Source organism: Micropterus salmoides, unplaced genomic scaffold, assembly GCF_014851395.1.
Source record: "Micropterus salmoides isolate LMB-PRFRI ecotype aquatic unplaced genomic scaffold, ASM1485139v1 Ms_hic_scaffold_2, whole genome shotgun sequence".
NCBI lineage: Eukaryota > Metazoa > Chordata > Actinopteri > Centrarchiformes > Centrarchidae > Micropterus > Micropterus salmoides.
The window spans coordinates 4,794,585-4,855,532 of record NW_024041150.1 but is presented as its reverse complement, the minus strand read 5'-3'; the positions used below and the strand labels follow the sequence as shown (position 1 = coordinate 4,855,532).

At 39.9% G+C, this 60,948-nt stretch overlaps 2 protein-coding genes across 5 annotated transcripts in view; one reads left to right on the top strand and one right to left on the bottom strand.

The window, feature by feature from the left end:
• Positions 1-1,940: 1,940 nt before the first annotated feature.
• Positions 1,941-27,964, bottom strand: LOC119913400 (polycomb group RING finger protein 5-A-like). 4 transcript variants are annotated; one of them, XM_038732820.1, is made up of 9 exons: positions 27,744-27,964; positions 21,446-22,215; positions 20,421-20,517; positions 19,778-19,833; positions 17,587-17,646; positions 16,713-16,888; positions 16,330-16,428; positions 14,467-14,556; positions 1,941-2,391 (listed from the first exon to the last, which is right to left on the bottom strand). In XM_038732820.1, the coding sequence occupies exons 2-9, from the start codon at positions 21,558-21,560 to the stop codon at positions 2,344-2,346; spliced, it is 741 nt and encodes a 246-aa protein (XP_038588748.1). In that variant the 5' UTR covers positions 21,561-22,215; positions 27,744-27,964; the 3' UTR covers positions 1,941-2,343. The 4 variants fall into 4 exon arrangements, with proteins under 4 accessions (XP_038588748.1, XP_038588744.1, XP_038588745.1 ...); XM_038732816.1 differs by having other exon boundaries at positions 16,713-16,891; positions 27,744-27,959; XM_038732817.1 differs by lacking the exon at positions 27,744-27,964 and adding an exon at positions 27,503-27,523 and having other exon boundaries at positions 16,713-16,891.
• Positions 27,965-53,441: 25,477 nt separating this feature from the next.
• Positions 53,442-60,948, top strand: part of LOC119913395 (ankyrin repeat domain-containing protein 1-like) — a 9,417-nt gene continuing 1,910 nt past the window's right edge. Inside the window, exons 1-9 of the mRNA XM_038732812.1 lie at positions 53,442-53,628; positions 54,636-54,818; positions 57,024-57,152; positions 57,633-57,740; positions 58,038-58,136; positions 58,288-58,386; positions 58,711-58,809; positions 59,286-59,384; positions 60,638-60,948. The exon at positions 60,638-60,948 is cut by the window's right edge and continues 1,910 nt beyond it. Of these exons, the coding sequence (XP_038588740.1) occupies positions 53,602-53,628; positions 54,636-54,818; positions 57,024-57,152; positions 57,633-57,740; positions 58,038-58,136; positions 58,288-58,386; positions 58,711-58,809; positions 59,286-59,384; positions 60,638-60,730 (936 nt within the window). The 5' untranslated portion in view covers positions 53,442-53,601 and the 3' untranslated portion in view covers positions 60,731-60,948. The remainder of the gene's footprint in view (positions 53,629-54,635; positions 54,819-57,023; positions 57,153-57,632; positions 57,741-58,037; positions 58,137-58,287; positions 58,387-58,710; positions 58,810-59,285; positions 59,385-60,637) is intronic.

The window sequence follows — 60,948 nt, the reverse complement described above, 5'->3', positions numbered from 1 at the left end:
TGGTGGCGTTTAAGTGCTTAAGAAAAATCAGTTTACTGTTGCCTCCCATTCATCTTTACATACAGTAAAAAGAGGTATTACAGTGTTGAGGGTTCAGCAGCATCACTGTGGGTCACATGAAGAACCTCAGGGACCTAAGGCCTACATAACTGACCTGAAAAAACAAGAACAGCTGGAAGGACGACTGTGTGTGAGGAAATGTTTCGGCGGAGTGTCTGTGTGCAAAACTGTCAGAGAAGGTGTGTTTTTCCTGTCACTGTGTGTGTGTGCAGCACTCACACTGCTATAGGCTTCAGCGTGGAGCGGATGCTAGCATGCCATCTGATGCACCTGCTCTACTACAGTTTATATATAGGTTGTCATAAGGTGTGCGTATGTCATCACTTAGACTCCTGCCTGTTCTCTCCTTTCATAAATTCAGACACCAACATATTTCACCTGCTTCAGTGAGCAGACATAATGTCTGACCCTGACCACAACAACATAAAACATATTATACATGTGTTGGTGTATTTTTGGATAAGGTTTGACCAGGGATTCACTTTAACATACAGACAGGAATACTGTATTGTAACAAAATGACAATAATTCTTCCAGGAAAAACACTAAAATAATACCCAAAATGAATCAGTAATAACTCCTCAACCATTAGGCCTGGTCTCCTTTGAAAGATCAGAAGCTAAGGAATATGAATCAACTGTAAATTAACCTATTTATATTTTTATTAAAGAGTAAATCAAGATGCAATAGAGGACAATATGATATTTTGATCCTTGCCTGGTATAAAATCTATATTTTAATAACAATATCACCATCAAAACCAGCATCCAACTCATTATAATTCAACTGAATATCTACTAATACACCTTGAATACAACTGTAACTGTAAATATAATGAAAAGAAGCTAATATACAACAGTTATTACACAATTTTTCAAAAATATACCAGGCGAATGTCCATGCTTTGGCTATATTTACTGTTTATATATTCACTGGTATTGGGAGTTTTCTTCAAAACACTATTTCTGTCCATACAACCACGTTCCAAATAATATAAAACTTCCAAAACATTGAAATATTGATAAAACTAAATGTTCCTGTGACCAAATGCACTCCCGTGCTTTATAGGCCCACAACTTGAGAACAGAACATCCTACAGGGCTGTAAGTGGACTCCATCTCTCCGTCTTGAGCAGACGAATGCTCCAACGAGTCAGCCAGTAGACGACGATAAAGACCATCTGTTCCAAAGCAACACTTCTTCTGTCCTTCATTTTGACGAGAGAAACGAAACCCAACAGCTCAGGTCAATACCAAGATGATGGCCCGGGCGATCTTTTCAAAAAAAGAAAATTTGGTTTTTGTTTGGTGATTTGAGTGATATGAGTTACATAGCAATCAGAGCTGGAGCTGAGCTTTCTTTAGAGCGGTCGGACTGCAGTGTAGGATGAGATGAGAGATATCTGGATGGCAATAACTGCAGCCATGTACAGTGATCACAGAGAGATTTATGTTTTGATATAAGCTCATTTAGATGCTTGGTGTTTGATGTGTGTTTGGTGTGGATAAAAATGGTTGGTCGTTTCTAGCTGAGCCTCCTAGCTTCACAGAGGTGTGCAGCATGGGTAGGGCGATGCAATACTACTTTCAGACAAGAATTTCTCAATCTGCATTTTGCACAAAAATTGCGTGCTGCCCCCCCGTACAGGGGGCGTCGATGCTCAACTTTAAAGTATTGCTGCTCTATGTAAATCACTTTTCTGTTGTTAATGCTTGTATGTACCAAGTGAACATCGAGGCTGTTCTCACCAAAAAAATCACTAAATCCAAATAAAGCATACATGTTTTAGGCTGATCGTTACTTGTGTTAGCCACACCTTCAGATAGTGACCGTGAATGTGATGAGATCAAACTGCAATCAGGCAAATAAAAACAGTCATCAACAGTAGAAAATCAACATTTAATCTACAGAGTTAGACAGGCAAAGTGAAGATATGATCATACTTCATTTCTGATCTCAACAGGTTTTTAGGCACAGGGACATACATTTAAAAATATCATATATTATAGCATATATTATTCTATGTAGCATAAAACCTCTTTACCATAACAACGTATGCACTTCATCATCATGTCGCTGTACAAAAATACATTAAAATCTTTCTCTTTCTCTGCACATTGTGGGCGTGTGTATGTTGATTGTGTTGTGTTTGTCCACGTGCAAATATAGGCGTTTATAATGTGTGTGTGTGTGTGTGTGTGTGTGTGTGTGTGTGTGTGTGTGTGTGCATTTATATATACATGTGTAAGTGTGTGTATGTGGTCCTCTTCTTGCAGCCGTAGTTCAGCCAAAGTCGATACGTGGCCGGTACTCAAGAACCATGGGATACGTCTGAGGGAGAGACAGAAAAAAGAGAAACTGTTTCAGAGAGAGAAAATCGATCTTTTGGTCCTCACACTGTAAAATAACCATACTTCAGAAGATAAACGCACCGCTGCTGCTGCTGCTGGAACACAGAGGGGTAATTTGATAAACACTAAATCACTAAAGCTGGAAAATCCTGCGTGCAGGTTATCATTTATCGACTTTTAGGAGGGCTTAAAAAGGTGCAAGAGCAGTCACACAAATCATCAGCATGTATTTTCAACCAGTGTTTCAGCAATACAATATGACATGTGTTGAAACACACACACACTAGACCAAACTCTAACCCTCAACTGTTTCTCCAGAAGCAACTAATAGGAACTTAAAGAGATTAATAATTGTCCTGAAGTGTGTGTCATGCTGTGAAACTTCAATTTAAAGCATCCCAGTTTGATGCCCGTACCTTTTACTGGCCTTACACATTTTGACAAATACATGCAGGTCTCAGTTAGAGGTCTGGTCTGGTTTCTGGATGTATAAAACCTATTGAAGCCCACCGGGTGACCTGCTTGAGTTATAGCAGAGACATTTTAGTGGAGACACGCCACTCAATCACATTCTCAATACAACTCTATGGGGAAAGCCCGTAACGGTAAAGTCCCATTAGAAAGCCAATCGTCGGCTTTTAACAGCGTATTTCTGCCAATCGTGTGGTTCCACTGACGTAAGGGTCTGTTTTACTTCTACTGCGCATGAGTGGAAGTGGTGACAAATGCATAGTAGAAGTAGAACCTGTCGGGTAACACGCTTTTTAAATATCTTTAAAACTCCTTTACTAATTCAATCACCCTGTAAGCAGAACAGTCGTTGGGAGTAACTGAGAGAGTTAAAGCCTTAAAAGAAGAGATGCATACTGAGTTCTCTCCCCTCTTGCTTGTTTCCTCAGTCGTTCAGGCTGAAAGGTTCTCAAATGTATTTCTAAAAAGTGAGGAAACATGGGGGCTTCATTTATCAACTGTCATATTCACTTTTGAGGCTGTGAAAGTGTCTGTGCAGGATAAATCTCCAGTAGTTACAACACACATTGTTTGACTTGTTTGTTGAAGCAGAGAAAAAGACAAACCGGGCGACTCTCATTTCATCTGAGTTCAAACAGCATGTTTCCTGAAGTCAGAGAGTTGTAAACCTGTTTCCATTAAACTGTCCAGGATCCACCTGGCTCTGCTCTACATGGACAGAGGCGCCAGGCGTCTGATGCAGAAGAAATATAAAAATAAATAAGAAGTAATAGAGGCCTGGCTGCTGCTCGCTCTGCTGAATCTCAATTGAAAAGTTAATTTCCAAAAGGCTATAAATCCACTGTTTGGGCTGAAAAACAGAGAGAATCCAGTGGGTCTAAGTGCTACATGTATAACGAACAACTCTTTTTATTAGGCTTAGGGTTGCATCTCATTAAATATGAATCCAGAAGCAAGCTTGCTTATCAAAATGTATTTAGGTTTAGCTTTTAATTTCCAAAAACTTGGTAAAGCTTTTAATAACAAAAAAATGTGTACATCAAAAATGTCTGATGGCATACGTTTATTTAAAAACAGATTTAATGCATCCTTCAATTCAAAAAGCATTGCCTGGGAGCATAATTCACGTATCAATTACGTTTCTCGTCAAAAGTTAACGTTAAGTTAAAACACATTAGCATTATGGGAAGAGAAAAAAGACCAAAAGTGATGAAAAAGTAGGCTGGAATACAGACTGGCTTTCCCAGAAAGCTTTTCACTCGTTGGCTGATGAATGAGGTTTGTCAGATGATCCCCACGGCGGCTTACTAAATCTGAACCATAAGTATCGTAAAACTGATTAATAGCCCGGGCTTTTGTTTGCTAATATCCCTGAATTTATCCTGCCTATATTTGGGACAGGCGTCCATATGGAACAGGGCTTTAATTCCTTTTGCACAAAACTGAAATAGACTACTATGAAACAGTTTATTTATTTCAAACTATTTTACTTATTATCCAATAATATCAAATACACGTCATTCATTTGATGTAGCTCCAACAGACGGCTAATACCGTTATATTTTGTAGGCAGCAACGTAACTAAAACAACAACACGGTGCAGGATGAGAGAAGTGTGGCAGAGGTTAGCAGACAGAGAGCGATGGACTTCACATGACAGGATTCACAACTTGGATAAATTTTTATGAAAAGCTGTTTTGATTCTTTTGATCGACCTGTCGTTGTTTCCGTTAAATGAACTGAACTATTGAATTGTGGAGAATCTAACCATGTAGCATGTCCATACTGATCATATGTTCAAACGATCTAAGCAGCTTAGAAGCAGCTAAACCGGGCAACCCGGCGGGGTTTAACAGGTTTTCTACATCCATAGAACTTCTATAAAAACCAGACCAGGCGTTTAATGGAGACCTGCGTTTATTTGTCAAAATATGTTCCCACACCAGGTCAGTAAACAGGGTAGGCGGCTATTTGGGACTCGGCTATTAATTGAAGTTTTACGGTAATAGTTTACCTTAAAATAATGAGTAATACACAAACCGCGTCGCTACCTGCCCTGCCAGAATGCTACAAGCTGTATTTCATTGTATTTCAACCATTGAAATACAATGAAATCAAATATCTTTCCAGAGCAGTACAGAGGAAGGAGAAGGGACACATCAATAAATAGCAATCTCTGCAACTTTAATCCTCACTTCTTTGATGTTGATCTATCATGCAACATCCTTATGGTGAATGTTTAGGTTGTATCTTTCTTTTTTTTTTAGAAGTTAATGGTCCCTTCATATAGATGACTTAGCCCAGGGGACCCTGGACCTCTCAGTCCCCTGTGTGGCCTGTGGTCTGTAGGCCCGTTCTGTAATCCATCCACCACTGTGGTTAAATAATAGAAATGTCAATGCTGACTACTAAAACATTTCTGGCTCCTTTGGCTGTAAAGCGCATCTCAAAGAGTCAAAAGATATGAGCTGCCCTTTTCATGAAAAATTCAGAAAGAAAAAAAGGCGAGTGTTTGTGTCACAGCAGCTGCAGAGTGAAGAGCGCGTCTCCTGTTTTTGTCTCCTATTTCTGGCAGCTTGAGGCTGCTGGTGCTGCAGAGTACAGCTGCTGTCATCTCCTCCGGCTTCCTGCATTTTGCTGCATCATGTCTCAGAAAAAAAGAACACTGGATCCAACCTAACCAGACTATCACTGCGCCTCTGTGTCTGTCTGCATCACTGACATCTCTTTCACTCAGCGTTTCTGTCTCCAAACACTTTAATTATCCGGCAATATCACATATTCTGTTCAGCTGTCAAGACAGTTTTAAGGGAGTCTGCTCTGGTGTCAGATGACTGAACCGTAGACTCAACGTGCGGCACCAGCAAAACTCCACAAAGGGAAATAAACTGAAAACTAAATAGTCTGTCAAATAATGATTGGTATAGCTAAAAAATTTTTTTTTACATAGTACGTATCCCGCATGAATATGTGGCAGTTAAGCTCATGAAATAAGATTTAAAAGCTTCCTCCTCTTGGGACCCTGAATATTTCATGGAACTCTTTCTTTTTCTGTCTGACATTTACTGATTGTAAAGGTGTCTTTAGAAAGATTTTTTTAAGAGGCAAAGAGAAGGCGCGGTGAGGATATAAACAGACACATATTCAATCATGAGCCAATGATGAGTAGTTTGTGCAGCCACAGCAGCTCAAAGGGAGAAGGTCAGGGTGGGTTGAAAAAGTTTGTGACTTTAAAAGGAGGCACTAAAGTTCTTTTCCCCTGGCTGGTTTTTGTGGCTAAATGTAAACCTTTAGTGGCATACCAGAAAATGGGAATATGAATCTTCTTTAACTGCGATGTGTGATGGTTTTACCCAGGGGTTCCACAGGGCACGGCTGCCACACGGTTTTGTTTCGTCCTCTGCACAGCTACAAATCCCATCGCAAGCATTTCAGGAGCAGAGTGTTTTGACTGCCCAACGTGTAATTTGTCCTTTTTATGCTTCCGGTTTTGTTCCATCCTGTCTACGGCTTCATACCTGATTGTGATGACTGGTTCAGATTTTGTTGATTTGGTCATTTCTTGTAATTGTTTTCTGTGCTTCTACCATGGTTAAACACGCTACATAGATAAATGATCTCTTTTTTTTGGTTTTGATTGTGTTTTTTGTTGATATACGTTTAGGAGTCCGCACAGGGTGTTTTATTGTGAAAATTTACCAATTTCTCTATGCTGTTTCTGTCTGACTTCCTGCCTGGTTCATCTGCTCTGTGCAGCGTGGTCACGTTCGAAGGCAAGAACAATCTGTTTTACTGTTTTATTTGGAAGAACATTTGTAGAATACATTAGAATCTGGAGGACAATTAAATTTGCAACAATTATGATTTTCCAGTATTTCTGAACTAACCTAATTTCTCTGAAACTACAAGCACTGTTTGGACAACCAACACACAAACCTTTTGCATTAATTGTTTCTCTAACCCAACACTAATTTGGAAAGTTTATTGAAACTATACAAGTAATATATCAGGCCAGTGTAGGAACATTATATGCTTTTAAATACACCTGGGGTTTTCCTCTGCCCTGGTGGGCTGCTCTCTTTCAAATTTTTGAATCTGTGGATCCCCTTTTCTTCAATTAACATCTTCCTGATGAAACACTGTGTCAAAGCACACCTTCCCCTTGAGATTTGTTGTTGTTTTTGTTGCTTATTTAAGAAAAATAATTGCTTTATATTAAACTCCACTTCTGGAGAGTGTGGTGTGTTTGAGGCGGTAAAGAGGTTCAGTATTCTCTGGATGGAGCACTTGCAAGCACTTGCTTGACGTTGTATAGGAAAAAGTTTTGGGTTTCAGTCTTGAGTTTTGTTCCATCTTTCAGGCCAAAACTTTCCTGCTTCAGAACAAACGGAGCCAACACCTGAAACTGATTTGCTTCTCAATTACAGGAAGGACGGAACAACTCTGTCACAGCTCAAACTTCGGGGCTGATCTCAGAAATAAATGTTGTGCTTAAAAACAACGTGATTATTCTTTTTTAATCTAATCTGAGAGGCAGAGCTGACCTTTGTCTGAACAGAATAAACACAGAGGGACTATGTGGATCGGCTCTGTCTATCCAACACGACTGTCAGCGACCATCTGGCATTTAGACAGTGAGTCTGTTATCTAGACACTTTATGTGCACAGCCAGGTTCAGGTCAGTCTTCTTTATCACCACCTGCCCCTCCCCATCTACTGCTACTGTTAAGACTTTGATGACGAAACACATTGATTTTATGTAATTTTCCCCCACAGATGAACACCGTGGTCATTTATTGTGCAGTCCAAAATATATATTTGTTATCTGCAACCTAAGGATTAAACAGATGCATGGATTTTAAAATCCTTCTTATACGTACTACATTCCCTCTACTGTGTACTTATCCTTGATGACCCCACTGGTCACGTTATCACAGTTACTCTATTAGGTACGCCTGTACAATCTAAAGCAATCCAAAACCACTGTTCTGCATTAAAGTCTAAAAGCTTTTGTGACACCTATTATGTTCATCATAGAGGTGTTAATTAAATTATATATTTTAGCATTTAAAGCGGTCATATTCTGCTTTTTGGCTTTCTTCTTTTCCTTCTCTTCTTTATTGAGTTTATATCTTTTTTGTGCCTGTAACAGGTTTGCAAAGTGAAAAAGCCCAAAGTCCAGTCCAAAGGGAGTTCCCATCCCCCACAGAAAACTCTGCTCTGAACTGCCTGAAAACAGTTCGTTTGCTAGTAGTCCTTAACTAGGAACTGAGCATGTGAAACTCCCAACAAAGATCATTTAGAGACAAAATGTATCACCCCATAGCTAAAACAAAGAGGAGCTGCAGCAACGTGCAGTATGACAGAAAATATGGTGTGTTTTGAAAATGAAACCATGTAAACCTGCTCTGGTACAAGTGCTGGTGGTCATTTATGTAAATAGTAGGAATTAGGAAAATCACCTCTCAATATAATGTTGTCCAGTCAAAAACAGCCCTCTGAGTTCATTAATAAATATATAATTGAATTTACAAATTTCCAATGTCAACAAAACTGAACATTGTAAACTTTGTAAAGGTAGAACTGATGACAAAGCTGTTGCATTGAATGTGTAGGCTACATAATAGGCTACAGAGTGTGTATGCCGTCAGTGATGTGTCTGGATGAATGAATCTGGAGGAGGATGTAAAACATGCTGTTCGCTCCAAAAACTACTATTTTAATATGTTTGTAAGTTGTGTATGGTGAGATTTGAATGTCTTCACAACAACTTTACATTAGCAAATACATTTAGTAAGAAACGTAATGACCTGGATTTTGTTTTTGGAATCAACAAAACAAGAAATGTTTATCATTGTATGTATCTGCCAAACATTTACTTTAAACACATTTTATTGTTATCCAACAATATCTGCTCCTGGCTACTGAAGCCTGATTAACATTTCCATGTTTCTTATGGGCAAGCTGAAGCACTTGGTTATGGTTATCTTGCCTGGGTTGTATTTCTTTCCCCTAAACATATTTACTTTTGAAGGAGACCGGGCTGATTGGTCTTTGTGATGCTATTTAAATTAGTCAAAGATTGACAATATATTGTTTTAATCTAATCTTAGCTTTCTGGAATCTTATTGGGACAAAATGTTGACAGCTAATTTAAACAGAAATCAACCAAACCGTGCAAACATCTTCACTGCTGAACCATATTAATGAACTGCCAGTCAGCAATAACACACCTCAGAGTGTGTTCATTACCCAGTCACAACAAGGAACGCTATTTCCCAGATCCGATTTGAGTCTCATGTTTCTCTAAATCACTCTGATGGCAATCAGCAGGCAGTTTCCTGTTCTGACTAAATGACATGCAGACAGCCAAGTGGTAACAAATTTATTTTTCCTTTTCCTGACCAGCCTCTGGGTGTCTCGGCGGCAGAGGGGGAAAATGAAGCCATGCTGTGGCGTTGTCAGAAGGATGAGACTGATGAATGGCTCCTATCGTCTTTCTCTGCCTCTTCTGTCTCCATTCCCGACCCTCATGCTTTGTATCTGTCTCTGACACCCTCTCCGTCACTCCTCTCCTTACCTTGTCCTTAACCAGACAGGCTTCAAAAATAATTTCTTGGTGCTTATCCTTCTGACTCACCAGGCAGGACATAAATAATTCTGACGGAATGACTTCTGCCTGTTGTTTTGGAAGATGAGAGTGGTAGGCAGAGCAGAGGAGGAGGAGACACTGAAACACTGATCAGAAGATTTTGCTCATAGTGGAGCTGGGGTAAAAAAAACTACATTTAATACTTGAGCAAGCCGTCTCCAAATGCAATCAAAATCAGAGCATTCACCTGTAGTGAATGTGAATTTCTCGCCCTAATGGAGTCTGTTCAGCCGAGTCACCATGTTTCCAAATCTAAACACACTCACAAAGAGAAGAAGAAGTCATCATGATCCTAGTAATCACTGATTTGGTGATTTGCAGGTAAATAGACTTCTGGGTTTAAAGTGGGCATAAAAAGGCTGAGAAGTGATTTGTTACAGGTCTTGGTTACACTCTAATTATGTTTTCAACAGCATTGTGGCGGTTTTCAACCAGTTCTCATCCCAGTCACATTTGGACGCTTGGTAAAGACCCCTTGGCGTCACATTTTAGCGCTTTAGTGTTGTTTTTGTTTGTGTAGGGCTAAACAGTAATTTTAGCAAGAATAAATATGCAACAATTTCAAAATAAAACTAGTCTTTAACATTGTGAAACGTCACAATTTGGTTAAGGTTAGGAAAAGATCATGGTTTGGGTTAAAAGAACTACGTTACTTACGTAACTTAAATTATGTAAGTTAAGTGACGCTGCTTACGTAACATCAACACGTTCTCACTCCCTACTCGTACTGACGCTTGGTCACGCTTTTTAACACCAAGGGAACCCCTTTAGCGTCCGTTTTAAACGTTTATGGCTCCGCGGTTAAGTTAGCAACGCTTAGCAACAACAAATATGCAATGTCTGGTTAGACTTTCAAAATAAAACGCAAGCGTTTCTAAACATTGCCATTTTGAAACGGCACGTTATTAAAGTTGTAAAATAATTTTAATTAGTAAAGTACTTTTGTTTGGTTTAGGCTCAAAAAGTACTTCTTTAGGTTTAGGCAACAAAACTACTTGGTTAAGGTTAGGAAAAGATCATGGTTTGGATTAAAATAACTACGTACGTCAGGTCACACGGAAGTTAACTAACATCACTTGCATGACCTATTTACTAAATTTACTCACGTAACTTAAATACAAATACTTAATGTTGACTTTCTGTTTCACACGCAACACCAACCCCGGTCTCCTGGTTCACAGCTGGGGTTCTGGCCCTCCATCCAACCCATCTACCTCCTTACTCAGTCTTTTCTGTTAAAAATCATACACCTGCTTTTACAATCAAAAACTGACGCTACAGGCCCCCCCCCCCACTGCGTTGAACTATGATGCTATAGGGATCCCAAGTGCGTTACAGACTGACGCAGATGGGTCTTGACCATGCGTCCATATGTGACGGGTCAGGGAATGAGAACGGGTTAGTAACATCACTAAAAATAACCAATGTTGACTTTTTGTTTCACAAGGGAACACCGGTGGAAGCCTGGTTTCTGACCCACCCATCGACTCCAACCACCTCTTTACTCTGACTTTTCTGTTATTCATTTATAGAACTTTTAGCGTTAAGCGATGATGCTAAATGTGTTTGTACCAGACACCAAAGGACGTGACAATACGTAGCCATTTGACCCCCTGGGAATGAGCAGGGCCTGCTATATTACAATGTGAAGCAAGTCCTAACTACACATTAAAATGTAGTAATTGAATGCTGCTGTTGTTATAAGGAACCTAGACGTCTTAAAGTAACCTGATGACTAGATATTTTTTGACAGTGCTTACAGGGAGGACGTTAGCGTGTTCACCAAAGGACGGACTGGGATAATAATTCAGGAATCTAACTTCAGTCCAGGCTAATCTCCACATTCACTTCATTCACAAGAGAACATGTACATTGTGAGTGTTTGGTGGAAATATGTTTATGCTGGTAACATATATTTTACTTTTAGTTTAAAAAAAACACAAATAATTAAAACAGCTAAGCTTCTGCAGTTTCAAGAGTTAGTCAAGTGCACTTAATTGAGGCAACAGGAATAAATATTTATATACAGTATATCATTTTTGGACACTTTTGGAGTGTTTGTTCTGCACCTGCATTTCTTGTGACTAACTGAAGATACTTCCACCTGACAGAAACGAATAAACAGGTCTTTATTTTCCAGATTATTTCCATGCATAAGCATCTCCTGCTTTTCTACAGAGCATGATTACTTATATACTTATATAATAATAAATTCTAATCCTATAATGAATTTAATCCTATATTGAACAGTTAATAGGCACGTGGATTCCATAATCATGCCCATCTTACACTGTACCATGACATGTTAATTGCACTATTTTGCACATCTGCACATTTCTCCATGCACAATTTCCACATGTATATAATTCATCAGTTGCACAACTGTTAATTCGTCTGCCTGCACAACGACGAAGTGTACATATTGGTTCATATTTTTTCTAGGTCTGATGTTTACACTTTTTATATTTGAAGCTTATTTTATATCTCTAAGATATTTTTATCATTGTATTTTTATTTATTTATTCATTTTTATTTTTACTTTTATTGTAGGCATTTGAGGTGGACAGCAAAGTAAGAATTTCAGTGTACAGGGAAACTTGAACATCTGACAATAAACACTTTGAATCCCTTTGAATTTAATTAAATATTTTCGTCATACCGTTCAGGCCTACCTCATGCACGTTGGGTAAGGTCTTACCAAATAACCATCACCAAATAATTGTATCGATAGTGGTATCGATAAAGAATCGGATCATTAAGCAGTCTCCATAAGGGTATCGATATCAATAAAAATGATCGATCCCTACTTCCTACTCACTAGTGTAAAACTTGCAGGGATTACGTGCCAGAGTGATGCATGAAGGAAATAATGTTTAAATAATGTATGTCCACAACCTTTGATGGAAATGACATGACCTAAAATTCTGACAATCTGTATTTATTAAATAAGGATGTCAGTGCATAAGCCTGATTTCTATTAGTAATTAGTAATAAAACTAACAATTGAAAGTTATGTTGATTGAATGTTGGTGATTATACCGTATGATTGTATGATTATAAAATAAGAATTAATATAATATAAATAAATATTCCTGTTTGCAGGAAATTATGTCGAATTTTTTTTAATCCATTTAAGTGGACAACGACGATTTCATACTGACTTCCTTTGCCTGTCTCACCTCCCCTCCCCTCAGCATCCTCCTCCTCTCATCCTCCTGACCTGGTATCTGATGCCTCCTGCAGTGCTGTCGCGCCCCCCAGTCACCGTCCACAAGTGGACGAGACCTCTCATTACACACACGCAGATAAACAAGTCATTACTGCGCTCACACACAAGCAAGCACATATGGTGCACTACGTATAGACCAGGGTTATGGAACACACACAGGCCCACTGAAGCAGAGGTCAGAGTGCCGTCACATTTCATACAAAAGCAGGACAACTCCTCCTGCTGCTGTGTGTGTGTGTGCTGCTGTATGTCTATCCTTCTGAGGACCAATTAAAATTTTACACCTTGAAAGTGAGGACATTTCATCTAGTCCTGATTTCTTCAAAGCTGCAGTCGCAAACAATTAAACATACAATGCAAAATGTCCTCCCACCAAATCCACAAGTTCCCTGTCAAACCACCATCTTCTCAAAGAGCAGCTGCAACAACGTCTAACAGCGGGATGAGAGGTTAGTACACCACTGCCTCCCCCTCAAAAGTTTGCCCATTTATCATCATCATGGCATCGAACATATTGAGTCTGAATCTCCACGTGGAGTCAGGACATGATCACTCACGTTTTGTACTATAGCTGTTGTTGTCGGCGAAGGAGGGATGGGCAGCTCTTTCATTGCTGCTGGTTGTTTCTCAGACAGTGTGTTTGCAAAGCTTCTTAAGCTGGGCTGAAGATATTGAGCTCAACTGTGTGAGAGCATGTCCCAGGAGGCGTGTGCATGAGCAGTAACTGACACTGCATTAGAGACTCTGATTGGTTGTTTTGACCAGGGAGCGGTGGATTCTAGCAAATGGCATCAGGAGCAAGTTTAATTTTTTTCACAGATTATCTGTCTTGTGTACTTTCAGGATATTGTGACAGCAAACACGACAAAAGGTTATTTTTCTAAAAGTCCCCTACTGAACCTTAAATGAGAGTTTGAGGTTTCTGTCTTTGTTTTAGGATTAAGGGTGTGTCCATGTTTTGTTGTTAGACAAAAGGACAAAAGCATTTCCTTTGTTGATTCTTACTACTTTGCATCTGTTCAGTTTGCAATGCGACCTTCTCATTTTACACAGTACACAGTGGTGTGGATATATACAGTATGTAATTAGTTGTAGTGTAGCTAAAAGAAGATTTTAAAGATTGAAATAAATCAAACAAATGCAGTGTATGTGTGGTGTTAGAGGTACAATTAAATTAATAAAAGAAGTAAAACTTTCTGTCAAGCATCTTGAAAGCAACACAGCCATCTTTAAAATGTGACTTGTTCTAAAAAGTTCAGCATTTTCTACTAACAACAACCCAAACAAAAATGTAACCTTTCACACAGCTTGAAGTCAGAATCCTCCCTTTCCTCAGAATCTGAGTCAAAAGATTCTTGGAATAAAATCTTTTTTCCTGCAAAAACTATTTACCACTGAATAGACAAGTCATTCAACCAGAACTAGTTTTCACACATGCATTCACATGTGCATAAAATAAACCCCAATCTTTACTTGAGCCAAATTCTGAACCTTTTCTCAAAGTCTTAACTATAAAATAAAAGTTCAACCTTGTCACACACACACACACACACACACACACACACACACACACACACACACACACACACACACACACACACACACACACACACACACACACACACCCTTTCCGGCACCAATGCATCTACACATGAGCATGCAAACATGCACACATAAACAGGAAGTGAGGGTGACAGGCTTACATTCTCTCCATGCAGCCTCCATCGGGTCATGTAGATGAACTCCAGGGTGTGATCTCTGCCCATGATCTCTCCGTTACACAGCACATCCAGCTGAACGCGGCAGAGAAATGACATTAAGTTACATTTAAATATTTGCACAATGCGAAATTAAAGAGTTCAATATAATAAACGGTTCAGAAGGAGAATGTGGTGCAAAAACCTGTTATTGTGCGATTAGATGCAGGAAATGACAGGGGAAATGAAAATAAAAAGGATATCAGTCCTGATGCACAAAATGAAAGGGAAGGGGAAGTTCACTGTGGTAATGAGTGGGAGGCTGCACTGAATGTGTGAGTGTGTGAAAGACTGAGCTAAAACTGGTGTAACGCACTCACGCAGCCTTTAGCAAACATGAAAAAAGCCAACACTTTTAAATCGTCTGATGAAGCTGACTGCTGATATTGGTAATTGGGATGGGATATTAATGAGCATCTGGCTTCATAAACACTGAATGGTTTGAGAGTCACAGTTCAGAAGTCAGAGTTTGACTTGACTTTCGCTCACACTGCCTCTTTTTGTATTTTTCATGCATTATATTGCATGGTCTATTTTCTTAAAGCTGCAATCTGTTTTTTTTCCCTCCTTTTTTTAATGTCATCCTTTAATTGACACATTTACCGTGATTGGATTTGCTATCTCGTCACTCTGTGCGGCAGCTTGATTACTTTGGCTGTAGCTTTTCAAACCAATGCACTGGCTAATAACCAAACATTTGACAGCAGTCACACAAATGTTCCTTATCTTGCATTAAACTCATTTTGTGTTAGCCATGTGGCTACATTAGCAGCATGAGTTCCACTAAACTATATTCGGAAAAACAACAAAAATAAATTAAAGTCTTTATCATGAACTTTACAAATATGTTTAGGTGGATCAAGTATCCCTTTTCTTACTTTAAAAGTATTATTTCCAAGCTTTTGAGGAAAGCTGCTATTTGATCCAGCAATTGACCCCCCGCTAAGCCAAGCCCCCCTTAGTTACTGTTGCTAGGTCCGACCTGTCGAACCTTTATCAGCGCTGCCGCTGTCTATAACTGCGCTCCCTGGAGATATAAGCCATCTCAGAAAGGTTTGCATTATACATTTGAACGTTGTATTCAGGCTGTCAAACTGACGTGAAAAAATAAAGACAGAAGCTAAAGTCTACTGATCACAGAGAAAGAAAGAAAAGAAAAACAAAACACTGATGTTGACGATTCAGACAAAGGGACAACGATATTAAGGATTAACACTGTTCCTGTAAAGCTGGGTAGGTCTCTATTCACAATTACAAACATTAAAAAGCAAAATCTATATAACGTTACATTCAGTAGTTTAGTTAAATTAGTTAACATAACTAACATTACATTATCCACAGCCTATATTTTTCTGGATTTATTTTAGGTTTTGGAAAGGGAATAAATCGTACTTCTCCTTTCAACCTCTCTGGGCAGCAAATGTAGCTATTACAGGTGCCCCAAGAACAGCGTTTGACCATGTCTTGGAAAATTCAGCAAAGAAAGCCAGAGAACGACTCCTTTTCCATTAGAGCCAATGGAGCGCAGCCATGAAAGTGCCGGACCTCAGTTAGAGCGAGTCCTATACTGCGCTGTGATTGGCCAGCTGCGTATTCGGGCTTAGCGAAGGGTCAATTGCTGATCAATATACCATCAATAAACATGTACATCTGTAAAGGTGTGTATGAATTCATCTGAGACTAAGCAAGTAAGAAAATGGAAATATTGTGCTATCCCTTTAACCTTTTGAGGAAAACTCACTTCTTGAGAGTCTAAGAAAAATTTACATTTACCTTTGAAAACACCGGAGGGTTTAATCTGTTCCTTACCTCATACGAGCTAGGCAGCTTTAGTTTAAGACTGAGAAACTTCTTAATTGTTCCCACGGTGACTCTACTGGAGCAGCGGATGAACCTCTTCATCAAATCCTAATTGGATGAAAGACAAATTCTATTACGCCACGATTTAATGAGAGAGGCAGCTAAAAGATTATGTAAATTTTTCCAGGAAAAGACCCCAAAACACATTGAAACCATTATAAAAGATTAGACCACCGAGAAGCCTGGAAACATCTACAAACCCAGCAGTGGTCCAAAAATATAGTTTGTCTTTTAAAACTATAGGACGTCCCTGTTTCTAAGGTTTATAGATGAAGAAAGTACTTGAAACTCCTCTTGATGAAAAAGTTAAATTATTATTAAAACACACACACCGTGACAGTGCTCTCCCCTGACTGTCCCGTGTTGCGTAGGCAGTCCAGGCAGATGGCTATCTGAGGGTCACTCCTGTGGTAGTCGTCATTGCCGCCATCATCACCATCATCACCACCGGCATCACCATCGTCGCCTCCAACATCAGGCAGCCCGAACCTCTGACACCTCAAGTTTTCTGCTGTGGTTTCAAACAAACATTCACACACACACACACACACACACACACACACACACACCGAGTGACCTGGGGCTTTACAATTAGTATAGACAGGAAGGTGTCAACTATTTCGATAATCAAATAATTGGATTAAGTAAAAAAAAAAAATTAAAGTCCAAATTCTCTGATTACAGCTTATTAAATGTGAATATTTAATGGTTTCTTCCCTCCTCTATGACAGTAAACTAAGTAACTTTTGGGTTGTGGACAAGACAAGACATTTGAGGATGTCATCTTGTGCTTTGGGAAACACGAATGATAAATGAATGAAATGAAAGAAGGAAATTCCCCTGAAACCAGCTTAAAATATGATGATTATTCACAAGCTGGTGACTCAAACCTTTATCAAAAACTCCCCTTATCTACTGATTTTACTTTTGCCACCTCTGATAACGACAGGAAGAAGACAGGAACACAAGACATCACAACCCAAAAACCAATTATTAAAGGTTCAATTTTCCCAATCCTCCACAAAACTGTAAATCTTTTATTAGTACGTTTCTAACATGGTTGATTTACACACACAATCTCTGTCACTTCAAATTGCAGGGTTTCTCATGGTAGTGACAACCAGAACTGTACATATTTCAAATGCAGATAAAATAATCGCATGAATCGCTCCGTCATATTCATGCTCTCAATGACAAACAGCTTACCTTGGCCGTTTTCTTTGGGCTGGTTCTTCTTCCAGAATTCAAGTTCCTGCTGTTCCTCTTCTGGTTCACATGAACAACAGATAAATAAAAGAAAGTGTTAACAAGCAGCACAGAAACGCAGAGAAGCATTCAGACAGATTTTTATTAAGAACAAAGTCTGATATGAAATCCTGTGCTGACAGAGACCTCAGGTTTTAAAACGGTATTTGTTACATTACATCTGTGTTTGAAGAACTCAGTTTCTCTTTTTCATGGAAGAATCTCGGTTGGTTTATGCAGAATTGATGCAAAAAAGCTCCTTTGAACTTCTGAAGAAAGACACACATGATCAAGACTAGACCGAAACTTATCAGTGGGCTACAGTAAGATTTCTATCCAGGTAGAAGGCTTGCCATAACTGACGTACAGGCTGGGAATGCTTTGTCTAATACGAGCCACCTGGACTGACGATAAATAAAACGCTGTCTAGGAGCATAACAATAAGCATATGGCTAATATCTGGTTACCAAGTCTGGAACATAGTGTAATCTAGAAAAGCATTTTTTTTTATTCTATCTCTTGAAAAAACTCTGCATTTGAGGCTTTCTACGTTGTTTCTACGAGACTTACGATAAGTGAACAGACATATACTGCTGCTGCTGCTGAAGTATGTTTTATGTGTCTAAGTCAAAAAGAAAAATTTTAGTAATGCCAAATGAGGTAGCCACAAATTAGCTTGATTTAATTTAGAGTGCAAAGGAATTCTCTGCATGGACGAGACACGTGTCTGGTCAAGAAAAATGAAATACTCTCTACTTTTCAAAAACCACAAACAGAATTCATATGAGGCTGATTTTTATACTTCTTGGCCGAGCGACACGAGCCCCACTAAAATATATGATGTTTGCTCCATCTCTCAGCTGCCAGAGCGCTCTGTCAGCGGAGGTGAAGTTATAGAGTCATAAAATGAAAGTACCATCACAGCTTTAGTTAGACATGTTGACGTGGCTTCTAGTTGGCCCCGCTGCAGAGAGATTGTTGAACGTCTTCATCTTGTTTTAAAACCCTTCAGCTTCTACCTCTCTACAATTGTGACACTTGGAAATAAATACTTTACTAATCTCAGCAGGAACTCCCTTCCATCTTAGCTTGGAGGGATTTTGTTTTGCTCAAGAGCACTTCAGCAGGGTTGATGCGTTCCAGCCATGCAGGTTTGAATCCCGGTCTGCCATTCTGAGGCCGTTAGATCTGATTAATTACGAGCTTCTTGTGAATGTGAAGCAGGCTGCTGCTTAGCATACTGTAGTGGGATAAAACGTGGGTCCTGCCTTTAATGGATGTTGCAAGGTCTCTATAAATCTGTGGAAATATTAACTATAGGATAACTATCATGGGGATACTGTTAGGCAAAAAAAACCACATGAAAAATGTGTTTGGATAATTTAAATGTGCACGAGATACTGTAGAACTTCAATTAATAGCCCAAGTTTTTATTTTGAACTCACCCTGCCTTTATTTGGGACCTTTAATTCCTTCACCACACACGTGAATCTGAATGAATTACACTTTGTGCTCATTGTTTCCATAAAATGAACTAAATGTTTGAGTTGCAGAGAACGATGTGTAGCATGTCCACATTGACAAATGTTTAAACATTTATATTGGTCCGCATTATCTAAGCAGCTCAAGCAGGTGACCCAGTGGGCTTTAAGGGGTTTTACACATCCAGAGAACTTATATAAAAAACTAGACCAGGCTTCTAATTGAGATCTGCGTTTATTTGTCAGAACCTGTAGCCACGCCCAGCCGTTAAAAGAAACGGCATCTAAATGTGACTTGAAGTTTTACTTGCTTTTATCTATGTGTGTGCATGATGGCTGCCTCACAAATTCTGCATCCATTTGAAACGTTGGTCGTGCATGTCCTCAGAAATTAACACTACTGGTCCGCAAGATATAATGTGCACATGAACAGGAGAGACACTGTAGGGGCAGTATGGGGTTGTGACCAGGTCAGGTGTCTTAATCTTATAGGAATGCTCTGATTAAATGTGACTATTTTCTTTCTTTGCCTATATGTAATTTAGTGTTCCTCCACTGGTTAAACTGCTCCTTTATTAAATTATTTTTCCTACCTCCCATGAATAGTCACTTAATTAAACACGGACTGCAAACTGAGGAGACAGACTGGTGAAACCATCTGGCTGACTCACTTTCTCTCAGTCCGGGCACCAGCTTGAAAATGATCTCCTCCAGCGTGTTGTCCAATCTGAGAATATGGAGAGAGAAGAGTGTGAAGGAGGTGGAAGGAGAGAAGGATGACGAGGAAGTGAAAGTTGCAGTGGGTAATGAAGGAGGATCAGATGGGCGGGAAGCACAGAAAAGAAGTCATGTGGGAATAAAAGATTCGAGAGAAAGGGAGAATATGAAAAAATGGAGGAACACAGGATGAGTAGTTGAATGTTGGGGGGTGTTGTAAAAGAAAAAGAAGATAACAAATATAATGAGAACGAAGAATAGGATGTGGTAAATAAGAGAGGTGAGAAGGAGATGCAAATGATAAGGAGACAGAGATATGTTAAGAAGAGAACGAGGAGATTATCAAATAACAGAAAGAAAAGAACAATAACAGGTGGATCAATCCAACGGAAGTGAACAGAATTTGTGGTACTCAAAGCACTGAAAAAATTTCATCTTTTGAATGTTAGCAACACGATCTCATTTAAGATGAAGAGAGAGTCACAGAGCCATAAAGAAGACAGATGAAGAGAGCTTAAGGGTGACAAACTACCGCTGAGAAAGAAAGAAGCTCAGTCAAATAAAAGAGAGGACGAAGTGAGAGACGAGAAATCTTACCTGAGCATCTCCAGTGGGTTGGTCTCATGGACCTGAATGCCACATTTAGGACAGTCATTACTCTCCTCAAAGTGCTGCACAATACAGCTCTTACAGACTGCAGAAGAAACAACATCACCATATTTAATTTCGGTTAAATCATTGACTGTATAAAAGAAGTGGACGTGGCCACTGTGACGTCCCCTGTTGGCATTTTGGTCGTCGCCATCTTGGTTTTTTAGAGCCTGAGATTGACCATATTTGGAAGAGAGGGTGGAGCAGGGGAGGATACGCATTACTACGCCTCTTCCCTGACTGACAGGTCGCTAGTAGTTACTTGTCAGTCACCTTGTAGCCCCGCCCTAAATCCTCCCCTGCTTCCTGGTCTCTGTTCCTCTAAATGGGACCATAATTTACTAAATGAACATCACGCTGTGTTGAAGAAGACTTGAAACTAGCGACTGAGACCAGAAACTCATCAGGAAAGTGTTTACTGAGGGAATAAATCAGCTGAGAAGAAGACTTATTTTCGTATTGACGTTTATATAATGTGGAAATGCCCCCAGAGGCTACGTCTACTTCTTAGTCAGTGTGTTTAATTAGCATCCCCAATGGCAGCTCTTCCCTAAAAACAGTTTGACATCATCTTGTTTAAGTACTCCAAAGAAATAAAAGAAAGAGACCTGCCTTGAGCAGTAGTTAGCTTGCAGATAGCTTGCTCACTCACAATCTTGTCAACTCACTTGCTGGTAGCTTGCCAGGTCACAAGTTAATTATCTAAATTGCTAGTGAATTAGCTGGCTAGCTTAGTCTTTATAGTGCTCACTATGTTGATATGAGCTTTGATTAGCTCCCTATCTAAACAGCTAATTGACAAGAGTGGATGATTATGTGTTCACACAATGCACTGCGGTACACTCTGGGGTTTCTGGGAAAACCAGATGTCGTCAAACTGTCTTCATGAACTTATGCCATTTATTTTCATTTGTCATCTTAAATAACAAAGAAATCTGCATGTGTGTTTCTGTGCATGTTGTTTCACTCACAGGTGTGCAGGCACTCGGTGACCGTGGTTGGTTTAATCAGGTAACCTCGACACAGGAAACAGGTGATGAAATGGTTAAAATCTCTCACCAAATGCTTCCTTCCTGTAGCAGCCATGTTTGGAGGGTTTTTTTTAATGACAGGAGTCCGAGTTACAGTTTGAAGCTGAAGGGAAACCTTCTAGCTTTAGAAGAGTCACGCATCCATTCACAACAACGAGGAATGGAAAAGATCTCAGTTAGAGGCTTAATAAGAGTTTTTGTGAAAGTGGGTGTAAAGGTTTGGGATCTTCACACTGGCTAATATTAATCCAGGATAGTGAATCCAAGTATCAACAACTGATGAGAGAGATATGAGATCCTACTGTGTAAAATCCTGCTCCATCCTTGAGTCAAATTCTATTTTGTCGTCAGTTTTTCTTCGGGGACATCTCCCACTCAGATCTTATTCCATCTTCAATGAACCATGTTGCTTGCATAAAAAAAAAAAACCTTTCCAGTCTGTGCAATCCTGTTTCAAAAAAACACGTTTGTTAAATTCCCAGAATTCCTGGAGAGTGAGATCCCTCCCTGTCTCAGCTGAAGTGCCATTTTTAATCCATGATGGGTCAAAGGTCAGCTGCCAAGAGTGAGGCCAAAGACAGAGTAGTCTGCCTCGTCCCAGTCTGTTCATTGGTCATTATGGTGCTGCTGCTGTTGACGTCTTCATTCTTCTAGTGGCACACGGTGATACAGGATTGTCTGATGACCTTTTAACCTCAAACTGAAGTTACCTAAAGAGAATAAAAACAGAGAAAGAAAATCAGGCTTGGACAGGATTGTGCAGAGCAAATATCAAAAAGCAAAAAAGCAATGGAAAGATATCAAAAGGTATTCACATACATATACACAACCTTGTACATACTGACATAAATATTTTTTAAAACTGCAGAAAAGCTGATGTTCGTAAGAAACAAACACTGAAGTCTTGTGGCCTGGGTCTATATTACGCCTCAGCCAACTCTGTTCTGGTGTCAAATGTCAAAAATGATAAAAAGCATAGTTTTTCTTATGTCTTTTGCTAAAACGTTTAGTTAAGCGCTGGAAATGAAGATGTACCTGAGACTACTGATGATTTGTCTGTTTGTTTGCCTTTCATGAATCGGATCATTTAAAAGCAGAACTGGAATGTGAGAATGACGAAGCTATAGCTCAGACAGCAGGAACTCAAGAAACTGTCTATGTAGCAGTGCCAAGAGAAGTTTGGACCTCACATAGAAGGTAGTTGAGGAACTTCCTCAAAAAAAAACCGGAGATGTAATCTGTCCAGCTTGACCGTAAACCAGAGGAGGGTTGGTAGGTGTCAGTCTATCAGAAGTTACAGTAGGTTTTGTGTAAGATAGTGGAGTTCAAACATGAAATATAACAGGAAATATTAATAAACTTTTTTTTTTAAATCTATAAATTATTGTAAAAATGTAAAAACTTACAAAAATATGTTGTTGTTTTTTTGCTATTGTTAATGAAACATTTACAAGTAATATAATTTTACTATATGGCTAAATCTGCATTTTATCGATAAAGTCATATAACATCCTTAAGGTATTACACCCATGAATTTGTGCATTAAATACTGTTCTAGGTTTGTACCAGTAGTAGTAACTATTTACTCATCTGTTGTAATCCAAAATCCATTCAAATATGACAACATGCTATGATTCTGACTTATGCTTCTTTTAACACAACAACTGGTTGATATATCAGATTTAAAATGTCTGAAATTCAATATTATGTGTTCTACATTCCTTATTTGGAGGTTAACATGAACTCAATTGCCACAAATTTACTTTGTAACTACTGTTACTAACTAACTATTATCAACAAGTTCTCCAACCATTACGACGAAACCGATTATAAAACAATAATAATGATGTCCTTATCAACAGGATTTGTTTTCTTTAACACGTTCTTCTTTAAAATATGACTGTTTTCTGACCCATCACCTGTCTGGTAAAGGTGTGGTTACGTTTTTAGTCAACTAAAACTACTTTGTTAAGGCCGGAGAAAGATCACTGTCATGATTAAATAAAATGACATGTGATGCAAACGAACCCATTCTTACTCCAAGTCGTCACATATGGGCGCGTGGTTAAGACCCCTCGGCGTCAGTTTGAAACGCACTGGGAAGCCCCTTAGCCTCATAGTTTAACACACTGGGGGAGGCCCTGTAGCGTCATTTATGAACCCTAAAAGCAGGTGTAGAATACAAATAACAGAAAAGTCACAGTAAGGAGGTGGTTGGGGTGAACAGATGGGCCAGAAAACTTGATGTTTTCCTAAACCTAACCAAGCAGTTTTGGTGCCTAAACCTGACCAAATTGCAACATTAACCAATAGTTTTATTTTGAAAGTCTAACCAGACTTTTAACTATAGACTGTGTCAAAGAAGTGGACGTAGCCACTGTGACATCACCCGTTGGTTTGAGGACTACTGTTTTGAAGCCTTGAGTTTGGCCGCCGCCATTGTGATTTTTTCCAATCAGGCACCAGACATGACCATATTTGCAGCTAGGTGCATCTAACTGTGAATTTACCCGGGACGCTAATGTAGGCTAGCGACAAACAGGCTTAAAACAAAACACACTTATCGGAAAAATTGAACAGCTGACTCCTAATAAGCTGTACATAAACCAGTGCTGGTTTAATGTACACAGAGCAGCGGATACAAGTCGCTCTAGCTTGATTTACAGGTCGCCATGGTATCGAGTTGTCAATCACAAGGTAGCCCCGCCCTAAAGCCTCCCCTGCTTCCTGGTCTCTGTTCCTCTAAATGGGACCATAATTTACTAAATGAACATCACGCTGTGTTGAAGAAGACTTGAAACTAGCGACTGAGACCATAAACTCATCAGGAAAGTGTTTACTGAGGGAATAAATCAGCTGAGAAGAAGACTTATTTTCTAATTGGCATTTATATAATCCGACTTCTTTTTGCAACCAGTGGAAATGCCCCCCGGGGCCACGTCTACTTCTTAATCAATGGGTTTAATTAGCATCCCCAATGGCAGCTCTTCCCTAAAGAAAGTTTGAGCGTCACCATCATTTCTAATGAAAATCGACTTCTTTTTGAAACCAGTGGAGTCGCCCCCTGCTGGTCGTTAAAGCAGGTTGAAGTTACTTCCGCATTGGCTTCACTTGTATAGCCAGAGGTTGCCGATTGAACCAGACGTTGCATTTGTATTTTTGCTAACTTCACTGCGGAGCTCTATAAGTCCAAAACAACGCTAAAGGGTACGCAGGGCTTTAAAAAGCGTCACTAAGGGTTCTTGACCAAGCGTCCATATGTGACTGGTTGGGAGTGAGAATGTGTTGCTCAAACTGGTAGGGACAGTCTCTTACTGACCTCCATTATTATAACCACTGAACACATGCAGGTATTGCCACAAGCTGTGTTTTATGATTCTTCGGTTTCAAGACTGTTGGAATTTAAGATGAACAAATTTTTTTTTCTTATATTCATTCAGGCGCACATAATCCATCCATCCATCCATCCATCCATCGTCAACCGCTTATCCTGCGTACAGGATCGCAGGGGGCTGGAGCCAATCCCAGCTGACATCGGGCGAAAGTACACCCTGGACAGGTCACCAATCCATCGCAGGGCCACACATAGACAAACAACCACTCACACCTTAGGACAATTTAGGGTCACCAATTAACCTAGGCCGCATGTCTTTGGACTGTGGGAGGAAGCCGGAGCACCTGGAGAGAACCCACGCAGACACGGGGAGAACATGCAAACTCCCCACAGAAAGGCCGGGGGAACCGGGGTTTGAACCTGCGACCCGCGGCCTTTTAACCGGCCTTTTAACTTTTAAGCTTCATAGTGGTGTCTGGAAACCCACTTGGAAGTCTCATATTTACTGCACTAAGCCTTTTATAAACCATTTATTTTCATGGGATGTTGTCAGTGCTGCCGTTACAGGAAATGAAGTGAGCCAGTAAATGTTTCTGGATGTGGGATTAGTCACTGTTCTCAGGTCTTATTCATTCCTGTTGTAAACAACACAGCTGTCTGTCCATTACTTGATAACAGGCTTCCATCAAATACTAATCATCATGCAAATTACTATGATAACAGCTACAGAACAAACTGTTTGTTTAGCAGGCAGGTTGCATGTATTTACCTCCTCCAACCTCTCATGTGAGTCTGACACTTCTTACTGTGATGTTTGCAATAAATTTACCCTATATGCATTTCATGTCACAGTCAAAATGACTCACTGAGTTTTGGTGGGTTTACCTGCCACAACTTCATTATATGGGACCATAATTTACTTGTATAATAAAGCATAGGGGGATACAGCAATGTATACAGTAATCATGCCAGAAGAAAACAATGCAATGAAGCAGAAAAGGCTCAGTGTAAACTCACCACTGTGTAACACAGACACGTTATCAGTTACTGTAGGAATACCATTACCATCAGGGGTAGGACTGAGGGGACAAAGGGGACTGACTATGAAGGGACCTACATAAAATATTTATCTGTAATACAGCATTGGTTTACATAGTTCATATGCATGAGGTGTCAATTTAAATAAACTGTAATTAAATAAATACTGAGTCCAGGATACTAAAAATGTTGACTGTTCATTTATATTTATGGGAAATTTGCACTTTAAATTGAAACACCCTGCCAAACCTTACGCAAAATGTTTCTTTACAACTCCAACAAACTGAATCGCAGTTACTGCTTAAACTCTACCAAGGCTACACACTCCAGATGTGAAGATGGTGATCACCACGTGGATGGAGCCTAACTCTAAATACACAGGCTGAAAGACAATCATGAGATACATGTACCAAACTTTTTACTATGTGAAGTTACATTTTAAGTTCCTGGATTGACAATAAAAGCTAATCATTTGTTACCTGACTCATGGTAGAACTTTTAGAACAAATAAAATAATTCAAAATCTGTCAAAATGTGTTACAGATAGTCCACTAACAACAGACAAACTAACAGATTGGACTGAAAACATCAACAAGGAACAGGTTGCCTTCTGCAGAGCTGCATGGTTACAAAATTATGAGTAACTAACTCTTTGACTCATGAGTCAAACATATCAAACCTATCATATGCGTTAATTTTAATAATGCAATTGGCTAATTAGGACAAACGATCTTAACAGTTTAGTCCTGAGTTACTTTTTTAATTTATAAGATATGAATGAAATTTTAAATCTATGTTTATTCTGACTAAGCATCCACAGGAGAGTGCTGATCTCCTCATGTAAATCCTGATGTAGCTCCCTGTTTTGTGGTTGTATTGTATGGGCTTAGGCTGTAAGTTATAGCTGTTACTTTACCCACCTGCTGTATGCTACAAAGGTAATAACATTGTAAGAATAGCTCGTTCAAGATTCCTTTGATTAGGGGTATACCATATTCTCACGTGCAACTTCTATCATTTTGAAATTACATCACATAACCTGCAGGTTGACATGCCGTGCGGACGTCAGGTGTGTAAACAGTGTTGAACACATGCAGAGCTGGGTGCAGGCAGCGCAATCACTGCAGAAACAAACTACAGACAGAGGAAACTGTGTACTGCTACTTCGCTCCAGACTCCTGCTTCATTCAGCGTGGGTCGCTTTTTTTGCTAGAAAAATCTCAAGTGCGCAGTTCAGAAACCCCCCCTCGGTGTCCGTCAATGAGAGACACACTCGTGCGCGCACACGTACACAGACATATGAGCTATACTCACACAGAGCGGATCCGCTTATCTCATCGTTAAGGCGCGTCACGGTCTACGTCACCTGTGTCAAAACGACATCAATGGACGACAAACGCACATTACAGTGACACACCGATATATAAGATACGTGCCCAAACCCTCGTGTACGAAGACGCGCAACCATACGCGCACGTCGCAGCTCGTTACTGTATATCCATCTGTCTACACTCACACACATGCACGCACGCGCGCAGCACGTATCGACAGTAAAAGTTGCAGAGCTTCATGACAAGGCCTTTTAACGACGCGAACGGGAAGCGCACCGCACACGGGTTATTTACCATTTGCGTGAACATTACCGCGATCCCGCATGCGAGTGTGCACGGCGACGCACTTTGCGTTTCAGGGTCGAGAGCGAGAGAGGGGGAGGGAGGGGGAGAGAGAGAGAGAGAGAGAGAGAGGGAGAGAGGAGGTCCAGTCAGCAGCGTCAAAGTTTGGCTGTAACGTAACGCGACCGACGTCGGCTGATGAATTCGCCATCCGCGCAGAAATAATCTGAAATAATAATAACACATTCCTCACCTCCGTCCACACTTCCCTTCTGCCCCCGGAGTTATGGATGCCGCGGCTGGGCAGGAATGTCCACCATGACACTGCCAGGTCCTCCGGTTCAGTCTGGTCCGTGTACTGGGTGAGGAGAGAACACGGAACTGGTCGGCTCGGATCTGCCCCACTCCGTCCAACAGCCAGGCAGGCAGGCAGGCAGCAGAGAGCAGCGGTGGGCGGGGAGCCACCAGGCAGGCAGGGCTCGGAAACTGAAAGCGGTTGTGTAACTGAGTGACTGTTGGCCTACAACACACACACAAACACTCGTGCACACACACTGAGCGCCGTGTCTGATGAGCAAGGATCGCGCACAGGGAACATTTTAATAGAAATTATAACTAGATCAGATGAAGACATTATAGACTCAAACTGCGCTACAACATCCAAACACATCAGCCCTCATAATTAAATAAATATCTTTGTGTTGAATCGACAACTGATTTCTTCTCATAATTTTGAAAACGTTTTTCATCTGTGATAACAAGTCACACATTAATCATATTTTTTTAGTCAACTTTTTAAGAAAATCATTAATGTTCCCCCCCAAAAAATACACACAGTGGCGTTTCAACACTGTTGTCAGTACATTCCCCGAGGAGACTTTGAATGTATTCAGTGAGTAAATCTGCATGACATTAGACCTTTTCTAAGGTCCCGTCTGTCTTCCTCTTGTTGACCTAGTTAATGCCGGGTTATCAATTAATAATTGAATATGAGCATTAATAACTAAATGGATTACATTTTAAAACATTTCGTTGTCCATGTGTGCCATATTCCTGATGAAGTAATCATTTTTATTTTTATTTTATAGGGAAAACAGACTGAGACCTAGATCTCTTTTTTAGGCTGTGTCCTGTGTAAACATGTTAAGTACAGTACATAGGTGTCATTTACACTAGGAAAATGTCCCCACCCCTTTTTGAAATGGCTGATTTTGTCCCCATCGCTTTTTTTGAAAGCATTTGTTTAAAATTCTGTTCTGAAAATACCTTGCACCAAGAATGAAATTGCCTTGAGAATGGTGTATTTGCACAATAAAAAAACACGCAATGCAATTTAAATGTGCAGTGTCCAAACAAAGTAATTTAAGCTAAAAAAACAACAACTATTACTGCATTGTATTCTATTATATTTTATATTTTGAATTGTCACCTGCCACCTGAAGTTTGTGTTTCCCTTTACATAAATAAAAACATTTACATCATAAATTGGTGCAGAAAACTTTTCCAGGATGCAGGAAATGAACTGTTTAACCAATATATTTCACTTCTTGTCTTCTTTAAGTGACCCCGATATATTGTGCATTGTCACATCTCATGAGCTAGGCGTATCATCACACCCCTAACCTGAGCATTTATGGCCCCACTACTTTTTAACACAAAGTGACGCCCTTGGTACAGCTGACACACAAACGTGAAAAATTTAGTAAAACGTACAAAACCAAGAAGCACAATTCAAGAGAAACAATTACATACAACATCATATTGATTCTCTGTAGTATTTCTAAATTGGGTGAGAGACCCCAGAGTCTTTAACTTGAGTTTGGTTTGCAGTTTGTTCCATAAATATGGAGCGAAGGAACTGAAAGCAGCCCTACTCAGCCCAGTGGAGACCACTGGAGTCTCTAAAGTAGTGCGCTCCTGTGATTGAGTATTGATATTTGTTAGTAGAAATTAAGGATGATATATATAGAGGTAGTTTTAAAAGATGTGCTTTGTAGATAAACTAGAGAGCATGTTGCTTTTGCCACACAGTAAGAGAGGCCCAACTCACATGTTGATGTAGAATACAGTGATGAGTTCTATAACTTTCACTGGTGATAAGTGCAGAATGGTAAATAGCATCCAGTGCTTTTAATGTGGTAGCTGAAACATGCATATAGATAATATCCCCAAAGTCTAAGACTGACATCAAAGTAGCCTGAATGAGTTTTGTATTTGCAGAAGACTGACAGGTCCTGTTCTTATGAAGGAAGCCTATCTTGAATTATAACTCATATGAAGCTGCACTCAATAAATCTCTGATGACAGCATCAGTTCAGTGTGCTGGTGCCTTTTTCTTGATATTGTTTTGCACCTTCTCATCTGACACAATATTCAGACGAGCATGCACAACGTTGTGGCTTTGAGAAAGTTACTTTACTGAACAGGTGTGAGATAAAAGCAATTCTAAGATAGTAAATCATATTAATGATTTCTCATGGCATACAAAAGCATATAAAAATCACATTTATCTACCTTGGTCAACAAAATACCACCATCTTCAGAGAGATTTAGTGAATGATTAGTGAATGTTTTGCCATAGTTTTAAAGTTTTTGTTTTATTACTGTGTCATGTGTACAGATACGCCCAGCCTGCAGATTCAGTGTAGCCAATACAGCATATACATTTTCTAATAATAAAAAAGGAGTCTAAGATAAAATATATATACATATACATGGACATGCAAATACACACTTACAATTTACAATCATTATAAATTTTCCTCTGTCATACATTTTAATCTATGTTTGTCACGTTGTTCTTCCGTCAGATTTCTTTTGTGGTTTTTGAAACATATTTCATGGCGGGTTTTTGTTTTTAATTTACTTCCCTTGGTTGTGAGCAACACTTGTTTCATTTGCTGTTTGAAGTTACTACAAGGAGCTTTCATTTTGTGTTGATTATGGCTATGTAAGATTAATAACTGGAATATGAAAATGGTGAAACTAAGTAAACTTTGTTTTGGTACCGTTCATATATCAAGTAACATGTAAGCCTACAACTAATTAAGTTTTATAAACTAGATTCGGGACCACGCCTTGAACTCATCCAATTTCTGCACACCAAGTACTTAAGCACACCTTTTCCGTTCACCTCCCCTTGACTCAGCTTTCTCATGAGCCACAACAAACAAACAAAATCACTTACCTCCAACAACGGACTCGGAACTCTTCTTAATCCTTCGGACAGCGACATGTTCAACGAGCATCTAACATCGGATATACCGGAGTCTTCTCCTTCTCCCGAAGAACCTCGTCTGAAACGTCAGCTGCATTCAGCTATTCGTATTCCCCGGCGCTCTCAGCTTACAATCTCCGACAATTCGGACATTGTTGGGCCTTCGCCTGCCAGCAGCTCCAGGGGGAGTTCCCGGCTTTGGCACTCCAAGCACGTTGCCTCGACCAGCCGCTGTTTGCCGACCCGCTCAAGGTCCAGGCACTCGAGTGACAGTCGAAGCTATCGCTAGCAGCATCCACTGAGCCAATACTTCGTCCCTCCACTCCAAACATTTCAGAGTGGACAGTCGTCCGGCTCAAACAGGAACTCAACCTGAGAAACATCTCCTACCACCACTCCAACAAAAAAGTGAAACTTTTCCAACAGTACAAGGACTCGCTACACAACTCTCCAACGCAGAGCTTCCCCAGCACGTCTGGGTCACCAGCGCTACTTCTGGGGCAACGTCAACGACTCCACGGCGCATCCCATGGCAAAGCAAACTGAATACAACCCCACATCAGCCCTCACACAGTCGTATCAAACCCTGTTACACCCCAACTTCTTTCTCATCCCTTCTGTACTTCTCAAGTGTCAACCGAGCACACGCATCCCTCCATCCCAGCATCCTTTCTTCTTCCCTACTTTCCCTATCCCATCTCCTATGGCCCCATCAGTCCTTCCTACCTGATACCGGCTACCACAGCCCCCCAGACCGCACCTACACATGTGACCCACAACAGCGCCATCAGCCAAACTATTCCTCCTGTCTATTCTTTTCCCCCTCCCTTCTCCCTCCCCATATCCAAAATGCATCCAATGTGACTTTTCCCTCCTCTAATGCACCCCTTTTCTCCTCAGCTCCCCCGACAGCCACTCCAACCGGTCTTTCACTTCTCCTTAGCCACGACTACACCTCTTTTCGTCCCATGCTGCTGGACGCGTGCACAAGGCGTTGATAAGAAAGGAAGACCTGTCCTCTTCCAGGCGGGGAGACTAGCGTGCAACAATTTCAATGATCTAGGCTGCTCTGTTTCAAGCTGCAGATTCCTTCACACATGCTCTTTCTGTGGCGGAGCCCACGCCAGAACAACCTGCCCCCACAACCCAACCCAGCACAGCATGTGTGAGTATCTCAACACCCCCAATCAAATCCATGCTCTAGCCACAGCCTTTAAGAATCTCCCAGATGGTCAGTCCGTCAATGACCTCATAGAGAGCTTCTCACACGGCTTCCATCCAGGCTTGGTAGCCATACCACATTCATCCTATACATGCCACAACTTGCAGTCAGCCATCACCGACCCTGACATAGTCGACAAACTCCTGGCTGAAGAAATCAAAGAAACCTTCATGATAGGCCCATTTCCCAGCCCGCCATTTCCTACGTTCAATATTCTGGTAAAAAGAGACTAATCATAGACCTCTCTTCCCCACACGGCTCCACCGTCCCAAGGATCAACAGTCTCATCCCAAGCCCCGACTTTTCAATGCAATATTCAACCATCACGCCATCTCCCTCATCCACACCGCAAGGCAGGGAGCCTGGGTATCGAAGGCAGATATCATCAGCGCATAGAAAGTCCTTCACATTCACCCCGACTACTGGCAACTCTGTAAAGGCGCATACTACTTCGCAGTCCATCTAACCTTCGGATGCAAGAGCAACCCAAAAATATTTGACTCTCTATCCAAAGCACTTTGCTGGATTCTGACAAACAACTACTTACTCCCATTCGTCATAAACCTTTTAGATGGCTTTGACTTCATACGTCCTCAACATCCTGACTTCCGCATTTCATGAACTCGGAGTCCTTTTCTCCCCAGAGAAAACAGAAGGCCCCAACACATTACTGGAGTTCCTGGGCATCACCCTCGACTCTGTATTACTCCAGGCATCCTTGCCCTCCGAGAAAATCCACCACATTTCCTTACTAATTTCTAATTTCCTTCTGGCCCATCGTTGCACCAAACGCCAACTTCTCCCACTACTAGGCCACTTTAACTATGCCACCTGGATCATCCTGCAAGATCGATCCTTCCTGTTGTATCTCCTTTCCATAGCCGCCTATGTCCAATCTCTCCATGACCAGATAATGCTAGATGTTGCATGCAAGATGGAGCTAAAACTGTGGCACCATTTCCTTTCATCCTGGAAGGGCATCTCCTTCTTCCACGACTACCACGTCACTAAGTCAGAAGACATTCAGCTCTTCACAGACGCTGCCCCTTCTGCTGGCGTTGTTGGTTTGCAGCTGCATGGGCCACCAGAATTTTCAGCCCTCTCTCCTTCCTCTACCATCTACGAAATGTACCCAGTCATCATTGCAGCCATTCTTTGGGGATCCAAATGGTCCAAGAAAACCATTGCAATCTATATGTCCACAGTGATCTAAACCTCCATGGACTGCAGCCATTTGCATTAAATGCAAAGGTGCAAACTAACAGCTGTAGGCAGAGTCAGATTACATACCTATACAGCAGGAAGAGGAACAGGATTCACAATTCTCTCCATCTGTTGGAGCCCGACCATGATTCACTAGGGTTTTTGCCCATTCTGTATCACTGTCCCTTTTTAGCTTCTTCTTTTAATTCTTGGGTCTATTTTCTTTGCTAATCCTGCACCAGTATCAGCCATAACAACAAAATACAACGTCCAAAATAAAATTCTCTAACAAACAAATTTCCTTCTTCTTCCTTTTAACCTGCTAACGTACTGCAGTCTGTGAAACTTTGTCTGGGGTAATGTTAACATTTGCAACATGTTGCATTCAATAGTCTCACTGAATTAAATTTTAAATATTGTTCAATCAAGCTGATCATTTGTCATAATTGTTTAATGACCATATTTTCATTTTTTAAATAGTGTGTGTGTGCATATGGATGCCCAACAACAAACCCAAACTGCATGCGGAAGCGCTGATAATGATAATGGAGTGAACTGATTTTACTTGTGGGCCTTTTATCTGTCAGGACTTTTCACCGTGGCTACATGTATCTGCTATCACTTATTGTTGGCCTGGAATGAAGAACAAACTTGATCATTTTCACTGTGGTATCTGACCTTTTTAGAGCTGCCTGTATGTTTTTAACTATAGCGTTGCTTCTTGCAGACGTCTTAGTCTAGTACTGACTCACATAAGGGGCCACTGGAGGGAAAACAAAGTCTTCAGTGACATCACCCTGTGGGATGTGACCTCTTGTTTTGGGAAGTGGAATGTATCACCATGGTAATGCAGTTCCCACTAACACAGTCGGACAGTCCTTGAGACTGTAAATTCCAAAACGAAAAATTTCCGCTAGAACAATTTAATTAAAAAATGTGTGATTTTCTCTTGAGGGACAACGAGCAGGATTGTTAAATGTTAAATGTAGATCTCAGAGCCCAGACTTCATGCATTATTTCCTGTCTGCCAGATGACTCGACAAAATGGAAATAATGGCTCTTTTCATCAAGAAGAATGGCTTGCGTGCAAAAATGTTTAACCCTCTAGTTAATTTAATGAGGCAACAGTAAACAGGTCGTCATGTATGAATGATACTAGCTCCAAATGGGTCAATCAGTAACTATAATTATCATGACAATGAGACTGAGAATGTAACAGTTATGAAAGTTTGAAATGTTGACTGTTAACTTTAGTTCTTCCAGTTGTATTGTAGGCTTGCCAAATATTGTTTGTGATGTCTCTCTGCAAGGTAAAATAACAATATAAGGTGTGAGATAAAAGCTATCTTGTGACACAATATGGAAGGTAAAGAAATGTTCAAGGAAGGAAACGGGGTTTGGGGAATTTCAATGTATGATAATATCAAAACTGCATTTGTGTTTGTGCTTATGTGGGAAAGTATTATTTAAATGTTGGTAAGTGTGAATGGTGTATGTGGAAAGGAAATATAATTAAAATAATAAAACTAAAATAAACTAGGGATGATAATAATAAAACATGTAGGAATAATAATAAAATAACATAAAGTGATTTTATTGTTTTTAATGCCCATCTTTCAGTGTTTTCTTATGTGTAATTTTGCTGCTCTCATTAGACCAATTAGTGCCAAATGAAATGATTAGTGTTCTTGTCAGTCCAAATCAGAGTAAAATCGAGAACAAAAGAGAGATAGAGAGACTATAGGTTACAACTGGAAGAGCAAGAGAGGAGGCAGTTGACAGATCTGGAGAAGTGGGAAGAGGAGGGAAAAGACACATACAGAGAGCAAAACATCCAGATACGAACAAATTGATACGACAAAGCAGCAAGACGATGAAAGAGATGAAAAGGGAACACAGAGAGAGAAGATGGAAGTTAAAGTGATGGAAGAGAAAGATTCTGCTGTATATTTAAGATAACTAGAGAAAGATCGAGACCGAGAAGAATTGTAGTGAAAGAAATGAGGGCAGAACTGAGATGAAGACAGAAAAATCAGAATAGAGTAGAATAGAGAGATATAAAAAGACAAACAGTCACAGGATGCAGATACAGTAGATGGCTATCAAAGTAGAACAGAAAGAAATTGAAGACAGCTGCAAAGAAATAAATAAAAATAGATTCACAAAGAGAATGTGTGAGAGAGAGAGAGACTGTATACTTAGAATGGTTTTTAACATGGCAACAGATTCACCCCTTTATATTTTTATCAGTTTATTTAAGTCACACAAGCGTCATACTTCATCTGTTGTGTAACGTGCACACTAGTCTACATAGATACAGGAGCTAAATATATATATTTTTTTATATCTCTGTGTTTGCATGTGTGTGAGACAGGCTTTGCATGCTTGTGTGTGTGTGAATGTATGATTTATTCTAAATGTTTGTGATTATACTGACTCTTTTATATATTTACTTTTACCACCAGAGAGGAGAAGAAGAAGCAAAACTAGCGGCTCTATGAGGCTGTTCTTAGGCACAGTTGTGCTTTGAGCTAAATGCTAACAGGTATAATGTTACCCAAGTTTACAATCGTAGTTTAGTGTGTTAGCATGCTGACATTGGCTAAGTAATAGTCAACACAAAAGAGGCTGATGGGAATTATATTAGTTTTGCAGGTATTATATCATAAACCATAACAAAAGTACTGGAAAAAGTTAAATTGGTGCTAAACGTAAAGTCAGATATCACCAACATTATTACAAAGTTATTCCGAGGGGGATTTGAATTTGGTTACAAGTTGAGATGTTGAGATATTTTAGTCAGAACCAGCTTTAACAAGACTAGTCTAAAGACACATTAGCGCCACTTCAGCACTTCAGCACTACAGCAATGTTCAATACACATCACAGTATGAAAGTATTGACGGGACAAACAAAACCTGGTTATTATTATTATTATTATTTATTATTATACACTATACAACCATCACAGTATAGCATCAAGTCAATATAGATATCAATCTGTACAGTTAGTAAGCAAATGAAAGTGACAGCAGGGGCACTGGAGAGGAAACAGCCCCTAAAAAGAGGAATGGTTTTGCAGACGGTGGCCACAGTCAGTTGCTCTGCCCTTATCCTTCCTGACTGATTGTTCTCAGGTTTAGTTTTTTTGTTAGTGTCCTTGTCATCACTGATTGCACGTGGTGGTACCTGCAGCCCAGTCAGGTTGCACGGGTATTCCAGCTCCTCCAGGATGGCACATCCATACTACCGTCACAAGAAGGTTTGCTGTGCCTCCCAGCACAGTCTCAAGAGTATGAAGGAGATAGCAGGAGATGGGCCGTTACACGTGGGGAGCTGGAGAGGGCTGTAGAAGGGCATCAACCCAGCAGCAGGACCAGTAAATGCTCTCAAAGCGCTTTTACACTACATCACATTCACACACATTCAAAAACTGGTGGAACAGCCATCAGGAGCAATTCGGGGTTCAGTATCTTGCCCCAGGACACTTCGACACACAGCCTGGAGGAGCCGGGGATTGAACCGCTGATCATATGCCAGAGTCTCACAAAATGACCTCCAGTGGGCTACTGGTGTGCATGTTTCTGTCCAAACTGTCACTGGGTGGTAAATTTCCACGAGGGTGACAAAAGGGCCCAGTGTCTTTCAGGGGCTTCAAGTTGTATCCAAGCCAGGTGGGAAATATAATCCTTGGAACATGTTCTGGGTCTGTCTCAAGGTCTCCTCTAGGTTGGACTTGCCCGGAAAACTTCCATTGGGAGGTGCAGGTTGGAACTGAACCTGGGCCATTGCAGGAAGCCTTTGTACATGGTGCATTATCTAGTGAGTTAACCGGCCCCCGACTATTTCAAAGTTTGACCTGGTGATGGTGCTAAAGGGAAATTTAGGGCTCCCCAAAGTCATGAAAATGTATCCTCTGGGCAACACGAACAAGTTTATGGTAATCCATCCAATGTTTGATGAGACTTTTCACTTAAAACCATGAATGTCAACCTGCTGGAAGCTCTAGAGGAAAAGTTAGGGGATTACCAAAGTTGGTAGGATTTATCATCTGGGGATAATGAATGATTAGACAGATCTGCATGGCAACACATCCCTGTGCTGGCTATCACTACAGCCTTGCCACTAGCACAGTTATGCAGTTTAACAATTAGAGATGATGAGTTAAAACGAAGAGTTTGTCCATTTGTATTTCAATCAATCGTTTTAAGTCATGGAAAATGGCTTCTAGGAGAAAACATAAGAGAAGCATCTGTCCTCCTCATCTCTCTCCTCTTGGACTGGATCTCAGGGTGTTTCTGTGCCCTACATTGCTCTATACCCTCACACTACACGAATGTGGATCGATCTCTGAACCTACCAATTACTGACCACTGCTTAATGACTTCCCCTCTCCTTCTTTTCTTTTCCTCCGTTCTGATGAGCTCTGTTCTCCTCTTTTAGCCCTAAACTCCTTTTTACCTTCTCCTTTCTTTGCCACCCTCTCCTCTCTTATCCCTCAGTCCTTTCATTTATTTCCCCTTCTTTTCAACTCTAAAACTCAAATTTAAAAATGTCCCTGCTGCTACCTTTTTCCCACCTCCTCTCTCCATCCATCCTCCCCTCCTTGTCATCTTTATTTTCTGTCTTGCAGAGCCTCCTTCAGCAGGTTCCCAACTGACTGACTGACTCATCCTCAGTCATCATTTCACTCTGAATGACTTTTTATTCTCTCTGCATGATTTACACCAGTCACACTCAGAGACACGTGGATGAGTAGTTGCATGGGTACTGGGAGCGTTAAACACAGGCAAATTTTACATTAGCGCTAAAGAGCTGCAGCCACATTACAGGCAGTGGACTCAACATGTTCCATTGTAACTCATCTACTTGTGTGTTTTGCATTGTCATGTTCATGGTGATTTGTTTCTAGATAATTCAAGTTGACTTCAACAGTGTGATTCAGCAAGTTACATCTACAGTCCGCTTTGGGCTGCGCGAAAATATCCCCAAGTCTGCATCCAAGGTCACCCAGACAGATGTCAAAATTTACATCACTCGGACCCTCATGGCTGTACGGACACAAAGTATAATTTGAGCATTAAAGAATAAGTCCAGTTGCCTTTGAGTCAGTACTTATGTAAGCTACAGTCCAACCTGGATGAATGGGAACCTTCAGAGACATTCCTCATGCCTTAAATGCTTAAATAGAGACTTCACTATTCTGGGAAATCTTACAAAGACATGGATAAGACGATGAACAGTTTCAATACAAATGTAGTTTTGTAATGTGTTCATGCTAGCTTAGTACAAAGACCACAAACAGCAACCTCAGACAATGGATTCATTGTACACTGAAACCCAATATGAAACCAGCGACCTTTACATCTTCAGTATAATACTCACCCAAATGAGCAATTTCAGCATAAAGTAGTGCTCTGTACACTTTTAACAGCAGTTTTAAGAACTTCTGTTGACCGTGTGATGGAGTGGTGAGCTGACCACAGTGTAATCTACTTCCTGCATGCTTGGATAAACTCCAGTCCTCTGCAATGCTGAACAGGATGAACAGAAAATTTATGAATATTGTGTGTCCAAAGAAGGTTAAAGTCAAAGGCAACTAGACTTGGTTGAAGATACTAGAAGACGTTTCGTCCTTCATCCGAGAAACTTCTTCAGTTCTGACTGACTGCTATAGGGAAACTTAGTTATTTAACCTCAGTAGGGTCGTTTGCCAGGATCGTCGATACCGCGGGTACGTTAGTTCTCCTGGCTGTTGTCTTGACAATCGTTGGCATCTTCACCTAAGGCCAAGAGGTTCTTCAAGTATCTTATCTTAAAGCTGATGATACACAGAGCAACTTTTAGAGCAATCGTGCTAGGCAACGTTGCCGTCTATGGTAATAAGTAAAGATTACTACCGTAATCCCCTTCCCTCACCACTCTGCCACACGCCCGGCGCCGCTGCTATCCCTTCAAAACATAGTCGGACTTGCCACTAGCAAGATTGCCCGGCAACATTGCTCAAAAAGTTGCCCCGTGTATCATCAGCTTTGACTTTAACCTTCTTTGGATAATTATGACCTGGATGACTGAGAACTTTCACAGACAATATTGGGTGTCCATGACATGGACTTTAATTGAGTTAAAAAGTTTTCCTACAACAATTTGAAAGCAAATGTATCTACCTGGGGTAACTGAAACATACAGTTGGGCCACATCAAAGGTTGTGGGTTTCTGCTGCGGCTGATAGCATCAAACTTACAAGGTATTACTTTATCAGCTATTTGTCTAAATCCAGGATTTGCCTGGCGTTCCTGATCATTATATCAGTTCAGTCCAGCTGAGCAACTTGGTATCAAGCTTTGGAGTTGACATGCACTAACACAGATTTGCTCTCAATACAGAAATACAATTGCAAGATCCCCTCCTTGAAAAAAGTAACACAGAGGAGCACTGAAAAGCTCTTCTCTACTCTCTATTTTAAAAGAGAAGCTCCACATGTTTTGACCTATTGATTGGCACTGATGTAAACCAGCTAGTGGGGGTGTGGTGGTGGTGGGTGGGTGGGGTCATAATTACTACTGAAGCATCTCTGAACCCTCTGTGGATCATCAGTGTTAAATTTCATAGAATTTGCACTAATATATATTCATAATTAAACTTTTATCAAATGTCTGGCATAATAACCTGGTTATAACTGTCCTGTGCAGACTGACATAGTTAAACTTTCTGATACATGTCATTTCATTTCCTTCGGAAAATTACTTTTAGCACTCTGCAGTCTTTGACCCAAGATCAACTCATTACTGTTGGCTGTAGGACAGAAGAAATGCTATGAAAGGATGCCAGAAATTCCAGTCAAACTAAAAGGTCATTAACATCTTCCAATGGCAATTATTATAGATTTTTCCAGTCCCGAAAGGGAGGTGTGCACATTTGAGTTGTCATGCATTTGTTGAAGTATTCTACTCATTCTAAGACTCAAGTTTCAATGGCAGTAATACACCCCCTTGGCAAAACAAACTGTAAATGTCTGTTAACAACGAGAACAGACATCAGAAAACACCCAACAGAGGTTTCACACCTTAATACTATAAAATTTGAGACGTGTAATTTTTTTTCATTTTCTACATTGAAAATCTGACTTATTGTTGAATTTATGCAAAGGGATTTTTACACCAACCAGACATTAAGACATTAGAAATAGAAATTTCAGCACCTGTTCAAATAACTTCCTTTGTCCCATCAACACCAACAGATATAAAGTGGGCATTTTGTGCAAAGCCATTTTAAATTGAACCTGCTTTCTATTCAGTATCATTCAGTGTGTGTGTGTGTGTGTGTGTGTGTTTGAGGGAGTGCCTATCCCTCTGATTTAAGCATGCGGCAGCTGAACAGCAGCTGAGTCAGATATGACCGAACAGGGATCATTTTCAGGGTGTGATGGGCACCAGTGCATGGAGTTCCGACAGCTCTGACCACAGACATGCTTTCCCGGGCGGCAGAGCGGCTTGTAGGGTGAGTCAGTGTAAAAGAGGAGGCATCAAACATCCATACTGAAGAAGTGTTTTTGAGCAAGCCAATAAATGTCTACCAGCTCTTGCTCTTACAAATGAAAAGTTGAATTGATTGATAAAACATTCTTTAATCATCACTTGAATCTACTCACCCGGTTTGTCCGATACTCATACTTTACTTCACACTGAGTGAGTTTTCGGACCTTTTTTAACCTCCTCTGCTGGTGTTACTATTATGCTTCCTTTTTGGTCATCATAAATAAAGATTTCAAGGCTTTTGTCACAGTAAAGCAAGAATAAAACAAAGTGTAGCTTACCAGGCGAAAGAGGATGTGGTCCTGTTTCACTCACTCCCCAACAAAAGTTATGCATTCAGTGTTTCTCACCCAAACTCATTCTGTGTATCCTTTTAGACTCTTGCTTTAAGATGTGTTGGGGGGTTTTTCCAATAATTGTGTGCAAGTGTGGTGCAGGAAACGTTTCAAATAAAAGAAGAATAGAAGTTAAAATATTCAGTTATTTCTCACAATACAGCACAAACACTAATCAGAGGATTTGAATGCAGCTCCTACTTAATCTCAATCAAATGCCGATTACGTCTCAACCAGTAACTGTTGTTTTGATTTGTATTGTGTTTAACTGGTATTTAAGGGGTAAAATTGCCTAGTCCAAGTCTGAGAAGTTTGATGCTGAGAATAGTTTGCAACAGAAAAGTGATGCTTAAAGAATTCCCCACAGCCTCAACATGCTTTCAGATAGAAACTTTATTGTTCATGTGTATTTCTCAAGGACATGAATTCAGTAAAATTAGTCCAACTCACATTTTCCACCCCATATCCTCTGACTGTGTTTCCATGTCTGACATCTTTAAAGTGATGGCAATGTGTTCTCAGGTCTCTTGGTTTTGAGATTTTTACAGATTAAAAATCTAGACAAAACAATGAAAATAAAGCCAAAGTTGGAATAAACCAGTATTAATCCTTCACCTGGTTCGGCACCAACCTCACTGCAGAGGTTATTCCGATCATTATTAGCTCTCCCCTCCCTCCTTCCCGTCTTTAACCTTGAACCTGAGGATCAGCACTGATCCCTCTGAAGCTGCTGTTTGGTGTCGGCGAGCCTTTCCTCACCACACGGCCTCTGACGCCCCCGTTACAGCACCCGCTGCACCTGTTCATGGCGAGCAGTTGGCATTCTTGTGGACACATGTCCATGAAAACACACACATACTACACACAAAACTACATGTCACTGGATTCTTGCCTCTATGTCTGGTTCAGCGTTAGTGACTGTTCACAGCATGTGGAGCGACAACTGGAGCGGCCGCGTAAATACGCTGTTTTATACATTTATAAAATGATATTTATTGTTGTCAATATATTGTGAAATTCAAACACATATGTTCAACATATGTTACCTTTAAATCAATTTAAAATATGTCTGTTTTAAAACAATAGTCAGGTTTCCATATGGACACTGAAACAGGTTTTTCTTGCTGTAATCTTCCCTCCTGTTCATACTAGACCACTAAGCTCTTCCTAATGCACTTTCAATGGAAGTTATGTGGGACAAAATCCACAGTCCTTATTCAGTGCAGAAATGCTTTCCACTTACATTGAAACTGATTTAGGAAATTGTGAACCTATCCTTTAATTAATGTTTGCATAATCTATCTAGCCCACAGGGAAAATAGAGCATCAAATGCAATCTTAAGTTTATTTATTTTAAATTTTTTAATTTTACTTTTATTTAACCAGAATCATTAATCTTTAATCATCAATCATCAAGATTAAAAATCTCTTTTCCTAGAGCGTCCTGGCCAAGACAGGCAGCAGCACAATTAACAAGGTTGCAGACATTAAAACCTGTTGGGGACAGCCAACCTTTTCCTACAATAACAAACCCAAAATTAATCAGTAATATCTCCTCAACCATTTGGCCTAGATGCATAATTCTGGTCTCCTTTGAAAGGTCAGAAGCTAAGGAATATAAATCCATTGTAAATTAACATGTTTATTTTACCATTGCAGACTACATGGAGATGCAATAAAGAACAAATAGGATATTTTCATCCTCGCCTGGTAAAAAAAAGCTATATTTTAATGCAATAAACCATGAAAACCATCAAAAAGAAGCTTACAATGCATCCAGAATATCTTCTAATACACCTGGAATACAATTGTAACTTTAAATTAAATGAAAATAAACTAAAATACAACAGTTATCATACAATATTTTCAAAATATACCAGGCGAATGTCCACATTTTGGTAATATTTACTGTTTAGATTGTTGACTTTTACTGGTAGATATCTTTAAAACACTTTTTCTGTCCATGCAACAAAGTTCCAAATAACATAACATTGAAATTTTAATAAAAACAATATTGATCAACATTCATGTCACCAAAAGCACCCCCATGCTTTACAGGCCTTTAGCTTGAGAACAGAACATCCCACAGTGATGGTGGGGGGGCATCAATCGATCCGGATTGAGCAGACCTTTCATACCCTGGATGTCCATGTAGCTCTTACGGGTCGGCCACAAAATGGTGAAAAAGGCTGTGTGTTCCAAAGCGGCACTTCTCTTGCTCTGCAGAAAAAGGCGAGAGATGGCAGGCACAGCTTCCAGGTATTGCACCCGGAGACACTCAAAGCAACCAATCTGCAGATTTTTGGACTTAAAACGGCGAAAATGACAAAAGTACGTCGGCGGTTTTGACGATCGCGTGCTGCCCCCGGTACAGGGGGCGTCTGTTTTCAACATGTAACATAAACTTTAACATAAATCATATAGCAATTTACAATGGGAATAAATTAGTAAGTTACAAGGTCATAAAATATCAACATTTCATAAATATTTACCACAAGTAATAAACAACAAGGATCATCTGAGTAATAAATCATAACATCTACAGCCAGAATTGCCAGCCATGTCATTTAAAAGGACTTTAAAAGCAACCAGTGAAACCAGCTCCTGAAGATTCAGAACATTTTGCAGCTGATTCCAAGCGCAGGGAGCCGCATACTTAAACGCCCCTTTTCCCAATTCAGTCCGGACTTGAGGGATAGATAATAGTAATAAGTCCTCAGAACGAAGACAATATCTTCCTGTGTCTTTCTTTTGGAGGTAGATTTGTAGGTGTGGGGGAAGCAGGCCAAGAATAGCCTTGTAAATAAGAATGTGCCAATGATTAAGTCTACGGGTGGACAATGCAGACCAACCAACCCGCTCATACAAGGAGCAATGATGAGTAAGGGCTCTAAAGTTTGTTATTTTGCAAAATGATTTAAAATGAGATGATAATATTATTTAAAAAATGTTTTTATTACCTTGCGGCAAAGGACAAACATGTTTTAGTAAGCTGAAGGACTTAATGAACAAAATATTAAGCTCTAAATCATTTCAAACTGTACAAGAAAATTCAATATTTTGGGGTATTTGTGGAATTGTTGCCTCACCTATAAAGTATCTTGTAATGACATCCACTGGCCAGCAGGATGTCTAATTAATATCCAGATGAACATACCTCCTACAACAGCATTATTGCTATAAGACATATGTATTATATATGCAAATAGGCTATAATACACATGTATGAAAACTTTAAACATAAATCACTACTGCATGTGTGCGTAATTCACAGGAAAAATGCTTGAAAGTATAAATTATGTACACTACACAGGGACTCAGATTTAGATTTCATCTCCTTATGTGATTCTTTCTTTGAGTTGTGAGCAGCAGTTGATGAAATGTCCTGTGCTTCTGTCTAAAGTTGGACTTCCCTTTGTTAAACTGCTCTGTGTTGTTTGAGGCGTGAAGGAGATTAGAGGAGGATTATGGATTGTTTATCATCAGAGGTGTCAGACGGAAATAACTTGGATAGGGCGTAGCAGTGTGTGTGTGTGTGTGTGCGTGTGTGTGTCTGGTTACGGCAGGTGCTGGTTCACTGCACATGACCTTTGGCCCCACTTTTATGAGGATGATCACATGTACACCATCACACACACAGTTACCTCGTGACCTTGACCAGTGAAATCTCTCTGATAAGCAACTTTTATGGATGTCCATATATGCTAATGAATGCATGTGTGTGGTTGCTAAGTTATGAACTGTCCAGACCTCTCAGGTCGTCTGGGATCAGGTCTGCTTTCTGACCCCACAGTCAGAACTAAACCTGGAGAAGCAACGTTCAGTTTTTATGCTCCGTAAATCTGGAACAAACTCCAAGAAAACTGCAGGTCTGCTGAAACCCTCTGTTCTTTTAACTCAAGGCTGAAGACTTTTATTTTTATTTTCTATTTAACCCTTTTTAAATTGTATTTAAATGTCTATTTTCAATTGCCCCATGTTGCTTTTATGTTTTATGTAAAGCACTTTGAACTGCCTTGTTGTGTGCTTTACAAATGTGCTTGTCTTGTGCTTGCATAATGTATATGTGTGGGATAGTGAACATATGATACCTGTGCATAACCTCAACACAGCACCACTGTCTTAAATACCCCCATTACTGCCATTAAGCTCTCTGGGTCTACTAATACACGTCACGATGCTTCACTCTTAATCTCTATTAGTGCTCACACAGGAAGAGGTTATACATGTGTTGGTGTGTTTTTATGTGGGTCGCAAGTCAGAGGGAGCTTGTTGCATCACAACATCCAAGTCATATACTGTAGAATCAAAAAGCAAAACAGTAATTCTGCAGGATGAAGGAAACAATACAGAGATGTACTTTTTCATCGTATTGGTCCTTGAAGTAAATCTGCTGTGATTAGTTTAAAGCTTTAAATTGAAACGTTTAACACAAATGGCTGCAGATGTTTTCAATGAAGTCGGGTCAATTTTACTTATATATCCCAATATCCCAAATCACAAATTTGTCTCAGGGCTTTACAATCTTTTCAACTTACGACACCCTGTGTCCTGTCCTTAGACCCTCGATAAGGAAAAACTCCCTGGAAAAAGCCTTTTAATGGGGGGGAAAAGTAGAACAAGCCTCAGGAAGAGAACAGGAGCGATACCTCTCCCAGGACTGACAGGCAATAGATGACCAATATAATGAAATCACAGTAAAAAAAACCTTATGAATAGATTGTGACATATGGTAAGATGGTTATAACATGACGATATATATAGAGAAGAAAAACATGGAGTAATGAAGCCGAAGATGTTTATTCCACCGGATCTGTTATTTTCTACATCAGGGTACCTCTGAGTGCATAAAAGAAGAAAAATGGAAGCTGTCTTCATGTTTTAATTCTTTTTAAATTATGTTTGTTAGCAGTTAAGAACCTAACCATGCCATGAGCCTGCCGTCAAGGAGTGAGACCCAATGAATTGTTGAAATGGGAACAATGTTTCACACACAGTCTTTCTGCAAAGACCTTCATGATGTTGCACTCAGTTGTGTAAAGAATAAAGAAAGTGAGCTTGACAGAGAAACTGAAACCCCGTCACCAACTGTCTAATCAATGAGGAAAGTGGACGTAAATGTTGGATTGTCTGTTTTAGAAAGTGGATTTCTACTAAATTTCTACTTCTTCTAATTGAGACAAGTCCAACTTTTTAATTTATTTTTTACTACTACAGATGGACATTTTTGTAGCACACAATAAAACAGACTGACCAGACATGGGTTGTTCATATTTTTCACCACCACTAACACAACGCTGTCTGTCCTTAGCTTGTAAGCACCAACCAGAACCAGCACCCGACCCAGAGGCTTGAAGCTGCAAGGAGTTTTTTTTAATAATGTCAAAGACGCTTTTTTCTTTCTATCACACAAAAAAATATTAACAAATTTTGATTTAACATTTAGCATTAATTTGGAGCGGTGTTTCTGGTCACCCGGTGAGATCTTTACCCCCTCCTCTTTGTTCACCAGCAAGTCTCAGCTTTGTTTAGACTGCAGTCAGATCTAATCTTTAAGACAGACTTTCTGCATTGTTATTTGCAAGTGATCAGATTGGATTTGTGTCCAGACATCAGCAACCCGTCGACATGGGTTTCTGTTTTAATGATGACGCTGGTGAGGCATGAGAAATGGAGATCCTTCATCTCGCCCTCAAACAATCGTGTTGTCAAGTCGCGGTGCCCCTGAAATTCCTTCACAAAAGGAGGCGTCATACCCACCTCCTCCGTCGCCCCAGATGAATTCAACAACTCAGGAACTTTAGGGGTACCGTGCCACAGATTTCCACAGGTCATGTCGACTGACTGACGCAGCTGTCTTGATAAGGATGCATTGCTGTCCATCTGTTAGGCAACCCAAGGTCGAGATTATCTTTATTTAGTTTGCCTGGCTCTCTGTGGAAAGTGTTGCATGTGGCTTGAATGAAACACAACTTTAGGTTAATGTAGGTTAGCAAAGTTTCTCAGTCTAACTTAGTGAATGAAGGACAAATATCCCCAGGCAGGAAGTCTCCTTCAGATTTGGTGTTTCACATGTAGTTAATCAGCAGATAAAAATACCAACAGGTATTGTATTGTGGGAAATATTCCACATTAATAACTTCATTAAAGCATGTCGAATTGATAATATGACTTGACTTTTAAGATATGAAGTCGCGCCGCAAATAAATGGACATTAACTATAAAGGAAGGAGTCTGTCTGTCTGCACAAGCATTTACTGCAACAGTGGAGCTGAGAATGCCAGAGTCAGAAACACAGCCTATAATTATATAGTTGAGACCAAATTGCTTCTTTATATAACTTATTTTCAAGTTATTTAATTGGAATGCAAGGAGACATACATTTAATGTCATATGTCTTTATTTACTGTAAAACTTAAATTCATATTTTAATGTATTTGCTTCAATCACAGAACTCAACCTGCCGACATCAGCAAGGAAGGGAAAAACTGCGAGAAGAAGGAAAATATTACTGACTACTTCAGATGACAACTTTAACAATTTGGTTTCACTCAGTGAGACACATCTTCATTTCAAACCACCTCCAAATGTGGCCTGGATTAGATGTGTGTCCAGACTAGAATAAACTGATTTGGTCTGGCCGTCTCAACAAGGCCTAAAATGTGTCTGATGCTGAACAGGTGGTGTGCTGTGGGTTTTAGGAAGTTTTTCCTCTGAAAACAGCTGCCTGCTGCTGCTGAAAACAACGCTGTGAGAGCGGTGAGAGTGAAACAAAACAGTGAAGGAAAGTAAAGCAGGGTTCACCCACTCATGTATTATGACTCCTCTTCCTTTGCTTCTTTTCATTCTCTTGGTCTTCACTGCACTAAAACACATATAAAGGTGAGCGTCAACGTGAACATCTCTCTCTCTCTTTTTCAACTCACGAGTTTCTCTCTGACGCTCTTCTGTGGAACAAGCTGCCCACTGAAGACCACGTTAATAAGCATGAGTAATAATTTGAAACAGTTGTGCTGTTTTATACCTCGCACTGAAGACCTCTGTATTTCCCTGAGCACAGCCAATAAGATAATGTTGCTTGGCAACAAATAAGCTATTTTCCAGTAAAACAAATTTTGGCCAGTGCTGCTTAGCAACAAACTTTATTTCCATGAGTTATTTCTTGATGGAAACACCTGAACCAACAGGTCCTGAACCGTCGCTCCAAGACTAATGCAGCTCTTACAGGGTTGTGAGTTTTATTTATTAGAACAACATGTAAAATACTGAAAGTGAAGTATTCCCGTTATAAGAAGTTACTGACAGCAAGCTTCATTACTGCCTTAGTTGTGGTTTTCATGATCTTCAGACCTGAATATTTCCGATCGATCAAGGTGGTTGAAAAGACTCATCCTCGGTGGGCGTCAAATGCCAAAGAACAGACCTAAATAATGATTGTTGACAGATTGTTTTTCTGAATGTTAAGCAATTTCCGATATTCCAAACGTCATTGTGATTTTGAAGGAGGTTTTTCATATGTCTTGAACCTTGTAGTTTTATTGCCAGTCCACACATTTACTTTCCACCTCGCTAGATAAATGGCATGGTATTGGACATAAATTGTGAGGGGGTGAAATCGTCCAATATGAATTTAAAGTGCTGCCCAACACACATCCTACAGGCCTGTATCCAAAGCAGTTAACATAAACATCTTCCTCCCAACTTAAGTTGCGTGTCACATTTTATCTCATCACATCGCTGCAGTCATTCGCCTTCGTGTCTGTTCTGAAAAATCTGGCCAGCAGCATGACAAATTACCTTTAAATTGTCAGAGTTACAGCTCTTTCAGACAGATGGATAGAGGACGGTTGGGGGGCTGCAGAGCCCGCAGGCGCTTGTCAGAAAGCAAACAGCGTTCTGAATTACGACCGGACGGTTTGTCTCTCTGAGTGAAGGATTATCTTCATACGATGACACACTCGTAAACAGTGCTGAGGCACTGCAATAGATCTCACAGATGCAGTGCCCCCCCCCCCCCCTCTCCGAATGAGGATACTGGGTGAGAGGAGGATTTACGCAGCTAATAATAGAGTAAACTAGATATATTTCCAGAGAAGGATTTCTGCACGTGGCCTATTTATAATTACAGAATCCTATGATGCATCCCTCTGGGTTTAACACCACACCAGTATTAGACTACCGGCATGCTGCGGACACAGGAACTCAGCACACACACACACATAAAGATACAGTGTAATCTTCACACTGCATAAGAGGTGTGTGTTTGAGAGGAAATAGGCACAATAGACACAAGCGACTTCATTTTTATTTTGTTGGACTGCACCTTTTTCACTTACTCTCGGGCCAAGTGGTCATTGCAACAACATGATGTTCCTGATCAGGCTGTGGAGCTGTCAGCAAAGCAGTCACACACTTCATCACAGCACAAAAATAACTGAATAAAAAGTTGTTGCTTTTCATGTCTGTTTGTAATTCATGGTCGGCGCTGCTGCTGGCAGACCAGAAAACATAGAGGGATGTTGTGTTTAGATCACATGAAACTGGATCACGTCAAGTCCACACATGAATGTCTGGCTGTCTTCCAGATCACATTCTAACGTACTATTCACACCAAGTATGACGCCAAATTGAGTATGTGAGCGTTCCAACTGCATACTAGGATTTTGTGTACAGAAAATATGCCAGATTTGTACTAGATTAGCAAGAGTTTCTGAGTATGTGGCAGGATTTTTACTGCACACAACCATCCCAGAATTCATTGTGTTTGCACAGGGTTCAAGCACCACACCCTAGTTTTTTTGTACAATTGTCGTTTACAATTTCATCACTTCTAAGAATTTTTGAGGTAAGAAATCAACTCTGGGGACTTAGACTACTAAAAACTGATGGTGAATCGAAAATGTGCTCCAGTATTCTTGGAGTTGAGAAGCTCAGCAGACAACTTCAAAAATCATTTCTATCTACTGTATTGTCCTTATTCTGTTTAGTTAAGCGCTGCTTAAAGTAAACTTTACAAGATAACATAGCCAGAGACAAGTTCTAAGACAGCACAACTGTCACAGTCCTGGTCTATCTATTCAGACTGTTTTCCTGTTTTATTTTGAAAGCGTCTGTCAGGTGTTTGTCACGTGTGCATCATGTACTGTACATGTTTTTGCTTCTGCCTGGACTGGATGGTTGGATTTTCTTTTACATGTGGACTTTTTTTGGTTCTGCCTTACTGGATCTGGTTTTTGGATTTCTGAGACTCTGTCTTATTTTGTAAGTTTGCTGCTCGTTTAGTTGTTGCTGTATAAATATTCAGATAAGTGACTCCTGCCACAGTTCAATCTGTTTAAACCTGGCAAACCCTGACTAAACGTCACGTGTCTCCTGGACATTGAACACTGAGAAACTGAAATAAAAGTTTTATTAATCTAAAGATTCTGTTTTAATAATAATAATTCCACATTTTACTTGTATAGCACTTTAATGGTACTCAAAGGCACTCAAATGCACTGGAAATAAACACTAGTAAAGATGTGCAGAACATATGCTTCATTTGAAGAGAAATATCTTAAATTCCAGTGGGCTACAACTGCATTAAATGTAAATGCAACTAGAGCATCATGCCACTGAGCTCTGGTGTCTAAAACAACAATATATCCTATTTGTATAGACAGATTTTGCAGACTGTGCATACCACTGATTATCAATAAATATACAACAGCCAGATGCAGCCACCCACGTGTTGTATTTATGTAATTTTATCATCAATATATTTTTAAAAACACATCTTGCTGTAGTGCACTTGAGCAAGACACTGAACTTCATTCTATTCTGGCAAAGACATTTACAGCTAGATGTAAAAACAGTGTGTGCCAACTCTGAAGGTCCCGATCAAAACAGTTCCCCTTTTACCGTCTATTTCAGTCACAAGGTCAGTTTCAAAAATAGCTCACAGCTATAAATTCACTTTCAGAGGAACTGAAGGGTCAGAAGTGAACAACACGGCTGTAAAAGCTGAGCGACGGCTCAGCTTGGATGCGAAAGGTCGATAAAAGAGTAAAAGTTTTTGGATCTTCCTAATCATTTCCTTACTGATAAATGTAATGTGTGCATTTTTCTCTTCTTGTCATTTTATCTTGTCTTGTTTGTTCTTCTGTTGTTTTAGATCAATGTAAGTCCAAATCTGGCTCAGAACCCTTTTCTGGCTAAGATTAAAAAAACTGTATGTCAAATCACTTCCTCCTTCCACAGAGGGTGTGTGCATTCAGATGAGGGATAAATAACCAGATAAAACAAAAACAACAAAAGGAAAGGTCAGTGAAAGACAATATGGTAAACAAACAACTACTAAAAAAAACAGCATTTTTCAAAGACAAATCATACACACACATGCTCGCTGCTGAAAATGTGCACACAACGGCTGAAAGAGTGAAAGACGTGTAGTGGCACTTGAAATCCGGCTACTGAAATGAGTGGAAATGGTAGTAAAAATGATAGTGCTGTAAGAAAATGCAAGCACTGATTAAAGGTAAAGTGTCAATTGACTGTGTCAGCGCTGAGTGAAGCACTGAGAGGAGTTGAACTCTTCAAAGTGTGAAATCGAGCTGCGTACGTCCCATGAAGCGATCTGAAAGAAATGCGTGCTATTTACACTGTCACAGTCTGTACTGTACATCGCTCTGAGATGGGATATATGCAGTTTGACCACATTTAACAGCAGGACAAAAAGCACCTGACTTGACGTTACCTGCTGCCAGCTGTCAGTCAAACAGTCGGGCATCATGCTGACCTTTGACCTTGATCTGTGACTGGGTGGAGGATGTTTGGAAGTGTGACTATTTATTTCTCAACTAACATAGCCCTGTCTCCTCACAGTGCAGTGACATCACTGCTCAGCGTGATGGGATGCTGCCAAAGATTGCCTATGTTTGAGACGATGAATCACTCTGTAAAGAACGGCTGGTTGGCTAACAACAATGCGTGAGCTTTCCTACTGCAATTGATTGACAACAGAAATGGAACTTTCCCCCCGCTGCTAAATTTTATAAATGTTTGGATCATTGTATCAGCATCACTGTAAAATTAAGGAGTCCAAAATGTAAAATAGCAGACTTTAAAGGACAGCTGATTCACATGAGCTGGGATTACAGAAACACATGATTTCAACACCTGCTGTGATCATTTCATGACAGGTACACTAAAACATGGAAGATAGTTCCCCTACAAAAGGAGCTTACTTCCATGCTTTAGTCAAGATCTCTGGATGTTAATGACAAAAGTGACAGAAATGGGTCATTTCATTAACACAGGCCTAAGATACAAAGGTGTTAATGAACTATATGAAAGGCTTAACCCCAATTACTTAACCACAAAGGGTGGTTTGCTCCAAACGCATCAGCACATCAACATCTTAACCAACTCAAAGTGTTTGTGGCTGGGATGCAGACACAGAGACATAAATACATGATTTATACATACAATGATTTTGCAAGATGTAATCTAACACGGGGTAAAAACCAAGTCAGGCAGACTAAAAAGAGTTCTCCTACTTCAAAAAGACCAAAAAAACCTGAGAAACAAGAAAAGACAGGATGTCTCAAAAATCACAAAAACGTATCTTAGTATGAGATTTTAACGGGTGTATTACCAGCAGTGAATGGACAGTCAGCAGAGTTGGGGGTTGATTGTGCGATGAGTGGAGAAGCCACAGGTGGTTGGTGATTGGTCCAGACTGGAGAGTGCAGCGCCACGCCCAGTCACACACGCACACACACACACAAACTGAAACACCGGGGGGGGTCATAGGAAACATTAGGAACCAATAGGGACACAAACATCCATCAGAGAAGTGTCAGAGAACAAAGGAGCTGATGGGCATATCTTTGAGAAAACATTTGCAAAAACAGAACACTCAAAGTGCTGGAAATATCCAAAATGTCCAGTGATATTGTACATTTGCCTGTGTGCATCACTACTAAGTGTTGTACTGTTGGTTAAAGTTGAACTTTTAAAAATGTTTACCTTTCCAAATAAGTAAATAAGACTTGTGTTGTTCAAAGACTGTGTATTGAAGATGGTAAGTTATAAAAATATGTACTAATGATTACCTAAACTATAAAACTAAAAGCCATGTTGTCATCATCCCATTAAATTCTCATTGTCTCACAGCCCACACATGTAAGAATAATAAATAATGTATTTATAGAGAGTGACCCTCAAGCTTCTCTAACACGGTTTAAGTAGCCATGGTCAGAGCGTGAGGCAGAGTGGCACCTCTTGCCTCACGTCCATCTTTGCACGGTGACATAGAGGAGGCAGCAGCAGGCCAAACGGGGCCGAACTGACGGTGGGAGGGTCTGGGTATGGAGATGGGGGTGATGCTGGTGCCACTGAGCATGCCAAATGAGCAGATGAGGACAGTAATGTGATCTCAGTTGAGTGACAGGACCTCGATTTTTTTTTCTACAGGGGTTTGACAAGACTATAAAAGAGTCAAAGGCTGCAGCTGCAGGCAGAAGAGACAGACACACGGGGAGACAGAGGACCAGTGGACTTAACGCTACCTCCAGTGACCCACAGTGCTGTTAAACTAATTCATACCAAGGAGAAGAATGGGACTGCACAGTGTTGAGGAACTGGTAAGATGTGCTGATGTGTGTGAATGTAAATGATGGCAGTTATGAGAGAGACGAAGGGGCAGAAAGAGTACCAAAAAGGAGCTGTAGGACTTCTATTACTCAACTATTTATGTAAATCAAATGTTATTTTTCCCTGGTTTCAAAATGATTCTCAAAATGTGTCAAAGCAAGAGATCTTTTTTGAGAACCTTAAGTGAACTTATTAAAATAAGAATATAAAGCACGTTGGTGACGCTCTGCTGGAAACTGATGATGCCTGAAATACCTCGACTGTGGTGAATTTAGATTTTGCATTTACATGTAAATTAGTTCCCGTGACATTTGTGATTTGTCTTAACTTAATGTGAATGTAATTAAACATTGAAGGAATTAAAATACTGATTGCTAAGGATCATATACATTCATTGAGAGGTTCTCTTCTTCCAGTGTTTAAAAGTCCGGTAGACTTATTTAGAAACTATTGGCAGTTTGAGTGATTCAATAACATGTTGTGACTCATTAAAGAGTTGAAGTGTGTGTTAATGTTTTACAGCTGGTGTGCTTACATTCCTCTGTTAGTAGTGGCTCTACTGAACGCTGGACCAGCACAAAGCAAACGCTCTCCTGCTGAGCTTAGATTAAGACATTAGAGTGGGAACCTGTTAACGGTTTCAACCTTTTCCCAAAGTCATCTTCTCATTACCTTGAGGCTCTACTCAATGTTTAGTTCTTCAAGTTACTGTTAATTATTGAGCTACTCTACTCAAAATATAAAGACTCACTTAAAGCTTGAGAGATTTATTAGTGATATTATGTTTGCCAAAAATCTGATTCTTTGGCACAAACATCTCCTTTCCAAGAGCCAAAGAAATTGAGCCGTAAGATCCAGCTGTAATTCCCATCGTCGCTTTTATGACCTTTTTTTATGAAATCAGGTGTTACCTCTGTGTGGAGTCCAAAGACACACAGTCAGTGTTACACTTTTATAGGTTTTATTATCATTTATACACCTCCCTTCTCCCCTTCAGGTGTCCGGTAAGAGGTCAGATGGCAGAGAGGCGGACGACTTCCAAGGGGGCGTGTATGAGGCGGCTGTCAATCAAGAGAAGCAGGATGACCGCAGGTCCCACAGGGAGCTGGCGGGCGGAGGTCTGTCAGAGGAGAGCGACAGTGGCAGCGAACAGGAGGAAGTCAGCGTGGCGGCTCTCAATGTAAGAACACACAGAAACAACAACAACAGAGCTGCTGTGTAACTGAGTTTTAAGTAAAAGTCATTTTGATATCAGGTGCCTTGTAGGTGTGACAGTTAGCAGCTGAAGTAAAGGTGGTAACAGGAATATTAGGTTGCAATGGTGGAAGACGTATTCAGATCATTTACTTTAAGTAAAAGTAGCAATACCACAATATACCAGTAAATACACTCCATTACAAGTAATTGTTCTGTACTTCAGGATTGTCAGTATACTGTGTATGTACGGGACAGGCAGAATAGATAGTTACATTATTACATTATTGGACTGATATTATTGATGCATTAGCATGTAAGAAGTACTTTGAGTTTTCTGAGGTGCAGTAAATTGTAACTGTTTTAGTTGATTTTTAAATGTAATCATTAACAGCGCATCACATTTTATAAACCGATCAGTTTTGTATGTAAAATCTTAATCTGTAAAATAAACAGTAACACCTGTCAAATAAATCTAGAGGAGTAAAAGTTCATTATTTTCCTTAAATAGAGAAAGGAAAGAGGTAAAGTAGAGGTACAAACTGACATAAAAATAAAAATAGTGATAAAGTAGTAACATACAAATATAATAGAAATATAAAAATAGGTTAAATGTACAGACTACATAAACAGAAAGATGTGATTGATATGGAACATTGCACAGGTTGCAGCAGAAGGTAGTTGCACGGTGTAGAAATAAATGTGATGTCACTGGACAAAATATATATACAGCTGTAATGGTTTAAAGGTAAAGAATGAGCACTTAAAAGTTGTGCATAAATGCAATGCTTGTGTACTTTGTTGCACTCCACCACTAGTAGTTAGTCAGTTACATTCTTTACAGTGCCAGACAACATTTGTCAGACCAGAACATAACTATATTCCATCAAACAAAGATCTTCTGCTCTTCTGCTTGGTTCTACAGAAACAACATCTGCCACAAAAGGTTCCTTAACAATCACTGAAACATTTTACCAAAACGTTTTGCCCTTAAATGATCATATAATTAGAAAAACAGAAAAACATCAGACTGACTTCATCTTCATTCCCTCCAGGAAGACCAATAAAGCTGCCTGTTTCTTTCTCTGGTGATGTTCTTGAGAGGACTTTTGGTTATAATCTAGTTTTTATTAAGGACACACGGTACAAAAAAAAAATTGAACAGACAAACACTAAGTAGTCAAAGGAAAAAACAGACATTTATTTTACAATATTAAACAGACATAGTGCACAAAATTAAATTAAATTCTGCTTCATATAAGAAGCCTCTACACTGTAGTGGTTGTAGTAGTAAGTGAAAGTGGAAGTAGTACTAGTAGTATACATAATCATAATAGTAGAGCGATAGAGATTAAGTTGTACTTATAACAGTAGAAGTATATTTGAGTAGTGCTAGTGGTAGTAGTGATATGTATAGTATTAGTTGCAGTAATAGCAGTAGCAATAGTAATAGTACTAGAAGTAGTATACTCATACAACTCAACAAAGATAATCCGTCTTTTCTCTGTATAAACGTGTTTACAGCGCTCAGACTGTAAGGTTAAGGTTTAAATGATGAATTAAACTTGGTGCACCGAACTATGGTGCAGCAGGAGGTGAATACAGGTGCAGAAATAACTAAAGCTGCATTTCAAATGAGACTCAAGGATCTCTTTATTGTCCCCGAGGGGCAATTTGTTGGACAGTCGCACAACTATCAAGCAACCAATACATAAATAGACAAACAATAAATATGACATAAGAAAATACACCAGGGTTTAAAAGGCCCCAGTTAAAATAAAATAAGGTGATAAAAATAACCAACACTAAAATAGAATCACATTGAATTATTTAAAAGGCCAATGGCAGCTGGGACAAATTACTTTTTATGTCGATTTGTCCTGCATGTTGGCATCACACAGACTCACACACTGTTCACTATTTAAATCCAGTATATGATCTTACACCAGGACAGCAGCGCCCGTTAGTCTCTGAGAGTCTGTATTTACTGCCCGTGAGTTTGTTTCTTGGTCAGTGCTGCCACCTGAAGGCATGAGGGAGTATAACATTTAATATGCACGTTATTTATTTATCACTATTGTTTAGTGAATAAATAACAGAATAGAAACTGCTTTTCAGATAAAGTTTCTTCTTTTGTCGTTGTTGTTGTGTTTGTGTGCTGAATCTATCTGTGTTGTCGCTGCCCTGTCAGACGGATAAAAGCGGCAGGCTGAAGTTGGAGACGGTGGACGACCTGTTCAACATCCTGCAGCTGAAGAAGAGGAGAAGAGAGAGGAAGACTCCCATCCACAAGAAACAACAGCCCGAGCCTGAGACTGTGGTGAGATCCTATTCTTTATTTCTCTTCATCTCTTAGTTTTCCAACTGCGCAAACAAACATTTAACTTTGTTTTCCTCAAGAGAAAGATTGTAATTATTTCCTTTGGAATGTGTTTCCTGAATTTTTCGTTATACCACAGATAATATGGTTTTATATTGCAACTGCGAGGACACAATCACATGTTTGAACGTCTGTTGCCAGAAAGTTGCAAGAGAGTTTAGGGGCAGAGTCAGGTCATACATTTAACAGCGAAATCTATTGGGGTGAAAACAGTATTTTCAAACTTTTAGTGCATTTGTTTTTATAAAAACACTTGGGATAAAAGTCATAAAACCAGACAAAGAACTGAACAGCGGTAACCAACTCTCTGTTTCTGTCTGTTGGTCAAATGAATGATCACTGAGGTTTTAACTGACCCAGGTACATTGTTCCTTTAAAGTTTGTAAGTAACTGTTTTTGCATTTGTCTTACCTAAACCAGCCAGAGACTGTGGATGAGCAGCTGTTTCTGACAGCTGCCATGGAGAACAAAGTGCCTGTGGTGGAGAAGTACCTGAGTGATGGAGGGAACCCCGATGCAGCTGACCACGTGAGTGTCACACAGCAATGTCTGCCTCTGGGAGTTGAAACATGGCAATTGATCAAAATCTCATTAAAAAATGCAAATGGGCATGTAAAAGAAATGTTCACATCTGACACATTATCATACTTTCAGGAAGAAATACATGAGGAGCTGAGGCTAATAAGAACAACATAAGATCTTTTTAGAGTATTAATTTATCATTAAATAAAGTCACATAATTGATTTGCTTTTAAATGATCACCGGTTTCGGTAAAGATACTGTTCTTGATTCAATAAAAAGGAAACTTTTAAAATCCTATCCAGTTCCAGAGAACAGCTCTGCACAAAGCCGCATTCAAAGGACACGTGGAAGTCATGAAAAGACTCCTGGAGGCCGGAGCTGCCATCGACAAAAAAGACAAAGTGAGATCCATTTTCTTTCTTTTATTCTTTTTCTTTCTTTTTATTGAGTCTCTTGTGTGATATCTACGCATACTGTAAACAGACACATAAATACACACACACCCACACGGCATCAGTCTAACAGTTTGGCGTGTGTATGGGTGTGTTTCAGCTGGAGGCCACTGCGGTCCACTGGGCCTGCAGAGGAGGCAACCTGCCAGCCCTGCAGCTCCTCCTCGACCAGGGAGCCAAGTTCACCTACAGAGACAAGGTTGGTACGCACACTGGATTTGAAAGACTCTCTGCTGTCAGAGAACAAGATCAGAAGCAGCACAGAGTACCTATCCCCTCATGTGTAACTTAAAGCCAAATAACGTGTGCATGTTTTGAAAATTCCTTCTGGTGGTGGTATCAGTAAATACTTCAGTGTCAACAGCAATGCACACAGCAACAAACAGCCACACCCAACACAACACCCAAGTCTGTGATGATTTGTGAATAAATCTACAGTAGTGAGCACAACATATACAGATTAGGCTGTTTGGATGTTTTCCTTGCATTAATCAAGAACGTTGAAATTCTCCCCTCTCCTCAGTTGCACAGCACTCCTCTCCATGTCGCTGTGAGGACGGGACACTGTGAGTGTGCAGAGCATCTCATTCACTGTGGAGCAGACGTCAACGCCAAAGACAGAGTAAGGACTCAGAGAGACACAATGCAGAGATCACCAGTCTTCTAACATCCAATCACCTGCAGCAGGACATAAAGCTTACAACACAAACCAATATCCAACCATTTTGTGTGCACACAAAATAATTTGTAAAGGAATAATCTGTAATTTGTCATTTCTACTGAGTGCCAAGTTATTGTAGCAGAAGTGAGTTGTGGCTCTGGAGGAGCAGCCAGTGTTAGCCGCAGCTTAGCAGCAGTGTTTTGGAATTTATGTGCCAGCAAATAGGGAATTCAGAACACATATCACTGATTTGTTCAGAAATAATTAAACCATTTGCCCTGATACCCGACACACTCTGAAAGTTGCAAGACAGTAAAAGAAACAACTTGATCTTTCAGACCTAAGAGACAATACCTTTACTACAAACTCAGGTTTTCCTTACTTAGATTGAGAATCAATTACCTACACTGAGTATCTGTTTTCCTCCCTGACTGAAGGATGGAGACACACCCATGCACGATGCTGTGAGGATAAACAGATTCAAGATGATCAAGCTGTTGATGATGTACGGGGCCAGTCTCAACACTAAGAACTGTGTAAGTTCAGAACCACACCTCAGCACTAATCGTCTGAAAATATATGTGAAAATGGCATATTTGTTATCAAAGGCAACATGTTCAGAGGCACCAAAAATCAACTTCAGAACTTCAGGTTACTGTGGGTTGCAGTGGGAGAAGACGTATTCAAATGATTTACTTAGTAAAAGTTGCAATAGCAATGTATAAAAATAATGAATTAAAACATTTAACATTTTACTTAGAACTGTTGCACAAATGTCTTGGACTAACCAAGTTCCATTTAAAAACATAATTGACATCAAATTTTATGAATTTTATTTATTGAACTTATCAAAACAGAAACATGAAACCCAGAAGAAGAGCCTGCTTCTTGGCGTTGCTGTGGGCAACTGTAAAAAGCAGTATATAGATCCATGCCTAATATGAGAAAGAAGAAGTATATTGGGCGTGCATGAAGTAGAGGGGGACAGGGACCTTGTCTGCCCCGGGCATCTTCTCTCCTGTCTGCTCTGATGCCAGTCAGATTTGTTGCTGACTTGAGATGCAGCAGTGAAGCTTTGTAGCATCCATTAACATCATATCCAGTTCCTTGATCTCTGATCTCAGCTTGTTAGAAATGTCCCTAAGAGGGGAGGCTGATGAGGGTACTTGTTTGTCAAATCAATTAGATTGGTGCTCCAGAATGTGCTTGGTTGTGTTGGAGGCAGACCTGGAAGTAAGAAGTAGGATGAAGTACGAAAAGTAGGAAAACATTTGCTGATACTATTTGTCATAGAATTAGTAGTAAAAAAATGCATATACATATATATATATATATATATATATGTATGTAGTATCAAGAGTAAAATGTGCAGGTGTGCCCTGATGGCTCAGGAGTTGCACTGGACATTAACCGGTTTGCGTCTGGCCAGGGACCTTTGTTGAGTTTCATTCCCCATCTTTCAATCTATTCATTTCTTGTCAGCTCTTTACCGTCCACATGATAATAAAGACCCAAACTATATATGCAAAATGGATTGAGTCAATGTTATATTATTATATTACTGTATCATTATTATAGATATATTTATGCGTATGCTGTATTTAAATGTTGTGGCTTGAGGTAGATCTAATTCTAACTACTTAATCTATAACTATGCATATTTTTTATTTATTTTATTTTTAACAGTACTATGTACGATGCAAAGTACAAGTCCATCGAAAATATACTTGAGTTTACACTGTTGTTGAGTTTTGACGTGCAGTCTTGCGTGTTTATTTCTTCTGTGCAGGATGGAAAAACTCCAATGGAGACGCTGTATTCGTGGCAGAACGGAGCCAAGAGCCTCCTGTGCAACTTCAGCCATGAGAAGTCCAACCAGTAGAACCCACCACATTCCAGTAAAAGCAGGAATTCAACACGACCTGTTGGCTCGTCAGGAAAAAAAGTGGTAGAAAAGGAAAAATGTTGTATTTTTCTAGCCCATTCTAGTCACTTCCAAACTGCGGTTCATGAAGCACATAAGTCTGTTTTGTGACTGTTTATCCAGGGAGGCTTTGTTGACCCCTCAGGAAGTAACTGTTATTAAATCTAAAGTTGGCT

Coding starts and splice junctions, on each gene's coding strand:
- LOC119913400 (XM_038732816.1), bottom strand. CDS start 21,560: ATGGCTGCTACAGGAAGGAAGCATTTGGTGAGAGATTTTAACCATTTC. Junction 17,647..19,777: donor GGTGCCCGGACTGAGAGAAA/GTGAGTCAGCCA, acceptor CATGTGAACCAG/AAGAGGAACAGCAGGAACTT. Junction 16,892..17,586: donor GCCCAAAGAAAACGGCCAAG/GTAAGCTGTTTG, acceptor TTGAAACCACAG/CAGAAAACTTGAGGTGTCAG.